Source organism: Gracilinanus agilis, chromosome 2 (genome assembly GCF_016433145.1).
Source record: "Gracilinanus agilis isolate LMUSP501 chromosome 2, AgileGrace, whole genome shotgun sequence".
NCBI classification, from domain to species: domain Eukaryota; kingdom Metazoa; phylum Chordata; class Mammalia; order Didelphimorphia; family Didelphidae; genus Gracilinanus; species Gracilinanus agilis.
Genome location: NC_058131.1, coordinates 78,345,360 through 78,417,448, shown reverse-complemented (window position 1 = coordinate 78,417,448; position 72,089 = coordinate 78,345,360). Strand labels below are relative to the sequence as shown.

The 72,089-nt window shown below is 37.5% G+C and overlaps 1 protein-coding gene across 3 annotated transcripts; it reads right to left on the bottom strand.

The window, feature by feature from the left end:
- Positions 1-28,903: 28,903 nt before the first annotated feature.
- Positions 28,904-47,068, bottom strand: NUDT7 (nudix hydrolase 7). Of its 3 annotated transcripts, XM_044660616.1 has the most exons (5): positions 46,988-47,068; positions 44,370-44,526; positions 39,548-39,706; positions 29,466-29,537; positions 29,231-29,359 (listed from the first exon to the last, which is right to left on the bottom strand). In XM_044660616.1, the coding sequence occupies exons 1-5, from the start codon at positions 46,999-47,001 to the stop codon at positions 29,321-29,323; spliced, it is 441 nt and encodes a 146-aa protein (XP_044516551.1). In that variant the 5' UTR covers positions 47,002-47,068; the 3' UTR covers positions 29,231-29,320. The 3 variants fall into 3 exon arrangements, with proteins under 3 accessions (XP_044516550.1, XP_044516549.1, XP_044516551.1); XM_044660615.1 differs by having other exon boundaries at positions 28,904-29,537; XM_044660614.1 differs by lacking the exon at positions 46,988-47,068 and adding an exon at positions 45,031-45,266 and having other exon boundaries at positions 28,904-29,537.
- Positions 47,069-72,089: the final 25,021 nt, after the last annotated feature.

The window sequence follows — 72,089 nt, the reverse complement described above, 5'->3', positions numbered from 1 at the left end:
CTCCTAGTCTGTTAAAGAACACTGACAGAAGTTTAACAGTCTCGTCCACCAGTTCTTTCAGTACCCTGGGAAGCAATCCATTTGAATCTGAAGAATTGAACTAATCAAAGAGCAGCTAGATGCTCTCTTATTATCTCTTTTCTTATCTTGTGTTTCATCTCAGTATTAGTCATTTTTGTTCTGTACTTCACAGTCCAAAGATTATTCTCCTTGGCGGAGAAAACAGAAATAGAATGAGAGACAAGTAGCTCTGGCTTCTATCCATCATTTTTGCTGTTGCCTAGCTAGGAGCTAGGGTAGATTTGCTGTTCTATGACTTGTGAGAATGGACTCACTGGCTCCTCCCCAGTCAGGCATTAGTTATCAAGGCCTTCTTCAAGAACCTATGACCCTAGATTCTACTCAGCTCTGAGTCACTGCAACAAGATGACCACCTTCTCTCATCGTGGATTCAGAAACCCTAGAGCAGAAAGACAAGTGCTCAACTGGTGAGAGTGGATTTCTTCTTATATCCCCACTAGTCTAAGGTTAGCCACTCAAACCTACCTAACTTCCATGTCATCAGAACAGACTACCCTGGAGTCTGCTGCTATTTTGAACTGAATCATTAAAATACTCTTGAAGCCTTCCTTTGGGTTCTACCACTGATTATGCAGGCAGGTGAGGATCTCTATTAATCCTAAGGATACTGCTGTGGAGTATTACCAACAAGATGTGGCACAAAAGATAGTAATTAACTTGATAGTGAGAACACCTGAATTTGAATCCCACCTCTGATACTAACCCTGTGATAAAAGAAACGTCACTTAATCTCCTCAAGCTTCCCTTTCCTTGTCTGTAAAACAGGGATAGTAATAACTATAGTGATGTTCATTCTTACTTTTCAAAAAGGACCAATGGCATCATGGGGGATGAATATATTTAAAAACCCTCACCTTCCGTCTTGGAGTCAATACCGTGTATTGGCTCCAAGGCAGAAGAGTGGTAAGGGGTAGGCAACGGGGGTCAAGTGACTTGCCCAGAGTCACACAGGTGGCAAGTGTCTGAGGTCAGATTTGAACCTAGGACCCTTCCATCTCTAGGCCTGGCTCTCAATCCACTGAGCTACCCAGCTGCCCCCAGAAGACCTCAATTTAAAGGAGGTGGAGTTACACCAAGTCAACAGCCTCACTTTCTCCTCCAGACTCATCAAAGCTCAGTGGCAAGACAAAACTCAGAATTACTGGTAATGGCCCAGGATGCATTGGATGACCTGGGCTTCTTCAATCTGACCAAGCTCTAAGCACCTTATAGCGCCTGCTTCAGCAACCTTCATGGTTATTGGAACAAATTGTTCTCATTCACCCATTCTGCAGGGCAGGGGAGTGGGGAACTCTTGGAGTAGACATCTTCCTAATTCACTGACAGACATGTGTCCTGTCCAGTACCCATGACCTGGTTTACCATATGCCAAGATAGTTTACCAGGTTATGGGCCCTGGAAACAATAGTTTCTTGGAGTCACAGGAGAGGTGAGTGACAAGTAGGCAACAAAGATGGATGAGCAACCCTGAAAAAGACTGGGCAAGTCCTCATATCAGAGGTGTTAGTCCTTCCTGAACACCCTATATATAGCATTACTGGGAGGCACAAATAAAATACTACATATTCATTGCTTTGCAAACCTTGAAACACTGTATAAATTTCAAATATTAATGTTAGTACTCCTCCCTAGATTTTGTATCACTAGACTCAGGAGGGAGTGGTTTTTGTCTTATTCCCACTTAGGGTCTAGTTTTGGAGCTCTCCATATTAATGGAACCTACTGCCCTGGTCAGAGACCTAATTTACTTTTTACTATGTCTTCACAACAATGCCAGAGTTCTCCATTTACCACTCAGACAGAGAGGATCCTTTATATTCTAGCACTTGGTTCCCTCTTTTGTTTCACTGGTCTTGGGAGAGAGAGGCTAGAACCCTTCTTGGGGATAGAATTTGGAAGTCTGCTGGCTCCAGAACTGCTACTTCTGCTCTGCCCTATATTAACACCAACTCTAGCATTATGATCCTACGACCACAGTAGTGGCGCTCTTTCTTACCACTGAGTGCTAGATATAGGAGCTGGTATTGTATCCCATGTAACGAGGAGGCACTATAGTACTTTGTCCTAGTTTTAATGAACTATGTGAAGAAAGTAACAATGCCTCAGGTCTCCATGACCATACCAGACCTCTTGCTATCAAGAGCTCATTTTTAGACACTAGAAGTCAACAGTAAGTTTCATAATACCTTTATTCTTTCCATCTTTAATCTTTCTTCTAATTGGTTGTTAGTTTTGATTTGCTTCAATCAGTCAACAGTCAATAATCGAACTGCACATGGATTGCTAATACATGAGTAATTGGTATTTTTGTTTGTTTGATCTATTAAGATATAGTCTTAAGTTCCTGCCACATCTAGCACCTTATGATTCTTCCTTGGAGCAATGTTTTCATGATGGATAGATTTGAGGCTTCTGATTGGTCTCTAAACTTTTTTCCCCCATTTCTTGAATCTAAATCATATTTTCCAATAAAAGGTTTTGCCACCCCCTTCTTTCCCTTCTATAATTTATGCCTCCACCCTACCAGTCTCTACACCTTCATTGAAGTTACACAGTATTAAGGTATTACTTCATTGTAGCTTTAGTGACTCTTAATGTATCCCATGACACTGGGAAAGATTTCCCTCTGAAGAATATTTTTCTAGTTTCACTAATTGATAATGGAGACTTAGTTCTAAGAGCTTAACAGCTATAAAATAGTCACTAATACCTCAGTATAACAGCACAAAGTGTGAAAATAGCATGACATGAACCCCTTTTGGGTCATGTCCAAAGGAATTTAGTTCTCCTACACTGGAAGTAGAAAATGGATATCATTATAACATGGTCTCATAGAGATCTGGATTGTAACACTGGTCCAGTGGGATCATTTTTACTTAGTTTCTTTAAAAGAAACAGAAAACAAAATTGGATTGCTAATAAAACTCAGTATCTCTTTTACTACTAACAGCCAATCCCAAAGGAAATTTAAATGCTCTGGAAAAATAGAATCATAGATAATCAGAGCTGGAAGGGATATTAGAAAATAGAATATAGAATTTCAAAGCTGGAGGGAACCTTAGGACAAAAAGAATTTGGTATAAAGGGTTGTATGGAGAATCTTGGTCTATGTTAACTTCTTGTTAACAATGTTAATAAACTTAAAGGAATTAGTGAATATTTATTAGTTTCCTACTATGTGCCAGAGGTTTGGTTAAGCACTGAGACCACAAAAATGAAAACCGAATCTTACTTGTCCTCCAGGAGTTTATATTCCATCAGGGAAACCAGAGTATATAAACACATACATATGTACACATATGTGTGTATACCTGTGTATAAAAAGTAAATACAAAGTATTTGACAAGCACTCATAGTTGGGTTGGGGTGAACAAGGAATCAGAATACTTGATCTTGGCTTTGAGGAGAGATAGGGATTTGAGGCACAGGAGGCAGTGTATTCCAGTTACGAGGGACAGACTGGGCAAAGGTGCAAAGGTGGGAGGTTGTATGTGGGGTCCAGCAAAAACGTACAGTAATCATGGAAAGGAAGGTCAGGGGCAGATTTTGAAGATTTTTAAATGTCACATGAGAGTTAGTACTTGCAAGTTTAGAATATCAGGCTGACAGCTCTTTAGAGCACGGACTAAAGGTGAAAGAAACTGAGGCAAGTTCAGGTAAGAGCTGTTGAGGACAGTGTTAATGGAGAGAACTATGTAGAGCCAACACACGTTGTTGAAATAGAACCAAGATTTGGCAACTAACTGGCTATGGAGAATAAGAGAGTTAGGAATGAGTCTTTATTTGTGAGCCTGGGTGATCGGAGGATGGTGTTACACTGGATAGACATCTGGATGTTGGGAAGAGGAGTAAGTTTGAGGGAAAGATAAAGGAAGAAGCTTTTGTTTGGGCACTGAAGTTGTTTCTCTATAAATGATGCAAATATTCCCATAAATACCACAACTAAGGACAATTGATTGAATCTGACATCTGAGCTATATACTCTTGAACTTGACTTTTAAGAGAAAGAGGCCAAGGAAGACAAATGGGGAGAGCCAGGACTGAGAGAACATACTGAAACAAACTGAGGACCTACCCTGGGAGGAGTATTATCGGTGGCTTTTCTCCCTTGGGGATAGCACACAGTAATCCTCCCTGAGGGGGAAAAGAAGATGGGATGATAAGGCTGCCCCAGGGTGTACAGGAGACCTGGCCTATGCCCTCTGCATAGACTCTGGGAGAGACACTGAGAATAAAAGGGCTATGCTCAGAGACTCCCAGTTACCCAGAGAAGTCTGCACCTCTAGGGAAGAAACAGGGATCACATAGCCTCAGAGAGGGCTATGACCAGAGGCAGAAGGTAAGTTCTTCTACTTATCCAGGAGCTCCTCTGCTCTACCACCACAGTTGCTTTGCTCTTCCTGGTTTATGTTCCTAAGGGCCCTACTTGGCTTAAGAGCTCCTTAACACTGGTTCTGCCTCCAGCTATTCCAGTGTAGCCTTCTCAGGAACTGTAGTCTATTTGCCCCACCAGCTTCTTATTGACTGGCCTAGTTCTGGTCCCCTCTACCTAGCTTTCTCTCCACCTTTCTCTAAACCAAAGATGTGCCTTATTGGTGCCTTGGAAAGAACATGGGCTTTGGAGTCAAAGGACCTGGGTTCAAATACTAGCTTTGCCTGAGGTTATCTGGTGAACTTTGAGAAATGACCTAACTTCTCTGGCTTTCAGTTACCTCATCTGTGAAATGAAGTGGGTTGAATTAGATGACCTTGAAGGTCACTTCTAGTTCTAACTCTATGATTCTAATCTAATCAATGGGGCTTAAATTGAAGTAAAGACTGTGCATGTGTAATATACCCAGAGGCACAAGGAAAAAGAAGTCAGATTGAGAGTGCAACATAAGCAAATACTAGCTCACCCATATCATTGAGACTTGAAGGGGATTATGGCTGAAATATGGCTCTACCCAGGTACAAGAATCAGAAGAAATAGGATAGGCAAAAGGGAAAGCTGGTGAAGCAGTACTGTAAATTAAAATAATAAAAGAATCTGAATAAAGCTAAGATAGCAAGAAATGTGGTAGTGAGTATTTAGGTAAAGATCACCAGAGGGAAAAACAAATATGAGATTTTCATCAAAGTATATAGAAATATTCCACCAGGACAGAAGGAGGAAAAAGAATAAGATTTGAACAACTTATTAGAGATCCGGTATAGAGACGGCCAAGCATAATAGTGATGTCAATTATCATCTGGTACTCTCTAACAAAAATAGGGCAGCTCTTAAATTCTTTTTTATAACCTTTATATTAGATCTTAGAATCAATACCGTGTATTCATTCCAAGGTAAAAGAGCAATAAGGGATGGGCAGTTGAGGTTAAGTGACTTGCCCAGGGTCACACAGCTAGAAAGTGTCTGAGGTCACAGGAACCCAGGACCTCCCATCTCTTGCAACCTAACTTGAAGGACAGCTTCCACGCATGCAAATCTTTCTCTTTCTGCCTAATGGACTCATCAGTTTTCTTCATGACTCAGTTCAAGACAAACCTACATGAAACCTTTCCTCAAGTGTGTCCCTATTCTAATCCATCTTCTACTGGGCTGCCAAAGTGATTTTCCAGGAGTGCTCCTGCTCAATATACTCTAATGACGAAGCCTCAGCTATTGAAAGACCTTTCAAACATCCTGTAAAAGATCTCTGTTTGGCATTTAAAGCCCTTCATAAATGGGGGGGGGGGCTGTCCCTCGATTGGGGAATGACTGAACAAATTATGGTATAATGTAGTGATGGAATACCATTGTGCTATAAGAGGAATGATGAATTGATGGATTTCTATATGAACTAGCAAGACTTCCACGAACTGATGTGCAATAAAATGAGCAGAACCAAGAAAACATTGTACACAGAAACTGTAGCATTGTGGGATGATCAAATGTAAATGACTTTGCTACTAATAGTAATGCAATGATCCAGGACAATTCTGTGGGACTTATGAGAAAGAATGCTATCCACATCGAGAGAAAGAACAGTAGGAGTAAGAAATTCAGAACGTTTATACACACACATACACACACACACACATATATACATATAAACATAAACTAGTGGGATTATTTGTCAACTCCTAGAGGGGAGAGGTATGGGGGAAGGAGAAAACATGAATTATGTAACCATGGAAAAAATTAAAGAAACATTTTTAATTGTAAAAAATAAAGACCTTCATAATATGACTTATTCCTATTTTTCCAATTTTGTTATACTTTCCTCTTCGCTTGGTTTTGTTAACTTTACTTTGCATCAATTCATCTAAGACTTAGATTCTAAGTCTTCCCAGACTTTTCTGAAACTATCTGGCTTGTTATTTATTATAGCATAATAGTATTCCATCACAATCATATACTACAACTTGTTAAATCATACCTCAATTTCCAATTTTTTGCCATTACAAAAAAAGTTATAAATACTTTTATATAGATAGGGTTTTTTTCCTTTTTCTTTCATCTCTTTAGGATATAGGCCTAGGAGCAGTATTACTACTACTTTAGAGCATAGTTCCTTTTGGGCATAACTACAAATTGCTCTCCAGAATGGCTGGATCATTTTACAACTCCACCAATATTGCATTAGTATCTCAATTCTTCCACAGACCCTCCAGCATTTGTCAGTTTTCTTTTCTGTCATGTTAGGTGTAAGGTGGTATATTTGTGTTGTTTTGATTTGCATTTTTCTAATCAACAGTGTTTTAGAGCATTTTTTCATATGATTTTTGATAGCTTTGATTTCTTTTCCTGAAAACTTCCCATTTATATTCTCTGACCATTTATCAATTGGGAAATGGTTCTAATTTTTATAAATTTGTCTCAGTTCCCTATATGTTTAAGAAATTAAGCCTTCATTAAAGAAACTTGCTGTAAAAAAAGTCTTTATCAAAAGAAACAGTTGTAAAATGCTGAAACTTGATGATTCATTCCTTTAATCCCTTCCTCCCTCCAATTTTCTGCTCTCCTAATCTTGGCTTCACTGGTTTTGTTTCTGTAAACCCTTTTAAATTTAATGTAATTGAAATTATCTATTTTTCCTGTTGTCCTCTTTATCTTTTGTTTAGTTATAAACTCTTCTCTTATCAATAGAACTGACAGGTAAGTTTTTCCATGCTCCCTCTAATTTACTTATGACATCATTTTTTATGTCTAAATCATATACCCATTTTGACCTTATCTTGGTATATGGTGTGAAATGCTGGTCTATGACTGTTTTCTGTCAGATTGTTTCTAGTTTTCTCAACAATTTTTGTTAGATGGTGAGTTCTTTCCTGCAAAGTTTGGATCTTTGGGTTTATCAAACACTAGATTAATTATGTTCTCATCTACTACTATATATTATATACCTAACTATTCCACTGATTCACCACTTTTTCTTAGACAGTGCCAGATTGTTTTCATGATCACCACTTTATCATATAGTTTTAAATCTGGTGCTGCTAGGCTGCTTAACTTCATATTATTTTTCATTGATTTCCTTAATATTTTAAATTTTATTTATTTATTTTTCCAGTTACACGTAGAACAATTTTTGACAATTGTTTTCTGACATTTTAGGATTCAGATTTCTCCCTCCCTCTTTTCCTCCCCTCTCAAATAGGTTATGCCAGTCATACAGTTATACCAATACACATAATGGTATATATACAGTTATATCCCTAGATATGTCCATATTGCTCATGTTGTAATAGGAAACATGCATAGTAAAAATCTCATGAAGGAAATAAAGTGGAATATGGCATGCTTTGAACTGTACTCACACTCCAACAATTTCTTTTTTGGCTGTGGATAGCAGTCTTATCATGAGTCCCTTGTGGTTATCTCAGAAACTTGCTTTGCTGATAATGGTTTGGCCCTTCACAGATGATTATCATATAATATTTCTCTTCCTGTATATATTGTTCCCCTGGTTCTGCTTACTTCACATTGTATCAGTTCATATAAATATTTCCAGGTTTTTCTGAACTCATCCTGTTTGTCATTTCTTATGGCTCAATAGTATTCCATTACAACCATATACGACAACTTGTTCATTCATTCTCCAAGTGACCGACAACTCCTCAGCTGCCAGTTCTTTGACACTACAAAAAAAGCTGATAAAATATTTTGGTATGGTTAAGTCTTTTCCCCTTATCTCTGAACATCAATATTTCTTAGGAAAATTGTCTATAGTTTTCTTTCTCTGTTTTATGTATCAAAACCATGTTTATATCATAGAAGGAATTTGTAGGACTCTTTCTTTACCTGTTTTTTTTCAAATAGCCTATATAATATTGAAATTAATTTTTTTTAAATGTTTGGCAGAATTCACTCTTAAATTCATCTATTCCAGATTTTTTCTTAGAGAACTGTCTTTCCTTTTTATTAATTATATTTTTACTACTTAGCAAAGTGCCTGATTCATAGTAGGCACTTAATAAATTTTTATTGGATTAGATTGTGGAAAGGAGCAGTAAGTAGTCCAATTTGGCCAGACTGTCCTGTGTATAGGGAAAGAAAGGTAAGATGGAAACAGGTGGTGAAGATGTTTAAGTGCCAAACAGAGGAATTTATATTTTTTAGATATAGTTTATATTTGATAATAACCATGAAGGGGAAGTGTTCTGGAGGTAACATGAATTTTTTTAGAATTTAATGGTTGGGGAGGGATTAGAATTTATAGATTGAGAAGTGACATGGTCAGACCTGAGTTTTAGGAAAATACTTTGGTGATACTTCCTTAGGCATCCTACATCTTCCAGAAAAGAAGCAAGTGGAAAAGACAGTTTACCCCATTGGGCAGCATCCTACAGTAAGTCCTGGGAAGAGGTGGGGAGCAATAAGGAGGTAATGAGCAGGAAGACTCTCATTATGAAAAAAACTGGATGAACATGGTAAAAATTGGGTCTCAGTAGAGTGATGGGAGCTTTATACAACATTTTCAGTGTGCAATTCTCAAAAGAGTATACTATAGAGCAACTCCTGAAAGGAGGCCAAGGTGGGGGAAGAGTATACTCTGCTGAATATATTGGGCAATACAACTTCACCCTGGAGAAGGGGAGAGCATAGCAATGAAATTGGAAAGGCCTGGAATGATGGCAAGGCAAGCTTCAGCAGAAGTGAGACTCCCATGGTACCTTTCAGTGCAGGACTCAAAGAAGACTGGGAAGCTCTAGGGCAGTGATTCCCAAAGTGGGCGCCACCATTCCCTGGTGGGTGCTGCAGTGATCCAGGAGAGTGGTGATGGCCACTGGTACATTTATCTTTCCTATTAATTGCTATTAAAATTTAAAAAATAATAATTTCCAGGGGGCTAAGTAATATTTTTACTGGAAAGGAGGCAGTAGGCCAAAAAAGTTTGGGAACCACTGCTCTAGGGCAAAGTCAGAACTTATGTGGCCCCCTTCCCCAGGTCCACACCCCAGGTAAAGCCCCAGAAGCCTTATTTATCACATGTGTATTACTTAGCAAATGTATCATATCAGACAAGTTAGAAGAAAGCAAAATAATTTGCCTGCTTTATAAGTTGCAATACAGTTGATTAAACATAAGAAAATGAGAGAGAGAGAGGGAGAGAGGGAGAAAGAGAGAGAGAGAAAGGAGGAGAGAGAGAGAGAGAGAGAGAGAGAGAGAGAGAGAGAGAGAGAGAAAAGCAGAAAAAGAGACGAGATGAGATGAGATAAGATGAAATGAGATGGGATGGGATGAGATGAGATAAGATAGAAAGAAAATGGTGATAATAGGAAAGGAGAGAAAAGTACAGAATGCTGAAGTGACTTCTCTGCATTCCCCCCTCCAATCTTTCAGGCTGACCCCACCCAGACTACCTCACTTCATTCCCTACTCCTGAGCCATCTTCTCTACAACCTCACCAGAGGCTTTGACACCAGAATGTACATAGACACATAACAATAAAGTGTGAATTGTATGGAAATGAACAGATCCTTGGCATGGCTTCGAGTCTCCTTACCTACTTGATTGACTTCCTTTGAATGTATTCTGGTTAATCAGTGTCCCTCCTAAAATGTGGTGCCCCAAACTGAATGCAAAAGTCTAGATGAAGTTGGCCCTGAGCATCAAAGGGTTGTTATATTCCCTTTTTTGGCTATTATCTATCAATGAAACCTTAGGTTCTGTTAACTTTCTCTGCTCACCACAACATGGGGTTGAGTTTTGTAGTTCACCAAATCTCCCAGATCTTTTGCATGGTAGCTATGGTTTGGTCATGTATCTCACTGCTGTATTTGTGCAGTTGATTTCTTTGGCTGCCCCCGGCACTGCTGATTGGTTTTGACCTCTTGGTTGTGAAAGCAGAAATGGTACACTAGAGTCCTCCTACCTCTTTCTAACTCCTCAGCTGCAAAGGCTGCACATTTCCTATTCAGCCTTCACTCCATTCCCTACCTCCCCAGTGCCTCTGAGCACTATATCACCATGGAAACAGATTGTGGACTGGAAGAGATGCTGCTAAATCCTATTAGACTTGCAATCATTCCAGCAAAATCTGCAGAGCAATTTGGATTTTGTTGTCCAAAGCAGCCTGCCTTGAACCTACCCTTATACTTCCATTCCATTCAACTTAACCCCATAAGGTATTTATGCCATCTAATTCCTCTCCCTTCACCCCTGTTGTTTGGGCTTGTATGGTCCTGCCTAAATCCCTGCTCTGCATAGAAAGATTCAGCCTTAATCTCTCCCAAATTAATTTTAGCATAAGAATGGGCTTGTGTGCTCCCAGGTGAATACTATGCACACAAAATGGAACAAAATATGTCTTTCTAATGGACTAAATGGGTTGACTTTGAAGTTTTTTTATGTTAAATAGTTCTGTATATCTATATATTGCTGTAAAAGAAAATTATATTTAAAATATTGGTCACCTCCATTCATTTAACAAATACCTATTGAGTTTCTACTGTGTTCTGAGCCCTTTGCTTGTCACTGGGAGAACACAGAGTCCAGAAAAGACATACTCCCTATTCTCCTAGTTACAGTCTACAAGGGAGTAGGGCAAAAAACAAGAGCAACAACATATATCTAAAATCTATATCAAATATTACATAAGAACACCTGAGTGATGCTAAGAAAGTACCTTAGGAGGTCCAAGGGGAAGAATTCAGAGACAATGAAGTGGAAAGAACCCTGAACTTGGTCTGAGGCTTTGCCTTGTGTGACCTCTGGCAAGTCTCTTGCCCTCCCTTCCTCCTCTGGGCTACAACAGGAGTTGGACAAGATGATCTCAAAGATTTCATTGTCCTGACTTTTCCCAATTGTGTGAAGAGACTTTCCCTCTTGGAAACTCAGACTTTCTTACGTATAAGAAGAGATGATAGCTAACATCTTGTATTGCCTCCCTAATGGTGTTATTGTGAGGAAATACCTCAATACTTCAGGGAACCCAATACCTTCTGCTGGATGTCAATAATAACTGTTGACATATACATATACATATATGTGTACACACATGTACATATACAGACTGTTCTAAAACTCAGTTCTATTTAAGTTACAAAACTGGAAATATATATTTTAAGATGTAACAAAATTAGCTGAACTGAGACACAAAGTTTGAGCATGATCAACTTATTGCTAAAGTAGACATTTACCAATAAATAGGATCTTAGTTTCCTTAGTAAACTAAGATCTCAAATGAGAGAGGCATTTTTCCATATTTGGAGAAGTACAGAGCCAAAAATGGAACAGGGTAAGTGCCACCCTGGAGTTAAGGATTACATGATTGTTTACAGAGTCCAATGTGATTGGTTGGAAGTTTGGTATTAAGGGGCTAACAATGATACCCTCCTTCCTTTATGACTAAGAAACGTTCATCTTGCAAGATAGTGGCCAAGACTTTTTGGGCAACCAACTAGACATTCTTGAAGGAGTAGCTTGGTGATGTTAAGATATTAGGCCTGATTCCCTTATGGCAAACCACAATACCCAAGATGAGCTAAATTATTTGAGGCAAGAATAGAATAGTGATTAGTAAGAGAATTGGATTTCCAAACTTGACTCATTACAGATCAGCTGAATTCAGAACTAAATTTAGAGACAAACAACCATGACTTAGGCAGTTACAGGACAAATTCAATTAATTGTATTCATCTAGCTCTGAGATAGGAAGGTTAATATTTCCTACTAACCTAGTTTTGGTATCTATTTCTACTTGTAACTCATGTACCTTCTTCTTTAGGAATTTGGATGCTATGCTATTTGGCACAAATATATTTAGTATTGATATTATTATATTGTGTATGGTAGTTTTTATTGAGATATAATTTCCTTCCTTATCTCTTTTAATTAGATCATTTTTCACTTTTGTTTTGTCTGAAATCCTAATTGCTACTCCTACTTTTTTTTTTAACTTTAGCTTAAGCATAATAGATTGTGCTCCAGTCCTTTTCTTTTACTCTGTGTGTGTTTCTCGGCTTTAAATGTGTAGCTTATAGACAACATATTGTGGGATTCTGGTTTTTAATCCATTCTGCTATCCTCTTCTATTTGGGTAAGTTCATTCCAAAATCAATTAATTGTAGATAGGAATAATAAAAAAAGATTCAGAGCCAATCTCAAGCACTTCAAAGACTTATATAAAAGCTTTACTTATATAAATCTCATTTAATCCTCACCACAACCCAGGGAAATGCTTCATATCTCTTATTAGCCTTATTTTAGTTTACATGGTTAGTAAGTGAAGGAGGTGGAATTTGGAGCCAGATCTCCGCTGAATCAATATCTAGTATTCTTTCTACTACATACTGTAAAAGATGGAGCACCAGGGATGTCAAAATGTGACCTAAATGGTTTGTGGGTACACACACTGGGTTGAAGGAGATACAGGACCAACCAGGATAGGGAGACCAGGATTCACTGGTAACTGTCAAGAATGGCAGTTGGCCCCAACGGTCACCCAGCTCACCCTAGGCCAGGGTCTATGGAACCAGCAGGCAAAGGTGAAGGTTTTTTAACAGTTTAATTGAGGGTAACTAAATAAAAGATGGGATAGGGGATTCTACACTTGAAAACCTAAAGGGCAAACCACAGGGACAAAGGGAGGACTTGACTACTCTAATCTAATTGACCTAAGCCAGGCAGGGCCCAAAGGAGCAGTTCTGGAGTCACTGGGAAGGCTCCTTCAAACCTGGTTCCAGCCAGGTTTGACCAGCACAGCTAAAGGGTCTGAGGGTGGCTTTGGGGCTCACGGTTATCCAAGGATGATCACAGGATGCCAAGAGCTAAGGTGGTCCAAGGTACCCAGGTAGAGAGAGCGTGCTTGAGATGCTGTCCCCCAGATCCCAAACCCCTTCTCCACTTGGTGCAGCTCTGCAGGTCTTGTTCACTTGCTGAAAGCCTCCACCACTCAGGATCCCAGGGAATCAGGATGCAGGTCTGAGATCTCCCAGGGCTAGCATCAGTTTGTGCCAGCCATTAATGGAGTCTCTCTTAGAGCACAAGCCCCTTCCTGCTCCTTCATTCCATCTTGGAATCCTCCAGCCCTTCCTGCTAGGTCCAACACTATTGCTAAATAAATTACTAAATAAACCCTCACAACAATACATATATGATCCTGAAGCATAATTATTGTTCTAAAATGCAGCTATTTAGTCATCATCACATGACAACAATGGCTCATCCGTTTTATTTGCTCCTCAAGCTTGTGTGTCTCCCAAGACTGAGTCTAAGACTTCTCTCTCAACATTCTTTCTTTATTACCTTATCCAAGGGTTAAAACCTCTACACAGATGACTACTATCAATCCAGTCCTAATCGCTCTCCTAAACCCCAGTCTGGTTCTGCTGACTGCCTATGGGACATTTTCAGCTTGATGTTCTTATGTACAGTATGGAATCTGTACTGGTTGGAATGTAAGACGTTGGTGCCAGGAAGACCCAAGTTTGATCTCTCCTTTGACACTAACTTTGTAAGTACTGACAAATCACTTAATGTCTCTGAGGATAAAGAGTACTTTGACTGGCTGTTAAGGTCAGACACGATTTGGCTCCACGACCTTTCTAGTCTTATTTCTCATTATTCCCCTGTACATAGATTATATTTCTGGACTCTAGACCATGCTCCCTATTATCCTAGATTTCTGTTACCACTAAACATTCACACACACACACACACACACACACACACACACACACACACACACACACAGGCTCCAAACNACACACACACACACACACACACACACACACACACACACACACACACAGAGGCTCCAAACCTATAGTACATTTCTTCCTTATCTTTTCCTATTGAACTATTTTTCCCTTCTGGACCAAGATCAAGGACTAACTCCTTCGTGAGACCTTCCTTGACTCACTTAGTTGAAAGTAGTATAGAACAGTATTGGTGAAGGATTTTTAGTTCACACAGCCAACTATAACCTTCAAGCTGCCTGTGGGCATGCAAAAAATTGTCCTTACGTGCTGTGAAGAGAGCGAATGGAATAGTTCCCCCCCCCCCCCCCCCCCGGCCCTGGCACATGTGCCATCACTTTGCCATTGCTGGTATAGAAGCACTCTACAAAATAAAAACTATTCCATATTGCCTAAGTGACCTTGAATGCCCATAATTTTCCCTTAGCTTTTTCCCCCAGATCTCTCTATAGCCCTATCACACTCTACCAAGTATTTTTTATGTTGATGAACCCATTTTGTTCCCTCTACCCCTACTCCAATAGGAAGTTTCTGTAGGGCAGGAATTTTTCTTTCTCAAATCCCCTGCACCTGACATACTGGTGCCTAATAATTATTTGTTGATTTGAACTGAACTGAACTTTCTGATGATGAGACTCTTTATACTTAGGTTAGTTCATCTTTGGATAACACACACATCCATCAGTAGGACAGTATGAAAAACTTTTATAACTTAGTAAACCCTACCAGAGCTTACACGTTGCTAGAATAATAAACTTTGAGGTTCAAGAGTGACCTCTTTGCCATGAGAGACATCAGTGCAGGGTTGGGAAGAAAGCATTAACTGTAAAATAAAGTATACATGTCAAAATCATTATTATATTTTATATGTGCCTCCATTCTCCTTGATCTCTGTATATTCTGACACTTCTGAATATCTCTGAATATTCTTTTTAAGTGTCCCTCCTCTTTTGAGTGTGTGACCCTGCTGTCACTTGCTTTTCTCCTCTTTCTCTAATAGCTCCTTCTCCATTTTCTTTTCTGATTCCTTTAATGGGTTCCTCAGCATCATCATAGAATCATGGGATTTAGAGATAGAAGTTTCTTAGTCCAATCCTTTCATTTTACAGATGAAGAATTAAAGGTCCAGAGAAGATAAATGTCTTGCCTAATGTCATGCAGAGTCAGGATTCAAATCCAAGATCTCTGACTCCAAATCCAGTCCTGACTCCAAAACTAGTCCTCTTTCCAGCATATTATATTGCCCTTCAAAATATAAATAGAATTCAAAAGAAAAGTTATGGCCTCTGCAATATTCACAAGTATCACATCAATTTCATTTATCAAAATGTAATTGTTTTGTTCCATTTAATTAAAAATATTCCATATAAGCAATTTTCATTTTACTGTGTATAAAATCAGATGAGGAAGCTTAATCAGATGTGATTAAGATGCTAACACTGGATAAAGAGCTCAGAGTTTATTATCAGGCCTATTTTGTTGATGGAAGAAAAACAAATCCATTTTTAAGGTTAAATTTTACCCTCAAACTTTATTCTAAACCCCCCTTTTTTGGGTCTAGACTTGTGATTTCATTAAGAGGTGAAACCCCCTCCCCCCATGAGGAAACTCCCTCTACTAGTTCGTTGGAAATTCATCTTATATTTATAGACTAGGGTATTAAGAAATTACGTGACTTGTCTGGGGTCATACAGCTAGTGAGTGTCAGAGGCTGACTTATAGCCAAGACTTCCTAACTTCATACTATTCTCATTCTTTGCCCCTATTATTGTAAAATGATGAATCTCCCATAACGATGTAGATTGAGTGATAATAATAATAGCTAGCATATATACACATTATATATAATGTATTTATATATGTCACATTATATTATATATTATATTTAAATACATATAGAGAGTATATTATAGTTTGGAAAAATTATTTTTTCATTTGTAAAAGAGGAATAATAATCTCTGTTCTATTATGAGGATTTTGTTGTGAGGTAATGGCTATGATGACATTTTATAAACCATAAAGCACTATATATAAGGTATTAGACACTATATGCTGTATTACATTATATGTTCCCAATCCAACCTTGACATGGATGCTAAATCGATATTTCTAAAGTGCAAGAGTGACTGTTATTCTCTTGCTGAAGAAGATTCAGTGGCTCCCTACTTCCTCTGGGATAAAGTATATAACTCTGCTGTTTGGCATCTAAAAGCCTTTTAAAGACAAGTTCCAACCTCTCACTCCAAATTGATTTCAAATTACTTCCCATCACACACTCTGCATTCTGGCCAAACTGGCCTATGCTGTTCCATGCTTCTCTTGCCATTGAGTTTCCTATCCCTAGAGCACTCCCCCTCTTCATCTCCTTCACTTGGAGGTGCTAGTTCCTTTCAGGGTTTCAAAACATGGACTCAATGCATATAAGGCCTTTCTTAATCCCTTAATTGTCAGTGTAACCTATAAAAATCTCTTTTATTGTCTGTAAACCATTTCATCTTTCAATGAGCCAGGCAACTCTCTAAAGCTATAAATCATAGCACAGTTGTCAAACTATTAAGTAGAGGGAATTTCTCCACTTGGAATTCCCGACAATCCTGAGATCACAGGTCTGGACCCCCACTCCCAAAAAAGTTCCCTACAACACCCCATTTCCAGGCTCCTGACAATGAAGAAGTGACCTTAAAGACTTAGGCATTAGCTTTTTCCAGCAGAGGGCAAACTTTGGCAGGTCCTGTCAGACTTTGGAAAGGTTGGAAAGATGGAGAACCAAATCAACAAATATTTATTAAAGTGCTAGGCACCCTGTTTAAATAGTAGGAATACAAAAAGAAATAGCTCAAGGAATTTGTGTTATAATGGAGTAAGAAAACATACAAAAGGAAGCTGAAAGGGACTATGGGGAGGATAAAGAGTGAAAATGGCTGACTAAAATGGAGGTTTTAGGAGGAATGGACTAATCAGAGGAAGGTGCCTCAGGGCCAGAGATCTTCCAGGATGAGAAAGCTGCTGAGGCATGATGGAGAAAGAAGTCTGAAGAATGAGAAGCAGAGCCCAGAGAGGAATGAAGAAGTGAACCTAAGTGGCCTGGGCCCTTCTTTTAAAGAGATTCTAGAAGGAAACAACCAGAAGAAAGAGCCAAAAGGGCAGAAGGATATTCCTGAGTGAGAAGACTACCAGAGAATAGGGGAGAAAGTCCCCAGAGTCAGGCACTGAGTCTAGAGCAGAATGAAGGAGAGAATCTTAGGACGGTCCTTGTATCAAAGATAGAATCAAGGAATGTAAGAGTTAGATGGGAGCTCAAAGATATCCAGTTCAAATTGTACCTGAACAAAACCTTCTCTATAATATTCTTGACATTGTTCATCTAAAAAATGTTTAAACCCTTACCTTCCATCTTAGAATCTATAGTAAATTTCAGTTCCAAGACAAGAAAACTGTTAAGGGCTAGGTAATGGGGGTTAAGTGACTTGCCTAGGGTCATACAGCAAAGAAGAGTCTGAGGGCAATTTAAACCCAAGACCTCCCAACTCTGGACCTGGCTCTCAATCCATTGAGCCACTTAGCTACCACCTCCATTCATCTAATTTTAGTTTGAAGACACCCAAAGAGAAGGAACCCATTGCATCTTCAGGGATCTCAATCTACTTTTTGACATATTAAAGCCTCACTTGTACCTACTCTCCTGGTTCTGCCCTCTGTGACTAAAAAGAACATCTGATCCTTTTTTCCACATGACAACCCTTCAGATATTTGAAGACAGGTATAATTTCTCCCCTGAGGAATTTTTTTTCCCTTTTTTAGGCTAAACATTCTAAGATCCTTCAACCAATCTTCATCTAGCATGGTCTCTAGACCTTTTACTATCCTACTTGGTCCCTCTAGACTTTCTCCAGTTTTTTAATGTCCTTCCTAAAAAGTATTCTAGATACAGTCTGACCAGGCCCAAGTACAGGATTACTAATACATTCTTTTCAATCGTTTTTTAGTCATTTCTGATTCTTTATGACTCCATTTGGAGTTTTTGTGACAGAGATATGGAGTGGTTTGCTTCCTTCTCCAGCTCATTTTACAGATGAGGAAACTGAGGCAAATAGGGTAAGTGACTTGCCTAGATTCACATGGCTACTAAGTATCTGAGGCCAGATTTGAACTTAGGAAGATGAATCTTCCTGATTCCAAACCCAGTGCTTTAAACATTGTGGCACCTAGCTGCCCAAGCCCATTTCTAGTCTGGGATAAATATACTTCTTTTAATTCAGCCCAAAATCAGCATTTGTTGAATTTATAGTTACAAAATCCCCAAGATTGCTTTCAGATGCCTTGTTGCCTATTCTCCCCATCTTGCACTTTTGAAGTTGATATTTTGAAGGCTAGTATAAGATTTTACACAATCCCTGTTAGATTTTTCCCTATTACATTCAGCTAAATGTTCCAAGTACATTTTACTGCATCTCTGTCAAAGCTTATCATATTTGATTTGGCCAAATGTTCTAGCCTGTAAAGACATTTTTGGATACTGTCATCCAGTGTGTTAGCCAACCCTCTTAGCTTTGTGTCATCTGTAAATTGAAGAAGTATGCTATTTATATGCTCATCCAAGTAATTGATAAAAATGCTGATCATTGAGCCAAGCACAGATCTCTGGGGGCATTCCATTAGAGAAATCTTTCCAAGTTAATATCTAAGCATTAATGGCTACTGTTTAGGTCTAGCAATTCAACTTGCTCTGAATCTACCTAACTCCATTATTTTCTGGCCACATCTATCTTTTTCACAAGAAGAGCAGTGTTAAATTTTTAAAATAAACTATGTAAAGTGTATCCACAGCATTACTCTGATCTACTAGTCCTAATAATTCTGTCAAAAATAGGAAATGAGGTCAGGTTTTTTAAACCAAAATCACTACTTTTTTCCCCTAGATGCTTATTAACTTGCTTTAATAATACACTCCAGAATTTTTCTAGGAATGAAAGTCAAGTTACCTGGGCTAGTATTTGCAGATTCCCTTCTCTTCACTTTTTAAAAAATTAGGATGTTTGCCTTTCTCTAGTTTTGCCATGTGGCTGTTGCTCTCCACAGTCTTTCAGTGACCAAGGAGAGTAGCTCAGGAATTCACAAGGCAGTTTTTTCAGTACCTGGAGATGATAAACTCTGTTTTTCGCATTTGCAAAAGGGTTATAAAGAGATAAGTCAATGATCTTTTTAAGTCACTGCAACATCTAGGTGAGTGAGGAACATTTTGGGGAAAGTAAAGCAGCCTTCCTGACTTCTTCCTGACTTCCATTACCAACTTACCTTGATGGCTGCTTGAACTGCCTAGTTCTTATGCCACTCCAAGGGGAAAAAATAGTAAAATTCTTTTATGTGATTCTCTAGTTTATATACCATTATGTGGTATAGCAGTTTATCTCAGATCCATAAGTTTCTCTATAATATTTGGGTTTCCCTTGGATCCATTCCATATATAAGACTAATGTAGAATGGAAGAGGTAGAAAAATAGTTGAAAACCTAGGTTTATAATCTTAATTCTGCCCCTTACCAACTATGTGACTTTGGCAAGCAGTTGGGCCTCATTTTCTTTATTTGTAAAAAGGGGAGAGGGAGGAATTGCTAAACACATTTGTGATATATGATTGTGATGGAATACTCCTGTGCTCTAAGAAATAAAGAGCAAGATGATTTTAAATAAACATGGAAAGACTTGCATGAAATAATGAGTGAAATGAGCATCAGCAACAAAGGATCTATAAAAGAAGATGCTATCTACCTTCAGAGAAAGAACTGATAAATAGAGGCATGCTTCATATGGTTTTACATATATTTGCACATCGATATCAAATGGTGGCTTTCTCTAGTGAGAGGTAGGGAGGAAGACAGTCCAGAACTTAAAATATGATAAAAAAATAAAATGTTAAAAAAACTTTTAAATTATAAAAAGGAGTGGGGGAAGTGGAAGAGAGAATCTCCAAGAGTCCTTTTGACTCTGACATACTATTATTTCATTCTCTTCCATTCCTTTTACTAAGCATTTATTGTATGCATTCTAATTAGGAATTCTAAAAGATCTGGGTAGGCTTCTTGTGAGCAATCATAATGATAATTTCCTGGAATTAACAGTTGGAGTCTGGTAACACTAGAAGGCATGGTACTTAGCCTTGAGTTCAGGCTGTGCCATTAACTTATTGCATGATGCAGGGCATCACATTCTCCAATTCTCTCCAAGTCTTGGTTTTTCCTCCTTCTATATGATGAAGGGGTTAGATTAGAATGATCTGGAGAAGACCTTTTGGTTCTGATGCCTGTGATTTCAAAATTTAATTCAATTCAATTCCAAAAATATTTATTTAGTATCAACTATGTGCAAGGATCTATGCTAGGCAGCATGAAAGTCACCATTAACTCCAAAAATCACAGCTATTATGTAGGGAGAGGAGCTTTCAATATCTTCTGGTACAACCTTCTCATTCAACAGAGGAAGAACCAAATGCTCATGCAGATTAAATCTAGTGCTGAGACACCAGCAGCTAAATTCAACTTCCTCACTTTACAGATGAAAAAATTCAGACCTTGAAAAATGTATGCAGCCTGAACAAAGTCACATAGCTACTAAGCAGCAGAGCTGGAAGATTTGATGTCCTGGCCACCAGCTTTCTAAATTCTGTTTATTAGTTGTTTCTAGTTCTATAGCTATGATATTATGATAAATCAATCAACAAATATTTATTAAGCATATACTATGTATCATGAATTGGGCTAAGCACTGGTGATACAAAGACAAATATGAAGCATTCTTGCTCTCAAGAAGCTTACGTTCTAATAGGGGAAACAACATACAAAACTATAAAGGGTAACTTTGGTTGGGAAGGGGAACACTAGCATTTTGGGTTGGGGGAGGGAGGTAGCTTTTGAAGATGATGGCTTAAGCTAAGTTTTTTTAAGTCCTTACTTTCTGTCTAAGAATCTATTCTAAGTGTCAGTTCCAGGTCAGAAGATTGGTAAGGGCCAGGCAATTGGGGTTAAGTGTGCAAAATCCATACCAATTTTTCCCAAGCTGGTAAAGTCTCCCAGCAGTTTACTCAATCATGCTCATTCAGGCTCTGTGAAGTCTTAGTGTGAATCATTACATTGTTTTGTACCAAACATTAGTTCCATTATCATCACTTTGTCTGGAGTTCTTGCTTGTAACAAGTCATGTCTGAATCAGAGCAAGGCTTCTCTTTATTTCATTAACATTATTTAGTTATTAATGAGTACAAAAGTAGTGATGCTGATAGCTCTGATAAGCCTAAGAAAAGTCATAAAGTGCCTCAATGTATTTGTATAAGAAATGCTTATTAAATAATCAAGTTCGCTATTATATGTGATTTTCAACTTATACAAAAGGTCTTGGAACATATCAGTCATGTAAAATGGGGTTCTACTGTATATGAAATGAGAGAGTATGCAGAATTTAGAACGGGGAAACTTGGCTACTAAGAAAAGGAAGGAAAAATGGAGTTGGGGCAGCCTGGGGGGAAAAAAGGAAGATTTGGAAGGAGAGGTTGAATGAGAAGGTGGAAGAAAGGAATAAATTCTGAAAGGAATCTATTAGGAAAAGTTGTACAGTGATAGAAAGAGCCATGGACCTGTGAAATTTCGTTTCTGCTAGTTGCCTAATATATGACCCTAACCACTCCTCCCCCTGGGTCTTGGTTTCTTTCTTGGCAAAGCGAACAGGTTAGATAGAATTACATAGAAGAGGCCTTCTAGATGGACTATTCTTTGATTTTTATCAAGTAGCCCTTTATAACCCAAAATGTCATGGTTGTTATAACAAGTCTTAAGATGAAGGGTACTGAGGTACAATAGAAAGAGTCCTGGATGGAGTCTGTAGAACCTGGTGTAAGTTATGGTTCTGCCACTTGTTAACTGAATGACCTTAGGAAAACCCCTTCTCCTCTTGGGACCTGTTTCCTCCTCTGTAAAGATGAAGAATGTTGGACTAGTTGATCTCCAAGGTCCTCTCTAATTCTTGATAAATGGGGTAGTAAATCTTATGACCAGTAACTCAGTGGGCCAAAGGAGGGCTCTCATGAATCAAGAAGAGCTGAGATGTAACATGGTGTGTGAGATGGAGATATAAGAAAAGACTATAGCATATGGCAGGTAGATCCTGAGACAACTTTCTAGAATAGCTGGCTTTACATTACTGTTTCTTTGTTTTGACTATCTCTGATAATGAAATATGGCAGTTGGGGTATAGGGAAAAGAGAATTGGATTTGGAAAAAGGAAAACTGGGTTTAACTCCTGGCTATGATGCTTATTAACTATATGAACATGTGTACTCAGCTTCTCAACTTGTTTTGTCTTCTCTGTGCTATCCATCTTATGGAGACGTGGTAAGGAAAGTCTTATGTTAAGGTTTTAAAATTGTTATATGAATGTGAGCAATTATTAAGTTCTTTCCCCTATCTGGGGTTTTCATCGTCCTCATTTGTAAAATACTTGGATCTCTATCTAAAGTTCTTTGCATTTTTAGTATGTTAAGAGCCTCAAGGGGCACCTAGGCAGCTCAGTGGATAAAATGCCAGCACTGGAATTGGAAGGAATGGGTCCAAATCTGACCTCAGATACTTTTTAGCTGTGCGACTCTAGGGAGGTCATTTAACTCTGTTTGCCTAGCTCTTGCCCTACTGTCAGAGAGTTATTACCTAAAACAGAAAGTAAGAGCTCAAAAAAGAAAACAAATTTTAACATTCTATTCTGAATTGTATAGTGACCTAGCAATTAGAAAGACAGTGTACAAATTAACATTGTAGATAGATTTTTTTGAACCTATTGGCTATTCAGAATATGCTCATTCCATCATGTTTCTCCCATTTCCTATCACTAGTAATAATAATCACCTTTCTGTAGGTGCAACCTGACTCCCAACCAAGCTGAATAGGGACTGGGAAGCAATGTTCAGCATGCTGCCTCAAGAACATGACTGAATTAGGGTGGGGATAGGTGAAAAATACAGATATAACCTTATGTGACTACATGAGGAGCAGAGTTAGTGAGAACTTCGAGAAGACAAACATTCTCCCTACTTGCCTTGTGGTCCCTAGCTCTTTTGAAGCCTGAAAAGATATGTAGAGAGAGACAGACTTTGAAGGATGGACACAGAGGTGAAGCTGGCTTCTCAACATGTCCATGATCTCTAGCTTGCTTCCTTTAAGACTTTCCTTAGGAATTTCCCAAGGTTGTGAAAAAGCTCTCATTCTTGACTCGGAACAAGATCTCATCTTGCTCCCATCTAAAAAGCTCGTTCTCTTTCATGTATTTTCTAGTATATTCTAATCTGTAGAACTTTTCCCATTTGAGTTTTTTTAACATTTAGATAAATGGATTTATTCAGTATTCACTTGTATTTTGTTCTTTTGTGTAAATAGCACTTGATGGAAATAAGTCAAGCGAGCAGGTATAACTTGAGTTATCTTTTCTTTTTAAGGGATAAGAAACCATGGAAACAAGTAGCTCTTTTTTTTTCTCTAAAAAAAAGTCATGTCTCTAGACCTGCAATATAATGGGAGGGAGTTAGGGCAGATAGATATTATTTTAGTCTAGTACTCCCCCTCTCTCTCAAAGGATGATAAAGCAGTCAGCTTCACAGTCCCTTCTGCTTCCCCGGGGAGGGGCAGGCAGGTTTCCAGAGATATTTATCAATACCTCTCTGAGAGCAATTTGGACATTCTTTATAGACATACTTGTCATCTATGGGAAGCACAGATTTTAATAAGGCTTTATAGTTATAAGGACCTTTACATATGTTGATTAGATCCTCACAATATCTTTGGGAAGTAGAAAACATAAAGTACCATCATCCACAGTTTACAGATGAGAAAACTGAAGTTTTTGATGGAGAAATTATTTGGTTAAGGTTACCCAGCTATTAAATTGTGAAGTAAAAGATAGAATCCAGCTCACGCTAAGGTGCTATTTATGATGCTTTAGATTTACCAGTGGTATTTGCATTTGTTACACTCATTAAAAAAAAAAACACAGCCAAACACAAACCCTTATCTTCCCTCTTAGCATCAATACTATGTATTGGTTCTAAGCCAGAAGAATGGTAAAGGCTAGGCAATGGGGGTTAAGTGACTTTCTCAGAGTCACACAGCTAGGAAATGTCCATGGTCAAATTTGAACCCAGAACCTCATTTCCTAGTTTTCTATCCTCCTCCTGGCTTTCTATACACTGAACCACCTCGTTGCCCCCTCTACACTTTTTTCATAAGGGTCTACTACCATGGTCAAAAGATCTACTCTTCAAAGTCTACATTCAAAGATATATGCCAATTTTAAAAAATATATTGTTATTACAAGTTGTGGTTTGGAGAGAAGTTGATCCAATAATAGTATCCCTCTATTATTAAAATCTTTCCAGATTTTCTGAAACATCTTACTTGTCATTTCTTATTTCTTCTAGTAGATAGAATCACTTTTGTTGAAGAAGACAATACACAGACTTTCTCTGTGCTTCCATACTAGAATCAAGGAATGACAGAACTGGAAGGAAACAAAGATCACCTAGTCTAACTCTTTCCTTTTGCAGATCAGGAAACTGAGACCAAGAGAGGAGAAAGGAATTTGCTCAAGGTAACACAGTGAATAAGTGGTAGAGATGGGACTAGAATCTATGCCTTTCTTTTCCCAGGCCATTTTTCCTTACCACTCCAAGCTGACTCTCACCTCTTTTTATGTAAATTAAAAAATTTTTTTTGAACTTAAACATCAGAAAAAGAACATTTTCATATATAGCAGAATAAAAAATAGGGCTGCATATGAAAGCATGGATCTCCATTTCATACTCCTTTAAAATTTATATAATAATTTCTATACATTATGTTCAACATGGTCCTAGTCTCTCCTTTCAGAACTTGCTCCTGTTCTCTTCAGTGTACTATTTTTTAAGACTCTTACCTTCTGTCTTAAAATCAATACTAAATATCTACCCAAACTCAGCAGAGCAGTACAGGCTAAGCATTTACAGTTAAATGACCTGCCCAGGGTCACGCAGCTGAGAAGTGTCTGAGGCCAATTTGAACCCAGGACCTCCTATCTCTCAGTTTGGTTCTCTATCCTCTGAGCTACCTAGCTGCCACTTTCTTCTATGAATTTTTTAAAAAAGTTCCAGTGGTCCTTTTTTTGGCATCAGTATTGCTAACTCTCCCTCTTACTGCAATAAAAATAACTCCTCCATAACTAAATTTAGAAGAGAGGGGGGAAAAAACCCTTGCAATAAATAAGCACCATAAACGAAACAAATCCACACAGTGGTAATGTCCAAAAATGTATGTCTCTTTCTGTCCCTTAAGATCAACATCTATATCTCCTGACAGGAGAATTTTAAAACAGGTCCTAACGAGTCATAGTTGGTTATTGCATTGACCAGAGTTCTTACATCTTCCAAAGTTGTTTTCTTTACAATGTCATCCTTGTAGAAAATATTTTTGAGTATTGCTCACTTCACTCTGCATCAGTTCATACTAAATACAATCCTCTGCAATAATACAATTCTTACAATGCAATAATATTTAATACATTAACATGCTGCTATTTGTTTGGTCACTCCCAATTAATGGGCATCCCTTTAAAATCTCATTTTTTCCCCTTTTAGTCCCTCCCTTCCGAATCAAGGTTTTTTGTGTTTGCTTGTTTTCTTTTTTGGCTTATTTTTATTCCTTCTTTGCTAATATCCTTCCTCAACACTGTTCCCATTACCATTTGTTTCTCTATTGAATTTGATACATTTCTGCACCAAACTGTTAAAGTGTGTGTTCAACCCTTATTTATCCATTTCAGATAAGAGAAGTTCATCTGATGGCTGCTCTCCCTATAGCTTCCTCTTAGTATTTGAATATTCTTTTCATACATTGCAGTAAGATAGCAATTTCTACCCCTTTCTTCATCCTTTCTACACTAATGTATTCCTTTTACTATCCTTTCTCCTTCTAAAGTCCCAAGAATTACTCCATTCCATTGGGTCCTCTTTTTTCCTTAATTAATCCCCTTAATGTCCTTGGAAGACATTAAGGTTTTGAAGAGACACTTGTTTCTCCCTCTACCCCCAGAAGAATGTTAGCACTATATCTTAATACAGTCCCTTGCAATTTCTCAAATAAAAATTTACCTTCCTAGGTATCTTTTGAATATTGTGTTTGCATTTCCAAGTCTCTACTCAATTCTAGTTTGTCTATCAGAATGTCTGAGAATCCTCTCTAACCCATTAAAATCCCATCCCCACCCCATAGGATTTATACTCAGCTTTTCAGAGTAAGTTATTCTTGGTTTTAAAGTCTATATATTTTGCCTTCTGAAATATCGTGTAGCAACATCTCTCATTTTTAGTACAAGCTGCTAATTTTATATGATTCTGATTATAATTCTTTGGTACTTCACTTTTGCTTTCCCCCCTCACTGGATGCTTATCTTTTTTTTTTTTCTCCTTTGATGTGTGAACTGAATTTTGGCTATTAGATTTCTCTGCTGGTTGCATCTGGACAGCTAGTTCTGAAGGCTACATCTGCTGGCCCTTCTCTGCTTAAGCTGAAAGTCTATAAACTAGTTTGTGGGACTTGGCATATCTTTCCAGATGATCTCCTTTTCCCCTTGCTTCCAGGCTTCTGGCTTGACTTTTTGTGCATTTCTAGGGTGAAAGAAAACGCTTGTTGTAGCTTCTTGAATTTCTTTATCCTTATTCAGCCTGTCATGAATTTCAGGTTTTTGCTAGAGCAGGTATAGGGGAACTGGGTAGTCTGCTTGTGTTGAGGTATTTGTCTTGGCCAGAAATCTCTATGTGTATTCCTATAAAACCAGACTTGTGGAATTAAAGCAGGAACTTATAGGGATTCACTGAGGCTTTTTCCTTTCCATAAGAAGCTAACATGGAGAGTCTTTGAGAATTTCTTTGAAGCACCCAGTCTGAGGCCTAAAGGCTGCTTTATAGGATCTATATATTCAGCCCAGCTGCTTCTTTGCATGACTAAAGAAGCTCTCCTCTTGACCGAGGTTACTAGGTGCAATTTGATGTTATTGTCCCTCCTCAGCTCTTGCTTCCATCTCTGAGTTGGGGCTTAATGTATTTGGAAGAAGTCTTTTTTCTAGCTGCTGGAGTAAGAGAAATAGGTTGACATACTGAAAAGAGTTGGAGGCAAAAGACGTGGGGGTTTGAATACTAGCCTTGCTAAACAACTACCTTTCTCAGCTTGACCAAGTTATTTAACTTTTAAAGTTCCTTCTAGTTCTTAATACAATGAACTATAAAGTACCCAATAATGGACATGGTTGCATTTTGAAGATCCTTTTTTAAGAATTACCTTGGACTATATTGTATAGTCACAAGCATTCCCTAGATTATAAAAACTGTAGAAGCATTCTGCCTCTGATCTCTGTTGATAAGAATTTGTCAAAGTTTGACTCAATGATTAGCTATTTTGAAGAGGTACAACCAAAGGAGTCAATCGAATATAGGCTATCAATGTAATATGATAAAAAATGCCTCTATCACAGAATTAGACAGAAGTTTTAACTTTGATGTGTACACAATCTTTCCAAGATAGTACTTATAAAATTACAACTAAGAGTGGAAAGCAAAATTAATTATTTTGGAGGCTTGATTTCTAAATGGGCCGTGTTTTATTTGTTTTATAACTTGTGGGGCCAAATCATGCCATACTGAACATTCAATTACCTAATCAGGAAAGTGTCCAAAGGACAAAGATCAAGATGAGGGAAGAAGACTACATGAGAATAGGCTGAAAGAACTGGTGATTATTCATGTGGAATTCAAAATATTGCATGTGGGCATGAATACTATTATCTTTACATATACCAGGTGTTATCCTGTACAAGATGGAATGGACTTATTTTGCCTGGCCCTAAAAGAGAAAAATAGGACCAAGAGGGATAGCTATAGAAAACTCAGCATATGAAAAAAAGAAACAATAAATGATGGTAGAATATCTCTAGTCAGGAAGACCTAGGTTCTATCATGATGACTATATGAATATAGGCGATTCATTTAAAACTTTTAGTGTCCTAACCAACTATAAGTTATAAAGAGGTTACAGATTTTCACTGGTGAAGAGATCTTCAACAATTGGAATTCCCCACTCTAATGAAATCATATGTAACTCAGTGGATTGAGAGTTAGGCCTAGAGACGAGAGGTCCTAGGTTCAAATCTGGCTTCAGATACTTCCCAGCTGTGTGTCCCTGGGCAAGTCACTTGACCCCCACTGCCCACCCTTACCACTCTTCCACTTAGGAGCCAATACACAGAAGTTAAAGGCTTAAAAAAAAAGAAATCACATATCTACATTCCAAAAGGATAAGTATTATAAAAATTAGAACTGTCTTAGGGTGCATTGCTTTGTAAGGTAGTGAGTTTCCCATTAATATAGATATTTAATTGGAGGATGGATGAACAAATGCTTTTTGAAGACATAGTAAAGTGTATTCGTGCCCTCAGCAGGGACTGGATGACCTCTCAGATCCTTGCCAGCTTTGAGATTCTGATTCTAGTTGCACCAAATCACAATAGACTATAGTAAAACTGATAAGAAACTTAACATCTTATTTTATATTTATTTATATACTTTACAAATATATTAAAATGGAACATCTGTCAGAAAATTAATACTGATTAAAGCAAATTAGTTCAATGCTATAAACAATGTGTCACAGAAATACATTTTTTAGTTTAATAGACATTTATTAAGCCTCCATTTGCAAGGCACTGTGCTTGGCACTGGGAATACAAAGATGAAAAACAACATAATGTGTACTCTCAAGGATCTTACAGTATAATTTAACATAAACATCAAATCTGGTGCCAGGAGGAGGATCCTTTTTCTTCAAGTCAATCTGGTGCATAGACAAGTATCTGGATAGATCTATGTCTATATTATAACTTGCTCTTCATGGCTCTATGTATCTTTAGAAAGTATTGCTCAGAGGATGAAATCAGATCATTGAAGTCATATTCAATGTCAAAGGAAGGTTGCTTTTGAAAAACAATGAGTGCAGTCAGCAATGCAAGTCTTGCTGTCAATCCCCAGATTTGATAGGTTGATTTGTTTTGGGGATCTGTGTAGTCAAAGAAATGAGAAAGACCAAAAACAGGTGAACGAAAGGCATAGTGAGTATGTGGATTGATGAAATATTCCAGAGGCACCAGGAACACCTCACTCACTTCATGTGGATTTGGTTGGGCCTGGAATGAACTGTCTATAAATCCCACAACCGGGGTTATCGTAATACCATTCTGAAAGAGAAGCACAGTCAAAGAAAAATCAGAACAAAAACAATCAATGGGACTTTAAAACTTCTATCAAATCTATTATGTACAGCTGACAAATATGCATGCTCTCTAATGTCAACTGCTGTATGGAAAGTCTTTCTCATTGAACACCTCTATTACCCTCTTCATAATGTCTGCTCCAAACTATTTTCCTCCTCAACTCCCTTTTCCCCAGCATATGAAATGACTACCCATCATGAGGTTTCCCACCTCTACTCTTTGAAATCTCCAAATCTCTCAATGTCTTCATCTATCTTTATCTCCTTTGTTCAATATCAAAGGAAGAAGTAGGCATATTTCTTATTAAAATCTCCCCTCAATTTGTACCACTGATCCCATCATCTTTTTCCATTCTTCCATGACCTTTCTCCATCAGTATTACTGCCTTCCTCAGGAATCACCAATCTCTTCTCTACTGTGACTATGGAGGCAGTTAGCTGGAGCAGTGAAAGAGGCAATAGGCCTGGAATCAGGAAGAAGTGAGTTTAAATCCAGCCTCTTGATATTTATTTAGCTGTGTGACCCTGGCAAGTCATTTTACTTCTGTCTGCCTCAGTTTCCTAGTACCAATCTCATAGCTGTAGTGAAGATCAAATGAGATATTTGTCAAGTACTTAGAACCTGGCACATAGTAGGCATTTATTAAATATTTTGTTCCCTCCCCTCCTCTTACTGGTTGCTTCTATGCTTCCACTCTGCCAACAAAGATGCTAAAACTTCCCTATTCTAAGAAAAATCTTTCTTTGTTCCTGATACCTCATTAAGTTATTGTCCTTCCTCCTCATTATTAAATCACTCTTCAACCCTTTTACAATTTGCCTTCCAGTCTGATGGCTCTAGTGAAATAACTTTCTCTAAGCTTCTCTAAGATCTCCCCATCCTTATCACAAAGTCCAATGAAGTTTTTTGTTTGTTTGTTTTTATCCTGTTCTCATCTTTCTGGGCTTGAGGTCCTTTGTACCACAGTTAACTCATCTCTTTGAGTTTTTTCCCTTGGCTTTTGTAGCACTGCTCTTTCATAGATCTCCTTTTAACTTTCTGGTGACTTTTTTTTTTGTTGTATTCTCTTGACCCATAATCTTGGATATCCTGTAAGGTTTAATCACAGGCCTTTTTTCCTTTTCTCTTCTCTCTGGGTGATACCATGGTTTCAACTATGACATATATGCAGATGACCCCCAAATCTATACCTCCATACCTAACCTCCCCCCAATCTCCAGGCTTCTTCCTCTTTCTCCCTTCATCTGCTATTATTCAGCCTCTATTTCTAACCTAGTTACCACTTATCCCATAAAGGCTTCCCTATTCCAATTCTAAGCCAGAAGTTTTTTTTCTATTCCTTTGGGCTTTTGGAGTATTTTTTTACCTCTTTTTATGCAATATGATGTTTATTTTGTATTATTCTTCTAAATGACTATGTCTCTTACTAAATGGTAGGTCAGAAACTAGGTCTTATTCAGCTTTCTGTCATCCAATACCAAGCAGAGAGTCCTATACAGAATATATTTAACATTGATCAAATCTTTCCTAGCTCTGCTTACCTTTCTGAGCAGTAAAGACAGTGAGAGAGATAGGATCTTCTACTAGGTCTGGCGGACAGCAAGCCTCAAAGAGCTCACAATTGGGTAGAAGAAACAGACACTTACAATAATTATAATGCAAACTAGATTATAGTACATGTTTAAGAGGAAATCAGTTGAGGAGGAAATCACTTTTCCCTATAAACTATAGAAGGCTTCATAGAGGAAATAGCATTTAAACTGGGCCTTGAAAGATGAATAGGATTTTTAATGACAGAAATGACTAGGAAAGGAACCCATTCTAGAAACAGAAAATAGAATAGGGGATCAGAGATTGGAATGTTTTAAATTAATGAATAATCTAATTTAGCTAGATGATAGGTAACATGTCTAGGTAGTATACTGAAATACAATTGGAGATGGAAGCTAGACCTAAAAGGTATAAGGCACTGAATTCTAGGCAAGGTAATATGGATTTATTTTGTAGGTAACAGGCAGACACAAAAGTTTTGACTAGAGGAATAATGACTTGATCAGTTCTATATATAAAGAAGATTGCTTGGATAGCATATGAAAGAGAGATTGGAGAGAAGAGAAACTACAAGACAGAAAGATGACTTAGAGGAGGTGATTACAACAGTACAAGTGAAAGGCAATAAGGACCTGAACAATCATGCTGACAGTATGAGTAGATAGCTAAACAGAAAAATTTCAAAGGTTCCTTTTGATTTTAATATTAAAACAAATAAAATGAAAATCATAAGAATAATCTAATCCTCAAGAAAAACATGACAAATGAGCAGATAAAGTACTTAAGTGTTGTGAATTTGCTAATTGTTCTTTCCTAGCAGGATATTAGCTAGCTTCAAATTTCCAGACTGAACATGAACTATATGGACATACTAGATAATATAAATATTTCCTTTTAGCCAAGATCCTGAAGCCTCGTTTGGGTACCCAGAGTACCAGTGATTGTGTAACTAGACCCTAGCAGGCAGTAATTTTTCAAAACAATTTGTTTGGAACTGTTTTGTCTTCTGACAATCATCCCAAAAGTCGAACAACCTATTGCTATCTTTATTTACACTCCTTCTGTATAAGGACAGAGGCAGTATGGTATTATGGTTAAAAAACAGCAGTTTGGAAATCAGGAGACACAGTTCAAATCCTGGATCAACCTTCTGTGTCATGTGACCTGAGACAAATCCCTTCCCATTTCTGGACTTGTTTCCTTTTGAAGGAGTTGGATTAATTGGGCCCTAGACTTTTTAATTTTAAACTCTCACATTCTATATTCTGTGTTATGTTATTTACCCTCCAACTCTGACACTCTATGAGTATTATGAGACCTTGTAATTTATGAGGATTTTATGGGTTTGAAGACTTATCTATGCAAGAACAACAATGTGAATGTCTGAAATGTTCTAGGAATGGGGCACTTATTTAGTCATTGCTGGAAAAAAAAAGGAATCTCAGAATCAGAGCTATTAAGGTCTTGGTTGGTCACCTAATCCAGTCCTTATCTAAAACATAAGTCTCTTCTATCTCCTTCAGGTATGACCTCATAAACTCAACCTAAAGTCTGTTGTCAATGTGTGTGACCAGTTGGATGACCATAGAGGAAATCCCCTTTCTCTCATTGGGTCTCAGTTCCCTACTGAGATCTTTCTAGTGTGATGGCATTATGACTGTAACATTCCAAATGGATTTGAAGTCAGAGGACCTGGTCCCAAATTTTTATTATGTTACTTATTATCTATGTCATGTTGGACAATCATAGCCTTTCTGGGGCTCAGTTTTCTCATTTGTCAAGTGAGCAAAGGTAGGGAGGTTTGACTAGATGTTCTAGTAGCTCTAAATTCTCTTGTAGCTCTAATTCCTTTGATCCCTAATTATGTCAACTGATCTTCACATAATATTATTTCCACTTCTCTGAGAATTCTGGTCTTCTTCCTCTAAACACATTCCCATTTGTTAATGTGCTTTCTAAAGAATGGTGCTAAGAACTGAATGTTATTCCAAATATGGTCTTAGCAAAACAGCATGAGGCAGAACTACCACCTCCATCACTGTGGGTACCCTGTTTTTCTTAACATGGACTAAAAATAATAGTCTTTGCACCAGGCACATAACAGTACTATCTCATAATATCTTTGGAGGCAACTAAAATGCTCTTAATTTAAATATTAACTAATGGTATACCAGCTCTCCTCTACCAAGTCAAAGAATATGAGAGTTAGAGAGACCTTAAAGATCATTTAATGCAATATGTCACTTTATAGAGGTAAAAATAAGGACCCAGGATTAAATAAATTGCTAGTAAATGGTGGGACTCAAGCCTACCTCTTCTAACTCTGAGGCTGATGAATTTAGGAACTTTATTATATTAACATATGCCAGCCCTTCTTGTCCCTAAATCATCCTATGTTGCCTTACTATCTTGCAAAGGTGACTCCCAACTAGAAAGAACTGGCCATCGAAGGATAGTGGATACTAATGAAGAATATCTATGGAGCAGTTGTGTTCTGTAATGACTAAACGAATAACCACATCAGTAAATTCAAGAATCATTTATAGAATCATTTAGTATATGGAGGACCTTACATCTACTGCTACTAAATTTTATTTTGTTGATATCAGTTTAGTGTTCCAAATTGTCATAATTTTAAATCTTAATTCTTTCATTTTTCCCTTCTAGCTTTGTGTTGTCTTAAAATACGAGCATGTCTTGCAAAAAGACGTGAGGACAAAACTATTGGTTCTGGTCCATAATTTTTTCCCCAAAGGGATGTAAAGATTTTGCCAGGAACAAAAAAACTAGAAGGATACAAAAAGCAACAAGTGGGGTTACTACTCTAGATTTAATTATGATTAATGAAATGAGAAAATGAGAAATGATTAAAAGAAACAGAATGATTTGGAAGAAAGGGACTTTGATATATTGAAAATCTGTAACAAAGGAAGGGAATACTAAGCATGGTGTCATAAGAAAGCTCTAACAATATTGAGAGATGCAGTCTCAGAAAAGCCCAGCCCTTACAAGAATATGAATTCCTTCCACTTGGTTGAATCCTTTGTGGATGATAATACTGCTTTGATTAGAGAAGCATCAGAACTACGGTCAGTGATTATGAAAACTAGTATCACTCCATAGTTCAGCACTGGGATTTTGGACAGCGCCAAGCAACAGGCAACCAAGAAGCTAGCATTTCAGCTTTGCTTTAGGAATATTTAATGAGGAGCAAAGCCAATTACTAGGGCTTACAGATTTAACCACAAGTTGAATTTTATCTTGTTAGCCTATTTTGTGCCTTTTGGTGGAAAAAATCCAGGTGAACCTTCATAGGTGAAAGGGTGCTATTGCATTGTGTTAGTGTAGAGGATTTTCTGATATGGGTGTGCCTTTACTGAAAAACAAAGAAATATGTGTTTCTCTGAAGCTCTCTAGGGCTCTAATGACTTGAACATTAGGACTGTTTTCCTAGTATAACATGCCCATTGCTTTGCCTCAGTACTGTAAGAATATGATCCCAGAGTTAACAATGGAGGATTTGTGGAAAGATATGAACAATATAGAAATATGGATCAGAATAGAGTATGCTTAGGTGGATTTGGAATTACTTAAATGGGGGGGTGAGGGTGGACCTAGAATGAAAGCTTCTTAGGAACAGTCACTAATGGTTCAATGTTAACGTGGAAGAAGGTTTCAAATACCCCAGGTATCTGTGTTTGTCCCAGTATCATTTAGTAATTTTATCACTGACTTGGATAAGGATATAAATGTTAATTTTCAGATGACCCAAACCCTGAAGCAAAAGGTAGCATGCTGAAAAATATATTCAGGATTAAGAGAGCTTTTTCCAGGGTAAAAATTTCGAAGAAAGGGACAATGGGCCAAATCTAAGACTATGAAGTTTAATAGGAACAAATATTAAGCTTAACACTAGTTCAAAAAATCAATATCATAACTCTAAGATAATGGAAGCAAAGCTACATAATAATTTATCTGAAGTCTTGAGAGTTCTGGTAGAGTACAAGATTATGAGTTAATAGTGTGATACAGCAGCCAAAAAGCTAATGTGACCTTAGGCTGCATCGAGAGTCATATGTCCAAGAATAAAGAGGTGATAATTTAATTGGATTTTGCCCTGGTCTGGCCCCTTCTGGAATATTATCTTCAATTCTCAACACCATATTTTTAGAAACTGATAAACTAGAGAGAGTTCAGAGCAGAGCAACCATGATAGTTAAGTCTTGAATATATGCCAATTTAGATTAAAAATGGGATTTAGGAGGAAAATAATAGCTATCTTTAAGAGTTTGCCATTTAAATAGATTTACTATTTGGCTCCAGAGAGCAGAACAAGGAACAATGTAATAATAGTAAATTTAGGCCTCACAAAAGGAAAAATGTCCCAACAATTAAAGCAATCCAAAAGTGAAATGAATGCTTCAGGTGTAGTGAGTTCCTCCTCAAATGAGGTTATTTCAGCATTGATTGGACGAGCACTAATCCAATATATTTTATTGAGAATCTGAATCTTGTTTAAGTATATATAGATTGCAGTAAGTGGCTTCTGAGGTCCTTTCAAACTCTGAGATTTTGTGATGACATAAAAAATAAAAAAGAATGAGAATTTGTCCCAGAAATTATTCATACCAATGATATTATAGATTTCATTTACATTTTCATGTACAGATCAGTAAACCTAATGATTCCTACTAAAAGCCTAAAATAGATTAACGGATAATTTGTGAGTACACAGAAAAAATGATCAATAAGAGGGAAACAGAAGTCAACAGATGAGCCATACTAGATTAATCTCTTATTTCCTTTTTAGACAAGGTCTAGCAGATAAGAGGAATTTTATAGGTTTTACATCTTGATTTCTATAATCCAATTGGTAAAACTTCTCTTGATAGCTTCAAAGACAAGATAGATGGAGTGATAGATGACCACTGGATGGATACACATCTGTGTGAATAACTACTCAATGTTGACAAATGAACGAATTAATGTTACCATCAAACAAATTCACTGATAATCTGCTATAGGCCTCTGTCCTTGTGGACCTATCCCGTTTCCCAATTTTTATCAACTACGAAAATACAAGGACAAATAATAGTTCACATGAAAAAAATCTAAGAGTTTTGTGGACTATAAAGTCAACAATGTGACTGGACAGGAAAACAATTAATGCAATCTTGGGCTTCATTATTAGAAGTAAGTAGTGTCTGAAAATAAGGTAGTTGATATTCAGCCTTGAAAGGACTATTCAGTTCTGGCTACCAAAAAGGTAATAAAAAGGTATTAAAAAGGTCATTAACAACTGAATTTTGTTCACAGAAGAATAGCTATGGTGATAAAGGGTGTCATATTATCAGTGAAAGATCTAGAGATGTAAACATCTCTAGTTAGAGAAAGGATTTATGATAGATATCTTCAAATCCATAAAGGACTCTCAACTGAAGATAAATTTGGTTTAATCTAGGATATAACAGAGGTTTGAACTTTCAGATTTTGGCTCATTCTAAGAAAAAACATTCAAACAACTGTTGCCTTTGAACTTCTAAAAAGAGAATATGTGGGCTGCCTATTGAGGCAGTACATTTTCATTTGAATGAACATAAGGATATCTCAATCCTTAGAGCCATCTAACATGGAAGGGGGTGCCTCTCTAGAGGTACTGGGTTCTCCTTTGTTGGAGGTCTTTGAACAGAGCCTAGATAAGTGATGGTGAACCTTTTTAGGGGGAGATGATGTGAGAAACGTCCTCAGGCACCCACGGAGAAATAAAGGGGAGTAGCCTGGCCATGTGTCCCTCTGACTTTATAGTAACTAATTCTGTGCTGGGGTGACCGCATGCATGCCCACAGAGAGGGCTCTGAGTGTCCCCTCTGGCATGCGTGCCATAGGCTTGCCACCACAGGCCTAGATGATCATTGGATGGCAAGTTATGTTATGGAAGCATTTTTTTGTATTTGAGTTGGACTAGATAATTGCTGCTCAAATCACCTTTCATGCTCAAATCTTGTGTTATGTTCAAGAAGTAACTGGATAACTACCTGTGAAGAATTTTATAGAGGGAATCCCTTATTCAATCAGAGGGTAGACTAAACAATTCCTAAAGTCTTCTACAAATCTAAAGTTCTTTGAACCATACCTTTGATCATCTGAAAATAATTTCTGTTTGTAGCACAGAATGTTACTTTGGGGACAGTTGGGTAGTGCAGTGGATTGAGAGCCAGGCCTAGAGACAGGAGGTCTTAGGTTCAAATCTGGCCTCAGACGCTTCCTAGCTGTGTGACCCTGGACAAGTCACTTAACCCCCATTGCCTAGTGCTTACCACTCATCTGGCTTGGAACCAGTACACAGTATTGATTCGAAAATGAGGGTTAAAAAAAAAGAAATGTTACTTTGTTGCATGTAAATGCCAACTTATTGAATATGGAGCCAAAGGACAGGGTTCACCCATTTTTGAAATTTATATAGAACCTGTGCAACCTTGCGCAAGTCACTTAACTTCCTTGGCCTCAGTTTCTTTATCTATAAAATGAGCACTGAGATGTTGGTACTAGACAGAGTCTAAAATCTCAAACGGTTGTAGATCTATATTTCTATGATTGCTCAGAGGTCCAGGGATCCACAAGTTCAATAAAAATATTTTTAAAAACCATATTGAATCAAACATTTAAATTAATAGGAAAGCTATTTTGTTGTTAGGAAATAGGAATATAGGATTATTTTTTAAAGTTTTCATAGCATCTATATACATTCATATATTTCCAGCTTCTCTGATCTAAAAAGCTATAACTTAAAGCTAACTTTCTATTGAGATTAAATATTAAAGGTGCTTAATGATTGTAAAAAGAAAACATTTGTGTTTTCTTGCTTTCTACTCCCAAAGCCATAATACAAATTGTTTTACTCGCATCTTGACTTCTTTCAATTTAAGCTGTTAGACTAGATGTCTGCTAAAATTCTTTTAACTCTAAGGTTCTCTAATTATGAGAGCTGGAAGAGAACTTCAAAATCATCTTATTTAATTGTCTCATTTTACAGAAGAAGAAACTTGAATGTCATTGCTGAGTGGTACTTAAAACACAGATGAGACAAAGTTGAGCAGGTGTTTCATACCTGAGATGCAAGACAGAACCCCAAATGATCCTGACAAGTTACAATGCTGCACTGACTCTAAGGTGAAGATATTGATATGGATAACAACAGACTGTATATGGGTTCAAAAATCCAACTTAACAAATAAAAGATGTGGGGGCTGCTGGGTGGCTCAGTGGATTGAGAGCCAGGCCTAGAGACGGGAGGTCCTCGGTTCAAATCTGGCCTCAGATGCTTCCTAGCTGTGTAGCCCTGGGCAAGTCATTTCACCTTCATTGCCTAGCCTTTAGTGCTCTTCTGCCTTAGAACCAATACATAGCATTGATTCCAAGATAGAAGGTAAGGGTCTTTAAAGAAAAACATAAGTAAAAGATGGGTAAATGTAGCTACACACATTTGTTTGAGAAAGATCTAGGGATTTTAGTAGACTGCAAGCTCAATGTGAATAAAAAATGTTACATGGAAGTCAAAAAAAATACTAAAGAGGTGTCAGGTTACATAATGAGAGGTAGATGCTAAGATGAAAAAAGATAAGTCTCACAGTGCTCTACTGGAAGAAGGGAGAAGGGAAGATGCATTTATGTAGCATTTCCTTGTGCCAGAAACTATGCTAATAGGTCAGTTAGCCTTTCCTTGAAGATTTTCAACAAGAAAGAAACTTAAGAATTCCAGAGGCAACTTATTCCAATTCTAATTGTTAGGGAGATTTCTCTTTTTATCAAGCCCAAATCTCCTTCTCTAGAAATCTGACCCATTGTTCTTACATCTGCCCTTTAGGGTCAAAGAGAACAAGTGTAAAAGTTTTTTTTTTTATAACTTTAAGTACTTACATGCAATGAAAGAGTAACCTCTAAGTCTTCTCCCTCTAGTCCAAGCATAACTAGATCCTTCAACTTACCTTCATAGGAATAGAGAGCCTTTAGACCCCTCACCATCCTGGTCATCTTCCTCTAGATCAGTGATTCCCAAAGTGGATGCTACCGCCCCCTGGTGGGTGCTGCAGCGATCCAGGGGAGTAGTGATGGCCACAGGTATATTTATCTTTCCTATTAATTGCTATTAAAATTTAAAAAAAATTAATTTCCAGGGGGCTAAGTAATATTTTTTCTGGAAAGGGGGCGGTAGGCCAAAAAAGTTTGGGAACCACTTCTCCAGATGTACTCTAGTTTGTCAGTATCCTTATAAAATCATTATGCTCAGAGCTTAACTAATATTCTAATAACTAATAATAGGATAGAGATAATAGGCTATAACCGCTCTCATTCTGGATGATATTCTTTTCAGGGAGGAGGCAGCACAAGATAAAGTTGGGAAAACACAAAATTCTAGCCCATACCTTGTTTATAAAAGGCACAAGACGACAAATGACTTCTACTTGGTGTGGCTGAAGTCCAACTTCCTCCTGAGCTTCCCGGAGAGCTGTGGTTATTTCATCTAGGTCTCCTGGCTCACTCTTTCCCCCTGGGAAGCACACTTCCCCTGGTGAGGTACGTAACTAAATATTAAATGAAAATTAGTAGATTATGTAGCTATCAATAGATTATGTAGTTAGTCATATGGCAGAAATTAAATAGGAATTTTTGTCTTTTGTGCCTCAAGTCCTCCATTATAAGCTGAATGACAAATTGTGTATTGGTCAGTGGACCAGATACCTAAATGTGGAAAATTTCATCCCCAGGACAATGGGCACCAAACTCTTGAATACTTTTAGACAATATTTATAAAGCGTGAATGTGAGTTAATCAGTTTGGATTTGATTAAGTAGAAAGCAGAAAGCCACTGAAGGTCTTTGGTCAGCAGTGACATCATTAGGTCTATGCATGACAAAGATTATTATTTTTAAAGTTTTTATACATTTTCTTTTTATATCGTGTTTATTTCTGCATATCCCATCTCCAGTGAGCTTTCCCTTGTAATAAAGTTGTAGTTTTTTTAATTTTATTTTTATTTTTAAATTTTTTCCCATGGTTACATGGTTCTTCTTGTCTCCCTCTCCTCTTCCAGCCCCCCATCCAGAGTTGACAAGCAATTTCATTAGATTATACATATATTATTATTCAAATCCTATTTGCATATTATTCATTTTTATAATAGAGTAATCTTTTAAAACCAAAACCCCAAATCACATAGTCATATAAACAAATGATAAATCACATGTTTTCTTTTGGATTTCTACTCCCACAGTTCTTTCTCCAGATGTGGACAACATCCTTTCTTGTAAGTCCCTCAGTGTTGTCCCAGACCACTGCATTGCTTTTAATAGCAGAGTCAATCACATTTGATCATCCCACAATGTTTCAGTTACTATATATAATGTTCTCCTGGTTCTATTTATATCACTCTGCATCAGTTCATGTAGATATTTCTAGTTCTCATAGAAATCAAGCAGTTCAGCATTCTTTATAGCACAATTGCATTCCATCATCATCATATACCATGAGTTGTGGTTTTTAAAAAAAAAAAAGTCGGCAAAACCAAGTGATAAAAATAACTAAGTCTTATAGCCCATGCATTGTTAGAGCTCTGGCTCTAGAGTCAGCCAAGAAAAAGTGACATCCCCATTCTTCAATAAAGTCTGGATGCTCCCTCTTACTTCTAGGACCTACTTGGCTTTTTTTTTTCAAACCCTTACCTTCTGTCTCAGAATTGATACTAAGTTCTGCAAACCTAAACTCATCTTTTCCTTATAATAGTTCCAAGGCAGAAGAGCAGTAAGGGCTAGACAACTGGGGTTAAGTGACTTGCCTAAGGTCACACAGCTAGGAAGTGTCTGCATCAAGATTTGAACCCAGATCCCCTTTCTTCTGGCCTGGCTCTTTATCCACTGAGCTACCTAGCTGCCCCTTCATAACTTGACCCCTTCCTATTTTTCCAATGTTCTTACACTTTATTCCTCTTCACATACTCTCACATCCAGTGACACTGGCCACCTTGCGGCTCCTCATGTAAGGCACCCCATCTTCAGTCATTTTTATTGGCTGCCTCACATGCCAAGGCCTCTTAACCTCCTTGTCTCCCACCTCCTAAGCTAGCTTCTTTTATGTCTCAGCTAAAAATCCCACCTTCACCAGAAGCAAGCCCTGGTTGCCTTTAATGTTAATGTCTTCTCTCTGAGAAGTTCTCCTGCACACATCTTGTTTGTACAGTTGTCTGAATGTTGCCTCTCCTGAGGACAAGGTCTGTTTTTGTTTGTCTTTGTATCCGGGTGCTCCACACAGTGCCTGGCCCAGAGTAGGCACTTAATGCTGGTACACTTAACTTGCCTTCAAATATCTGAAGGGTTACCACACAAAGGAGGAGAGCATTATTGTTCTGTTTGGCCCCAAATGGTAAAACTTGTACTGATAAGTAGAAGTAAGAGGAAAGCACATTCCAGATTGAGACAAAGAATAACTTCCAAATAATGAGAAGTGTTTCTAAAGCCAATATCTGAAATGAGATCTGATCAAGTTCTCCCTGGATCCAAATCCAAATGGCTACCCATTAACATGGCTATTCCACTGAAGACAACTCTTCAATTTGAATCAAGTCATTAATGAATAATATTTGGGTTTGGACATTCCAAATGGTATTGAATCCACCTATCTGAACTATTATCTAGTTCTGTGATGATGAACCTATGGCGTGAGTGCCAAAAATTGCATGCAGAGCCCTCTCTGTGGACACACCTGCTGCCACCCCCCAGAGTGTGTTGCTAGAAAGCCAGAGGGGCTGGAGAGGAGCTGTTCCCCTCCCCCTCTCACCTGCCCCTCTGCCCAGTAGCCAATAGGAGTGCTTCTTCCCTCCCTCCCCTGTCTGGGGTAAAGTCTTTGGGGGGGGGAGAGGAGGGGGGATTCACATGCAACATGAGAGCGCAGCACACAGCAGCCTGTTGAGTCTGTGGCAAAGGTGATTCCCATGGTGGGGTGGGAGATGAGCTAGGTTTGAGGGGAGCATAGCTCACAGTGTGGCACATAGCTGGAAGGGAGCAAAGTGTTAGGGACACTCTCCTTCCCCTTTCCACACGTGCCTCTCATCACCTATCCCTCTGTTCAGCAGGCCAATGGGAGCACTTCCTCCCTCCCCCTGGGGTAGGGTGGGAAAGGGGAAAGATGAGGGGTGGGTGGGGTGTGACACTGGATCTCTAGGGGGAAGGCCTGGCACTCAATCTCTAAAAGGTTTGCCAGCACTGATCTAGATCATATTTCCCCATCTTGTTCATAAAAATTTTGTTAATGTTTTGCTAACATATAAATAAATTATATCTATAGCAGATCTGTTAGGCTAGGGACAAAAATCCCAAGAGACCAAAACCTCCCCCACCCCAAATGAAGTTAACCTAATAGGACCTGTTCTGGAAGCCATCCTGGCTGCTCTTAGTGATCATTTATCTTCTTTGAAGAATTTAGAAACTATCCCTTTATTACATTTAGAACTTTGCCAGGAATCAGTCAAGCCCATAAGCCTATAGTTTGCAAATTCTTCTCTCTTCCTTTTTGTAATTATAAGATTTTTAATTATCTTCCCTGTTTGAATGAGATCTCTTAACTACTTCAAATTAACCTTAATCCAGGCAAAATCTAATATTAAAGCCTACTAAAACTATAACAAAAGACAAAAACTGATTTTTTTCAAAAGTTATACCAACAATATTAGGATAGTAGAAGTGAAAGGGACCTTAGTTACTACCTAGAATGATCTCTTCAGTAAGCATTTAGTAGTACCCCCAATAGAATGCAAGCTACTCATGGGCAGAAATAGGTTCCTTTTTCGCTTTTGTTATCTTTAACACCTAGTACAGTGTCTGATATGAAGGAGGGACTTAATAAATGCTTATTGACTGAATGACCTGTTAAGTCAAAGCCCTACAAGAAGAGGAAATCTTATCCCCAATACACCTCAGATCCTTGAGCCTCAGTGTCTATAAAATAAAGAGTTTAGACCAGATAATATCTATGGTTCCTTTTAGCCCTAAAACCTGTCATTCATCTTCTACTTTGTGGAATTCCAATGACTCATCCTAGAAAACTCATAAAATATGAGGTAGCCTATTTTATGTTTTTTTTGATAACTATAATCACAAAAAAAGTTCTTTATTTTGGGACCAATGTGGGAAATTCCATCTAACAACTGTGGTTCTATCTATTGGGGTCCAGGAAAACTAATCTAATGTCACTTTCATAAAACAATTCTTCAGCTACCTCAAAGGCAAAAATCTAGTCCTGCTTAAATCTTTTCTTCCCAGGCTAACCACCTTCAGTTCCCTAAATCAATTGCCCATATGTCTTGGTCTCTAAGTCCCCTGATAAAGTTGGTACCAGTCCAAAAGTCATTCCAGTTTGTGAATGTATTCCATGTGGTACCACTAGGGTAAAGGATAGTGGGCCTATCACCTCATAAGTAAGCTGGTATACCATGCAATGAAAATAGAGGCAGAATTACATGAAGTGCTAGCTTATTTGGGTATTTGTATTTCTGGACATATGCTAGATGTATGGCTATATAAGATTCTCTCTTAATTCATTCAATGAATATAAAATTAATAAGTGTTTTACTCCAGATTGCCCTGTTTTAAATCATCCCATAAAGAGTCAATATAAAGCAGTGTAAAAGGCAATGGATCTAGAATTAGAAAACCTAGGTGGAATTTTGGCTGTTATATTTATGTTACCTTAAGTAAGTCAAGTGTTCTCAAATTTCCTCTTCTGTAAAAAGAAAGATCTGGTTTCAATGATTTCTTCCTACATCCTATATGCATTGAACTTTGACCAAGAAAATCAATCCAAGCCCTGTCTTCAGCAACACAACCTTGGACAAATCACCTAGCCTCCCGAGGCCTCTAAACTATCAATCTGATTGTTCACACCTTGCTCTGTGTAAAGAATACATCAGAAATACTAAACTAATGCTAAATGTATACCCACATAAAGTTAATTGGGGGCCAAGGCACATGGAGTGAACGTTAATTAAAGCAGCAGTAGCAGCACAACGTAGTAGGAGGAACCCTGGGCCTTATGGTTTTGTCATAACTCCTTGAGTTTTCTCCTCTAATATGGGCATAATAACATTTGTACTACTTAACCTCACAAAGTTATGAAAAAAGTGCTTTCTAAACTTAATAGAAATTGTTATTGTTAGTTTTTTTCAGATCACTCTGACTGAAAGAATGCTTCACCTACCTTCTTTGATCGAACTGTGAAGAGCAGATATAGCTTTCCTTCCTTAAACAACAAAGGTAGTAGGACAGAGGATTTAGTTGACAACCACTGGGAAAACTTGGTTCCAACATCATGTTTTTTTAAGCGGGCTTTAGCAGTCTCTTTGGTCAAATTTTCACTAAAATAAAAACAAACTCATGAATTTTAACACAGGAATTCTCTTAAAAAGCTCTAGTTTGAGGCAAATCACTTTCCCTCTCTAGTCTCAGCTACTTTATCTATAGAATCTAAGGATCTAAAACATTTAATCCAGTTCTCTTCCAACACTGATATTTTATGCTGTAAGCTCCCTTAAATGCATACAGAAATGAAAGCAGTAATCATTAAGTACCAGTATGGGTTTAAGAACAGGCCATACAAGACTAACCTCCTTTTTTAAATTTATTTATTTTAGATTAAGGTTACTGGTTAGATCAGGGGAATGCTACAGATAATAATAAGGCATTGAATAGTCTCTCCTAATCTATTTGTGAATAAAATTAGATGTGGTTGGATTAGATGACCCATGGAACCATCTAATCCATCCATCTGAGGATATCTTTCAGCCAATATTCTAAATCTAAGGTACTTCCCAAATCTACTCTTCTATGTTCTAAGGTTCCTTCTAAGTCATATATCCTACATTTTTAAGGTCCTTTCCAACTCTGACATTCCATAATCTAAGAAATCATCCATGTGTAGTTTTTTTTTTTTTCCTAAACCCTAATCTTAGTATCAAGACAGAAGGTTGGCAAAGGCTAGGCAATTGGGATTAAATGATTTGCTCAGGGTCACCCAGCTAGGAAGTGCCCGAGGCCAAATTTGAAACCAGGTCCTCTCAAGTTCAGACCTGAAGCTCTATCTACTGGTCTACCTAGCTGCCTCACATATATGGCTTTTTTAATGTTTTAAAGGCATTTCTAGTTATAAGATTCTAATTCTTGCTCAGGAATGTTTTTAGAAATTCAATAGCTAAAGAGATTAAAACCCATCTTTACGAATAAAATTAGCCAAGCGAAAGAGCTCTTGGGCAGAAAAGTTGAACACTGAGCTTGCAATATTTCCCTACTGTAGTAGAACCAGGTTAAACCATAATTGGGAAACATCTAATAAAGAGAAATGCAATAAAACATAGAAAATATTAATGTGTGGTTTTTTAAATCAAAACATGGCTCTCGGGGATTATTTGCCTTTTTTAATTGACTTAGACAACATTGTAGGTAAGTGCTAGGGTCCCACCTTCAGCCCTTGCCTCAGTTTTAATTTTCATCTTTGTTGTTGTGGTAGCTGTCCTCATCTCTGGTACATGTGTCTTCCATATCCCCTATTTGACTATAAATTCTTTTAGCTGAGATTTCTTTAGCACCATATAGCATTTGGCCTGACACTAGGCATTCAAACCTAAAAATGATTATATTAAGAGCTGGGCAGGACTTTGGAACTAAGATTGGCAGAATTAGAAGGGAACTCTGTACTCCCTTAAACAGGTATATAAACAACAATTTATAGAGAGAGAGTACCAAGACCACTAAAAGAGAGAAGTATAGCTGAAAGGGGAAGATTTTAACCTTTTTTGTGTGCCCTCTGGTTGAAAAGATCAGGGGAAGTTTAGTTTGCTGAAGCCCCTGGAATCCCTTCTCAGAACAGTGTGGAGTCATGAAGACCAGTTTAAATGCAGGCTCAGACACTACCCATGTGACTCTGGGTAAATCCCTTAATTTCTGTCTGCTTCAGTTTCCATATCCATAAAATGGAGTAGTAATAGTACCTCCCTCAAAAAAGGTTGTTTTGAGGAGCAAATGAGATATTTGTAAAACACTGTGCTAAGCACAGACACATAGCAGGCACCCTATAAATGCTTTCATTGTTATTCAGCCTGTTACCTCATTTGTAAAATAGGGATAATACTAGCACGTACTATTCCAGGGTTGTTGTCAGCTGAATGAGAGAAAAATTCTAAAGTGCTTAGCACAGTGCCTGGCATATAGTAGATGCAAAATAAATACAAATTATTATTTATCAGCCTCTGTTTCCCTACATGTAAATAAAGGATAACAGCAGCATCCATGGGGGGGGGGGAGTTGTCGGGATCGAATGAGATAACACATGTGAAGCACTCTGTAAACCTCTAGGCATTATATAAATGGTAGCTAGTATTATAAAATATAGAGGAATATAAATATAAAGGAAATATAAAATATAAATATAAAGGAAAAATATAAAGGAAACCAAATGAACACAGGTGTAAAAAATATTAAAACTTAGAAACACTAAGTTCACGGACTCCGGTTATCTGGCCCCAAAGGCCTTAGAAATGACCCAGAGTTTGGGTAGGAGCCCCGGGGTTCCTTGCCGGCTAGAGCCGAGGCAGGTTCTGTCAAGTGGGATGAATTTCTAGCTAGAGCGGGCGGCGGCGGGGCTGGAAATCAGGAGAACCCGAGCTTTATTCTCGGACTCCTCCTCGGCACCCCTAGCGCGTCAGGGGCTGCGGCCATCCCTGCGCTTCCGCGAGCTCTCACAAGACCCAGCAGTTGCTTTAGGTGCCCCCGAGGTGGGACCTAGACCCAGTAAGGGCTTCACCCTCCCAGATTCGGCCTCACCAGCGCCGCTCCATGGGCTCCAACGACCCGTAGCCGGGCTCCGAGCTCCGTCAGATACACATGCGCAGAGATGTGCCCTTCGGCCCCTCTCCTGGCAGGGCGAGGCTACCGCCTCCCTGAGATAGCAAGTGGGCATGCGCAGAGGGCAGGCGTGAGGCAGGGCATGCGCAGAGGACTCAGCGCTAGTCAAAGAAAGTGAACCTCAGTGTTTTACTCTCCTGGCTGCCTCTATTTTCCGGTCCCCACAGTCTCTTCCTGGTGAAAAGCCACGTCTCTAAGGACTTGGGGACCCAGGGTTGAATAAAGAGTGGAGGAACTAATTGGAACACGTCACTCCATTGGCCCCACCCCTGGCTCCGCCCCACCCCCTCCCACCATTGGTCTTCTCAGGTGGATCGCACTTTGCCCTCATTTTCTCATTGACTTTGAGAGTTTGAGATTATTTTCTAGACTCCGCATAACTAAGGCCGGGGAGCAGAGGGCAAAACCCGCAGGAAGGCTGGTGGTTTATAACTCCCTCCCCAATCTAACTCCCTTCTCCACTTTCTTGGTGTAAGCCAAACTGGCCTTTTCCTACGGTATGGTATGCCAGGCAATGTGAAAGAAGGTGAGGGTGTAAGTGTAAAGAATAAAACAATCCTTGCATCTCATGAGCTTTCCCTGACAACTTTATAGTTTTTGTATATAGGTAGATAGACGTGTGTCCCTTATTGTCTTTTTACCTCTAACGATAGTTCTCCAGAGGCAATATTCCTTAATTTTAAATTAATTTATTGACAGGTCAAAGCATCTTAATCTGATCAATTGTCTCTAACATCCAAAAAGAAAAGGCTCTCACCCTTCCAGCATAGGTCTCTTACATGTCTGGTTGGTATGTAGCCAGGATATGGACTTAGAGACTGCAACTCCTTTATTATTGCATCACAAGAGGAATATGTCCTTGTTGGGATGCAGAAGATACCGGTATATTCTGCCACATAGCTGGACCACTTTATTTTAAGTGAGTTCTACATGGTTGCTTAATTTTTCAACTCAGCCTGGGTTCACTATGGCTGGCCAACTCTGCCCTTAATCCTTTTATCTTTAACAAAGACAAAAAATCCCAACATGTTTTCAATGGGGGAATGCTGGAAGTCCGAAGTTTTGACTTTAGTGGGGACTAAGGGGAAATTATTTCACAAAAATATCATAAAACAATATTAATTTTCCACAAACATCTCCCTGTGCTTTCCCTTACAAAACCAGTTTTCATCTTCATTGTGACCTCCAAAACTTGATTCTTTCCCAAGGCATCTCCCATGCACTAGCTATTCTCTCTCCCTATCTTGACTGCATTGAACCAATTCAACTCTACACTGTCCTCCTCTCTTAAATCCCTAGCTCTGTTATCAGGTCACCGATTATGCCTAGCCAAGACTCAGCCTTTGGATCACTTCTACCATTCATCATCTTTGTAGACATCTTTGATTGAAGGTGAAGAAAATACACACAACTGTTCTAGCTGGGTCCAACTTTTTGTTACACAACTTGAACTGGACCTTCACTTCTGCTAGGCAATCCTAGGCAATGCTTTACTTATCAATTCACTTCACTCTCCATAGTAGCTCTTCCAAACTTTTATATCTTTCCTCAAACCTCCCATGGTTCCTCTTTTCCTCAATCTCTCAGCTGAGAACCTTGCCTCATATTTTACAGAAAAAAATTGAGGCCATTTGTATGAATTCCTACTTACCCCCTTTTATTCATCTCTCATTACTCAGATGCCTTTTTTGACTTTCTTCTCCTGTTTCATATGAAGTATCCTGTTCAAGTGATCCCATTCCATCCCATTTCCTCTAATGGATTGCTTCCTATGCTATCCCCACTCTTTCATTTACTTTCAATCTCTCCCTCTCTCCTGGCTCCTCTCCTCCCTACAAATATGCCCATGTCTTCCCTATCCTGAAAAAAACCTCTCACTTGATGCTTCTTTCTCTGCTAACTATTGAATTATTTCTCTTCTGCCTTTTGTAGCTAAACTCTTTGAAAAGGTCATCTACAATAGGTGCCGCCACTTTTTACTCTCTTCTTAACCCCTTATGTCTTTTGACACTATCATTCCTCCAAAACTATTCTCTCCAAAGTTACTAATGCTCTCCTACTTGCTAAATCCAATGGCCTTTTCTCAATCATCATTCTCCTTGACCTTTATAGCCTTTAATGTTGTTGATCACTCTCTCTCTCCAACTTGATACTCATTTCTTTCTAGATTATTTTAATTTATTTTAAAAATTAATTTGTTTGTTGGTTATATTAAAATTCTGAGGCATTTTCCTCCCTCCTTCCCCTTCCTGTACTAGAAAAGGCATCTAAAGAAGGCATCGCTTGATCAAAAACAAATGTATATATAAACTGTCTTTCATGTTTCTATTTATCAGTTCATTCTCTAAAGGTGGATATTAATAAGTATCCTTCAAACAATTGTATATGTAATGTTCTCTTGGTTCTGTTCATCTCTAGGTTTTCAGGACACTCTCCTGATTTTCCTTCCATCTATCTAGTAACTCCTTCTCTGTCCCCTTTACTGAATCCTCCTTCAGATCACACCCTCTAATTGTAGGTGTCCCTCAGGGTTCTGTCCTGATCCTTTTCTCCCTCACACTACTTCACTTAGGATCTCATCAGCTCCCATGGAATTAATTATAATCTTTATTCTGATGATTCTCAAATATACCTTTCCTTACCTAATTTCTCTTCTGACTTACAGTCTTACACTTCCAACTTCCTTTCAGATATCTCAAACTGGATATCCAGTAGATATCTTTAACTCAATATATCTAAAACAGAACTTATTATCTTTCCCCCTAAACCTCCTCTCTGCTCCTACTTTCCTTGTTATTGTAGAAGACAACACCATCTTCCCAATTCTTCCCAATCTAGGAATCACCATGGATTCCTCACTATTTCTTACCCCCCATATCCAAACTTTTCCAAGGCCTGTCACTTTCACCTTTAACATCTCTCCAATATGCCCCCTTCTCTCCTCAGACATTACCATCACTCTAGTGTAGACTCATCACTTTCTATCTTGATTACTGATTAACCTTCTGGTGGGTCTGCCTGTCTCAAGTCTCACCATTTCATTCAATTCATTCTTCACTAAAATGATTTTCTTAAAATGCAAGTCTGATCATTTCACCTCATTCTGAATAAACTCTAGTAGCTTCCCATTGCTACCAGAAGCAAAAACAGGATGTACTCTATTCTAGTTCCTTCTACCTTTCCAGCCACAGTGGAGAGAGCATTCAAATCTGGCCTCAAACACTTAATAGCTATGTGACCCTAGATGAGTCATTTAACCCTGTTTGCCTCAAATTGGCATTTGTAAAATGAGTTGTAGAAGGAAATGATAAAGCACTCCCACTGTCTTTGCCAAGAAAAACCCAAACAGAGTTATGAAGAGTCCAGCATGAATGAATAGAAACCAGGCATATTACCTTCTATAGAACTGAAATCTCTGGAGTGGTAGTTTATTTTTTTTTAATTCTCCCTAATACCTACCTAACATAAGTGCCTGTTTACATAGTAGGGCACTATATAAATGCGTATGGATGTATTGATTGATTGCCTAAAGAAGTTTTAGGAATGACCTAAGAATATTTAGGAAAAATTTCAGAACAATTAAATCTGTCCAAAAGTGGAATGGGCTGCCTCTGAAGAATGTGGGTTTCCCTCAATGGAGATCTTTCAGCAAAGGCTGAATGACCAGTATGTTCCCCATTATGTTGCAGAAAGGCTTCTTGCTGAGATATTATTTGTACTAAATGCCTCTGAGGCCCTTCTAACTGAGATTCTGAGAACCAGTCTAACCTGCTTCACCATAGTCCCTCAGTTTTACAAATGAAGGAACATAAGTGCAGAGAGAAGAAACTTTCTCAAGGTTTTATATAGGATCAGTAGCAGAGCTGGAACTGGAACCTATAAATGAACAAGAATTTATGAAGTAGGTACAGCTAGGTGGCTCAGTGGTCAGAGAAGCCAGGCCTGGAAACAGGAGGACCTGGGTACTATCATGAATAATATTGATATAGATGGATATGTTCAAAAGTATTGATTGTTTATTTAAAGGCATATTGGTAATTAAGTTCAAATTTGGCTTCAGACACTCCCCAAATGTGTGACCCTAGGCTAGTTACCTGGCTGTCTAGCCCTTACTGCTCTTCTGCCTTGAAACCAGTACTTACTATCCATTCTAAGACAGAAGATAGGAGTTTTTTAAAAATGTGCCCGGCAAAGTTCTAGTATAGTCTCTACCCCTAAAGCTCTTTGAATCTAACAGGAACACTACATGCCTCACTGTCATGGAATGGATCTTTGGTGATTAGAAAGGGAAATTGATTAGAGCATTTAGCAGAGACTAGCTCCTAATTGTCAGCCTGGTATTTAAGGTAGAACTTAGTTGGTTCTGGCATTAGTTGTATAACTTTGATTGAGTTATTCTCACCCATATAAGGAGAGAGAATACAGCAATGAGGAAATTTAAGTGTTAAGATCAAAGAGGAAAATTTAATCTTCAGGAAATATGTTCTATATCATTTAAGAGCTATAGAAATGTGGAATTTGCCTTGAGAGACACTGGGTTTCCCACCACTGAATATCTTCAAGCAGAAGCTGAATAACCACTTGCTGGATCTGCCATCCAGTGGAGATTCCTTTGTGGAAGGGGTTAAATTTAATGGCTGCTGAGGTTCTTTCTAACTCTTAAAATTCTGTGATGTTCTCTAAGGCCCCTTTTAGCTCTGCTTTTTATGCTGCCACTCCCAGAGCTAGGAACTCAGAATATAGTCATAGGATTCTGGAATGACAATGGAGAAGGAGGTAGAAAGACTATAAAGCAGCTCACACTTAAAATCAATATTTCGAACCTGCTTATATATGCTGCTTCAGAAGGTAATGCACTCTCTATTACTGGAAGTGTTTAAGAACAGACTGGATGTCAGGATGTTGTAGCCATGATTATTGCTTCAGATAAGGATTGGACTAGATCTTTGGTCCTTACTAGCTCTGAGATTCTCTGGCTCTACTTTTTTGAACATGAAATCATTTAGGAAAATTATCTCTGTGAAAAATACTGTGAATTTATTAGTAATCAGTAGAAATGAAGTTGTATGAGGATTTTTGGCATGTGTGTACCTGGCATCTATCACCCATTTTTTATGTTCAGTGTTGAACAATAAAACAGATTTATGTTTGGAAAGTGAACAAACAGTTCTCTAAGTTCCTGGGAATCAGACAGGCCAGAAAATGGTCAAAAGGAATGGTGGAGGAGGAGGTAAGAGGAAGCAGTGAGAAATTCACTGTGTATATTATACAGTTCCTATGACAGACATTTCCATTGCTATGGAGATTTGTAATCACAGTACAAATGTCACATGTATTTCATTTGTGGCTCACCATAGTTTTGTGAAGAAAGCAGAACAATGATTATTAGCTCCATTTTACAAAGATTGAGGCTCCCCTTTCTGGAGAGATGAACTGCCCAAGGTTACCCAGGGAGGTAATGGCAAAATCCAGGGCAAGAATCTAGGGCTCCTGACTCCAAATTCAGTGTTCTTTTTAGCACTTCCCACAATTTTGCGTTTTATTTGTTTATTTGCACTTCTAGAAATGAGATTTAGATTAATTATGTTCACATCCTTCATTGTCTGTAAACTTCCTGGAATAGAAAGATCAGTTTGCTTCAATTACTGGGAACCATTACCCTAGAAAATGTTTTATCTCAACAATTAGTCACAATGACAAGTCAAGGAGGAAGGCCAATGCTTAACTGGAGGCAGTGTAATATACTAGAAAGAGCCCTGCATTGGGAGTCAGGAGAGCTGGATTCAAATTCTCATTTTACCTATATGATCTTGGCCAAGTCATTTCTCTTTCAGCTTTTCAACCTCACAATACCTATCCTACATATCTCAGAGGATGGATGTCAGGAGTACATGAAGCAATGAGTAGACAATGTCCTAGTCACTAATAGTATGAATTACATAATGTTTTGTCCAAAGTGGCATTTATTCATATTGTGTATGATGTATGTATCTCAGAATCTCAGAGTTGGTGAAAGGCTCAAAAGTCATTTATTTAGTTTAACCTGTAACTTGATAGGTTTTCCCTTTATCATCTCTATAAGTAGTTATCCAATCTGAAGATTTCCAGTGTTGTGGAATTCACTAACTATAACAAAAGAGATCATTCTATTTTCTGAGGACCTCTGAATATTAGAAAGTTTTTTCCTCATTTCAAATCAAGATCTACCTCACTGTAATTTCCATTCACTGCATTTATAATCAGCCCAGAGAAGCTATATAAAGTCTCCCCTTCTTGGCTTTCCCTTCATCTTTCATACAGGTAATGAATAGTAGCTTTAAAATTCCAACTCGTCTTCTGCGACTCTTGATTCCAAATCTGATACTCTCCCTACTGTACCAGTTGATCTTATGTAAGCTGAGTCCCAAAGCCCATGGGTATGTGACTTTCTCCTCACTGGTACAGTTGATGAGATCAGAAAAGACAGGAGACCCAATCAGTTCAGGCTCTTCTGACTTCCAGCTTTGAGGGAGAAGACTTTGGACAATGTTCATTCTACTTCAGGTGGTTGAAGGGTAAAAAAGACTCTCAAAAGTCAACATGAGAGAAACTGACAACCTCTATTATTTGCCTGTCTCCAACTTGCTACACTAGAGACTTTAGGAATTTTCCTCTTTGGATATCTCCCTTTGGGAAAACTCCATTAATCTGTATTATTTGGTATTGTCGACGTGGAATCTAGAAGCCCCCAAACTTGTAGCCTAGAAAGATTTAATGAACTCCAGTTTACTAAGCTTAAAGGTGAAGGACCCAGGTTTGACCTTGTCACATGAAAGTCCAACTTCACTTGTCTTATACTAACAATAGACCTTATTTGAACTTGAGTGGATGGGTAACTTTCCCTCAGGGAAGAACTTTCATGTGACGTTGACAGTATATATTCTCATATGTATACTTTATTGGATTTCTATTTTGCTATTTATTTGAATAAATGAGTTTCTTTCTTGTTTGCTATGTGTACTCATTGTGGAAACAAAGGGGAATCAAAATACTGGGTATAAAGCCTGGAACCTCCCTTTCTCCATTAAGAAACAGCAATCAAGAGTTTAGCTTGAACATGAAAACTGCATTATCTAGATAAAAAATATTTAAGGGATCAGATAGAATATAATTCTAGTTTGATACCCCCTCTCTCTGAAGAGAATAGAGTAGTCAGTTGTTCTTGGAGTAGCTTAGAGTTCCTTGGAGAAGAGGAGAAGGAGAAGGAGATGCTAGAAATATATCTGCTCATGCCCCACTGTAAGAAACACTGAGACTCTCCATGCTTTGTCAAACCAAGACAGCCTTGCTACAATTATTTTGTGCTTGCAATATAGTAATATCTACTATGCACTAGACATATACTAGGAACTGAGGGAAACAGAGGCAAATGAAAAATGATCCTTGCCCTCAAGAGATATACATTCTATTGGACAGTTACAATAAGTACACAGATAAGCAAGTGTGATGAGAATTTCAGATTAAATCTATGGGAAGATTGTTGTGTCTGGAATAAGAGGTCTTCTTGCCCCTGAGGAGAGTTTTTTATCCACTCTAGTTTGTTGCCTCTCTTCATTTATCTCAAGGATATCAATACTGATGTACTTCAGTTTTTCCAGTTTTGATCACTGTGCAAAGATTTCCCATATGGAAAAGATATAGTTAAATTATTATTTACAGACGGTCTAAAATGTGATTTTAGTACTCGTTCCATTTTTTGCTCTTCAATCACCATCACTATAAAAGGGAAAGTTGACTGCAAAAGACTAAGGAACTTTTTGGATTTTCCTTTGTTTCATGGTTTACCAAGGCCAAAGAATTTATAGTTTGGTCCCCAACCTACCAATGACAAACCCCACTGCTATTAGCTGGGCTGGTCCTTAGACAATATTTTTAGTCTGTCTCTGACTTCCTATTCTTATTAGCCCATTGTTCTAATCCTGTTGAGATAATTTTGTTTATTGTCTTTGTCACCTAACCTTTAACTTATCTCTTCCAGATTCAAGGAGATCTACAGATTTGATAAGAATGCTTCTATAGTTTCATTCAAATAACTAATAATGTTAAACAGATCATAGAGAAAGACTGGTTTCTAAGTCATTCCATTAAAGATCCTCACCCCCAAGTTGATATTGATAATTGTGTTTTAGGTCCCTTCATTTAGCTAGTTAAGTCTGCCATTCATTGTCCTGTAGCCTATTATTATTATTCCCTCTTCTACAAGGGCAGCATGATATAACAACTGGCAAGTGCTTTTTTATAATCTAGGCTTACTATATCCCTGACCTATTACTAGAAAGCCTTTCCCTGATAATGGTAGTCTAAAGTTCTTTAGTACATAAAACGAGGTAATGACCCATAGCACATAACAAGGACCGTTTATAAAATCTAGGCACAATTCTCCCTCCTAGACTGATTGTCTATTCTTTTGGATTCCCATTTCCAGTGCTGATTTAAAATTCGCAGTCTTAGGCAAACACCTGAATTAGAGTTTGAAAATTTCATATAACTTTTGTTTAACCCCTAAGGGAAATCTTGTATCCTTGAAACACATTTTGGGAACTCAAAAATAAAAGCTATTTGGATACTGAGTCTATAAAACCTCATTTATTTGCTCCAAGCAACCTCATAGATTGGCATGCAAATGAAGCTGAAGAAGAACAAAAACTAATCTAAAAATGTAAGATCAAGGTCCTCCATGTTCTTGACTCACATTTCTCTTTGTCACAAACTGGCTTCTAAGCATTCCTATTTTGTCTATCATGGATCCTGTTATATCCCGACTTCATGGGTAGGATAGCTTCTTTGGCAAGACTGAGATGGTTGCTCTCTTTTCACCTTTTTTTTTGGTTGTGCTCCTACTGACTGAATTCAGGACACCCTGAGGTGAGATGGAGGGACTTACCCTTCCTCTACTCTCCTTCTTTTACCTTGGCTCTGAGAAATGAACCCAGGTGTATTTGTTTTTGTTCTGTATTGTTTTTCTTCCTTAGTAACAGATGCCAAAGGTGACCTTAGAGCCAGGATTGCAGTCAGAGTGTTGAAACTGCCAATCATTTCATCGTGGAAACCTGAGAAGCCAGGGTACCTGGGACTAAGGTGTTCAGATTTTCATTTTTGGTCTTGGAACTGGAACCCAGTTCTGTGGGAAATGAGCAAGACTATGTTCCTTAACTGCTTCTCCTTCCCAGAAATTGAGGTGGTCCAGAGGAAAGGAGGATTATGTTATCTTCATATTGAAAAGAGAGTGTATATTTGTGATTATCTTTTTTTAAACCTGTACCTTACATCTTAGAATTAATAAGGTATATTGGTTCCAAGGCAGAAGAAAGGTAAGGGCTAGGCAATGGAGGTTAAATGATTTGCCCAGGTTCACACAACTAGTAAGTGTCTGAGGTCAGATTTGAACCCAAGACCTTCTATCTCTAGGCCTGGTTCTCCATCCATTGGGTCACCTAGCTACCCTTCTGTGAGTATCTTTTGAGGTAAATAGTCTTTTCTGTTAAAACTCCACTCTGTTTTGTTGCTGTTGTTCAGTCATGTCCAATTCTTTGTGCTTTCATTTGGAGTTTTCTTGACAGAGATACTGGAATGGTCTGCCATTTCCTTCTCTAGCTCATTTTACAGATAAGGAAAATGAGGCAAACAGGGTTAAATGACTTGCCTAGGGTTAGATAGCTAGGATCTGAGGCCAGATTTGAATTTAGGAAGATGAGTCTTTTTGACTCTAGACCCAGCACTCTATCCACTACACTCCCTTGCTGCCCTTATGTTGTATATATCCATCAGCAATAAAACTATTGACTTTAAAGGTATATTTTGGTCAGCAGAAAATTATAGTTTTTCTACATAGCCAGAGGAGTCGTCTGCCATAAGACCAGTTGATGAAGCTCTCCTTGATTTCCATGGAACATCACAGAACACTTTATTTGTTCCTTTCTGACTCATGAAACATTATTTTGGTTAAACTATGTGTATGTTTTCTCCCTCTATTAACTTGTGAGCTACAAGTGGTCAAGGATCACAATATACCTCAACTTTATATGCCCCTTAGTTCAAGCACAGGAGTCTGAACACCTTAGGTACCTAAATACTTCTTGAATTGAGTAGAATTTGTTAAATTCTGGTTAGATCATATCAGAAAAATCATATTTACCTTTGAGCCATGTTTTAGAAAGGACATTGTTAATCTGGAGCATACCCAGAAGTGGCAAACAGGATATAAAAATGATTGAGGACCAGTTGAAGGAACTGGGAATATTTAGTTTAGGGGGAAAATTTGCTGTCCTCATATATTTGAAGGGCTCTCATATGGAAGAGGGGTTATACTGTTCTGTTTGGCTCCAAAAGCAGAACTAGGAGCAATGGATAAGAGCTATCCAGTATTATGATTAAAAATAATAAAGGCTGATATAGTAATATAAATTAGTATTTTAATTAAAGCCATGCTGATAGATAAAGGCATTAGACCACACGCTTGTAAGAATTCAAAACTGCCGCCTAGCCATAATTACCTCCCCTCTCCTCCTGCACCCAGTAGCCAAAAAGCAAGTTCAAAGTCACTACAGGAATTTATATCCCTTCTCTTACATCATCCCACTTTTTGTCTACCATGAGGAATCATGGGAAATGTAGTTTCAAAGTCTCCCACATGTCCATAGTAAATATATATATACTTTTAGATGGCATTTCCCAAATTTCACTTTTACAATTCCCCCTGAGGTCCGACAAAAAAAAGGTTAGCCCTTTTCCTTTGCTGGACCTGTAAAAATAGACAACTTCTAAAATTTAGGAATTTGGGGGATAAAAGAAATGGATAAACAAATGGATAAAACTAGCCGCATTGACAAAAAACCAATTTGGGGGCAGTCCCCTATTGGTATAACAGTGTACAATGGCAGGATCCTTATCCTGAAATTATTCTCAAAAGAATTTAAACTTTACATTATAGATTACAAAACATACATTTTCTTCTAAGATTTATACAATTCCCCCTGAAATTACTCCTAAAAGAGTTAAATATACATATATTTTTACATTATCGAATTTTAAAAAAACTTAACACACATCCCATCCCCCTGAGGGAAATTCTAAACACCTTCTTTTTTTAAAAAAGGGTGCCTCAGGTCAACTAAGGATGGCAAAATGAATAAAATTCAAGAAAGAAAAGGAAAAAATTAACTTGTGAATGAAATGTAAAATGTGCAAAAAATGTAGGGAAAATAAACTTAGACCTTTGAATGAAGGCCTAATTAAAGTGAATTCAGCAGTTTGCAATTACCCATTCAGGGCCAGGACTAAAGGAAATGTCTCTCTCTGATCTGATTTACCATCAGCTTTTCAGGGAAGTGAGCCAAATAAATAACCAATCTTAGGCACTTTCTAGGAATCTAAGTCGAGGGGACCCATGTCCTCTAAAGTTTTAGAAAAGACTGGGACTCCAGGACTCAAACCCCAATTTCCAAGCCCTAAAGTATTGGCATAGAACTCCTGCAATTCATGCAGATTTTTAGTCAGTCAAGTCTCTGACCATGTGCTTTCTTTAGCACGAATTAATGGCTTTATGTTCCCCTCTGGAATCAGAGAGGCATTTAATCATAATCCCATAGTCTCAAGGCTCTTCATGTGTTTGCATTAAGCTTATAAAAAAAGATAAATAATGATTATATATGTACTTCCAGTACAAGATGAGAAAAAGGAAAAATCAATTGCTCTAATTAAAAAAAATGTTTTAAAAATCAAATATATATATATATAGCTTAGAACTAGAAGGGTTTTGTTATCCAAAAATGAGATTTTCTGTGAGAGAAAGTGGGTTTTACAAAATAGCAGATTCATAATGCACATTCAAGTAGAGTACCATTATTTCCAATAGCACATTTTAAAACAATAAACAATGATGTTTAAAATCATATACTTGTTACAACTTGTAAACCTTGGCTAAGAGTTTCTCAACAAATTCTGTTATTGCTTCCATAGCAAAATCTGAGATTTAAAAAAGAAACCTTCTGGTCTAAATTATCATCAGATAAGAATATGCAGGAGCTCCTTGACTTCCTGTTTTAAAAAAAATCCTGGGTAGGAAATGGTTCTACCCATTTAAGGCAATAATTTCTCTTATAATAAAATAATTAAAAGCTTATCCTTTAAGACAACAATTCTTTAGGATTTAAAGTAAGACCTCTTGTAAAATTACAAGGTAATTCTCAAAGCATGGAAACTTCCAAGTTTCTTTACAATTACCAAGACAGAATAAATTTTAAAGACATGTGCTCCTATAAGATGTTCATAGGTGGTACATATAACCGCATTGTTTCTGATACAGTAAGCTTTAATTAATTAGGAAATATAATAACATCATAAGCAGAAACTTCATTAGGGCAAAATGATTCAGTGCAACAGGAAAATCAACGAAATAAGCAGGATTAATTTACAAAACTAATTAGCAAAATACAGTAAGATACAGTCTCTTTAAAAGTCATTCAGTTCTGAAAGGTTTGTTTTTTTTTATAATCAGTCTTTGCTCAAAGTTCTGAGGAGGTATGGGGTGAAATTTCTTCCCCTAAGTTCAGCTTTTAATAATCGCAAAAGTTTGAATAGGCCATGGGCCCGAGAGATTCAGATGCTAGGTTCATGTGGGCTCAGGGTTAGAGAACAGCTTAGGTCAGCTTTGTAGAAAATCCCATGTGTAGAGCCTGTGTGAGTGGGGGTTACCTAAATTAGGTCTTTAGAGAAACACGTGGAGGGCTAGAATGCAGGCCATTACCAAGGGAGGGTAGTGGAAATATATTACCCAAGCCTAAGCAGTAGTGGCAGAAGTCTCCAAAAATCTTGGCAAAAGCAGCAGCCGGGGGTCATTGCTGTTGGGGTTCGGGGTTCTGGGCTCAGAACAGGACTAGCAGCACCAGCAGCGAGTCTGCTCCGGTGAGTCAGCAAAAGTGGCGGAGATCATAGGCACTGGAACGCTGGCAGGCTTGTAGTCAGGAGATCAGCGGCGAGATGATACTGGCTGGGCTCTCTGTAGTTTTTGCGTCCGCAAGGGCCACCAGGCCCGGGGCATTGAGCAAAATAATTTGCAGCCCAGCAGCCATTAAAGCCATTGTCTCTCTTCCCAGTAAAACAGCCTCTAGGCTGGGGAAAATCGGGAGAGGACTGGGTGAGGAAAAAGATCACTTCTGAGACTCTGGGTCCCAGAGTAGCATGGCTTCCTCTTAGACTATCTAGAAAATTGAGAATTCTTAATCCAAACTTCGTAAGGTTGCCATAATTATTAAGATTAAAAATAATAAAGGCTGATATAGTAATATAAATTAGTATTTTAATTAAAGCCATGCTGATAGAGAAAGGCATTAGACCACATGCTTGTAAGAATTCAAAATTGCCGCCTAGCCATAATTACTTCCCTTCTCCTCCTGCGCCAGTAGCCAAAAAGCAAGTTCAAAGTCACTACAGGAGTTTATATCCCTTCTCTTACATCATCCCACTTTTTGTCTACCATGAGGAATCATGGGAAATGTAGTTTCAAAGTCTCCCACATGTCCATAGTAAATATATATATATATATATATACTTTTAGATGGCATTTCCCAAATTTCACTTTTACACCAGGAGAATTCATTTCAAAACAAGGAAGACCTTTCTAACAACCCAACAATGCCTTGAAGGTAGTAAATTCTCTGTCACTGAGAGTAGTCAAATAGAAACTTAATGATCACTTATCAGAAATGTTGCAGAAGATAACCATAATTTCAGGAGACAACAATGAAGCATACTATTCATCTGGCAGTCGATGAATTCTTGATGTAGAATGAGAGATATTGTTTTTAGAAATGACCAATATAGGAATCTGTTTTTCTTGACTGTGTATACATGTTTTACAATTTTCTTTTTGTCAATAGGATAGGAGAGGTGGGAGGTAGAGAAATCAGATTTTTGTTCACTGAAAAAAATTAATTAAAGAAGAAATGTTAAAGAAGGGATTTATGTTTTTATATCAGCTTAATTAAATGCCTCTGGAAGTCCCTTTCAACCCCACAATTGTAATAATTGGATAAAATGTTTTGAAAGTAAACAACTTAAATATATTTTTAATTCTTTATACAGTCTAAATGGGATTTTTGCATTGGCAAAAAACATAGACAAAGACATTTTCTGAGCAATTATCCACTTTTAAATAGCCACCTGATGCTATTGAATTACTAAGAACATTTGAGACTGTCAGGTGGCATAGTGAATAGAATATGAAATGTAGCATCAGGAAGATCTGAGTGCAAATCCTATAATAGATAACAGCTGTGTGACCCTGAGTAAATCACTTAATTCTCTTAGTCTTAGTTTTCTCATTTAAAGCATGACTCAATATTTTACTACCAGGCTGATATCCAAAAGAAGTCAAGGAAAGAGAAAATAGTCCTTTAAGTACAGAAAAATTTATAGTAGCTCTTTTTATGGTGACCAAAACCTAGAAACTAAGAGAGCACTCTTCAATTGAGGAATGGCTGAATAAATTGTGGCATATGAATGTGGTGGAAGTACTATTATGCTGTAAAAAAATGAGGAAATAGATATTTTTTAAAAGACATGGAGGGGGTCAGTTAGGTAGCTTTGTGGTTTGAGAGCCAGGACTAGAGCATGAGAGGTCCTGGGTTCAAATTTGACCTCAGACACTTCCTAGCTGTGTGACCATGAGCAAGTCATTTAACTTTCATTGCCTGGCTTTTACAACTCTTTTGCCTTGAAACCAATATACAGTATTGATTCTAAGACAAAAGATAAGAGTCAAAAATTTTTTAAATAAACTAAAATAAAAAGACATTGAAAGATGTATATGAGATGATGCAGAATTAGCAGAACCAGTAGAACAATTTGCAATGTAGCAACACTACAAAAACAAACAACTTTGAAAGCTATGATAACCATGACCATATAATGATCATTCGTGATCCCAGAGGACTAAATATTGAAGCAAGCTATTCATCACAGATGTAGGTATAGAATTATATACACACAACTACCCACATATGTATGTATGTATACATATTCACATATAGTATGTATAATATATAATATAATCCATAGTATATATAATTTGTGCCTTAAATCTGTCCTTTCTCCGTGACATGTATATGTGCACATGCATGTGCATGAATACATATAATAGAGAAAGTGAGAAAATCTAGGAATAGCCAATTGAATAATAGTTGAAATTCAATTTATGGTGTATATACAGACATAGTATACATGCATGCATATATATATATACACACACATATGCACATAGAGCCATTGAGAAAATGTGTTTTATCTGTTCCAGGAAATTTTTAATCTTTTTTATCAGGGTAGACAGGAGGAAGAGAAAATGAACATTTGCTCATTTAAAAAGACATAGGTTGGGGTTGGTGATAAAGATATGAAATGCTACATGTACTTTCAGATGAGGTCACTATAATATTAATTTTACTTAACTATTTTACTTTGTTTTATAAGACCTCTTGTAAAGTAGTAATAAATTGGTAAATGACTGTAATGTAAAAGCAAAACACATCAATAAAAAGAAAATATAATAATAGCTTCTATCTCCTAGGGTTGTTATGGGAATCAAATTAAATTAGATAATTATGTGAAATAGTTTGCCAAAACATTTAAAACACTATATCAATTTTAGTTATCATTATTATTATTAGAGAATTACCAAAAAGCACAGTGATTTGGTGAGGAACTTTCTCAGTCTGGTCCCATAGAAAAAGCTGAAAATGTTTATTTGTGCAGGGTGGGTTTTCTGTGTGACTAAACCAAGCAATTTAAAAGCAAGGGCTATTTTTAACTCTGGTGTTTTCAAATCAGAGAGAACATTGGCCCAGAGAAGATCCAAGAACATATGTTCAAGTAACCTAATTCAAATAGCAAACCAGGTTTCCCAATCTCTACAAAGTACTAGTAGGTCTGATCCCACACCACTAGCAGGCTTTTATGTTCCTGGGCAGAGAGCCCTATATCTACACTACCAATCTGATGCCAAATTAGATGCCAAGATAGGTTCCAAGAATGAGATGCCATGAATATTTTCATTACTAGGCAGTGCTATGTAGTTGAAATGATATAGAACTAGAAGTTTCTGATTTCAAGAATTTGACATCAGGTGTCATTAGGATTGGGCAAGGAATATCCAGATCTAAAACATGGCTCTAGAAGGCTAGTTCCTCATTTAAAAGAAACCATTTAGGTTAAAAGAATTGGGAAGCAGAGAATTATTTTATATAAAATCATGTAGGAGGAAAGTGTGAGGAAACTCAGGAACCAGAGGGGTGAAGCAAGGATGGAGAGCATTTGGGTAAAGAGCAACAAATGGAAATGGTATTGACTTTGTAATAAAGCATAGGCCACCCAAATAGCAAAAAAAGACAGATGAGGAGTTTGGGAAATAAACAGATCACAAGCCTACCCTGGAGGCATGCTGTAACAGTGATGGGAAATTTTAAGCAGGATATCTGTGGGAACTTTCTTTCAGCTCAAAGCAGAGGAGCTAATGATTCCTCTACATGTCTTAATGGTATTATCCATATTGTCCTTCAAAAGGCAGCAGGGCCAATGAACAGAAAGATTGTTCTTGTTTCACCAACAAGGAAAACCTGGTTGCTGAAATGAACTTTGTGATGAAGTGGGGATGGGAAATGATTACTCCTCAGAATTACTGATAAAGTGAGAAAATCTAGGAATAATCCATTGAAGAATAGATGAACAACTTAGAGTATATGAATGCAATGGGATACTGTCTATTGTGCAATAAGATATGATAAAAGAAATAGTTTCAGGGAAACCTAGGAAGACTTGTAGAGATATGAAATGCTACATGTACTTTCAGATGAAGTCATTGTATTATTAGTTTTACTTAAGTGTTTTACTTTGTTATAGAAGACCTCCTGTGAAGTAGAAATAAATCTAAATGACTGCAATGTAAAAACAAAACACATCAATAAAAAGAAAATATAATAATGGCCTCTATCTCCTAAGTTTGTTTTGGGAATCAAATTAAATTAGATAATATATGTAAAGTACTTTGCCAAAACACTATATAAATATGCTCTGTATAAATACAGAGAGAGAATATCACAAGATGCAAAATGAATAATTCTGACTATGTTAAATTTAAAAGGGTTTGTACAAACAAAACCAATACAACTGAGATTAGGAGGGAAACAATAAACTAGAAAAAAGTTTTCTAATAAATTTCTTTGATAAAGATCTCATTTCTCAAATATATGGAGAACTAAGTCAAATTTATAAGAATACAAGCCATTCCACAATTGACAAATATCAAAGGATATGAACAAGTAGTTTTCAGATGAAGAAATCAAAGCTATCAATAATCATATAAAAATATTCTAAATCACTCTTGATTAGAGAAATACAAATTAAAACAACTCTGAGGTACAACACTTTCTATCTATCAGATTGGTCAATATGACAGTAAAGGAAAATGATAAATGTTGAAGGGAATGTGGCAAAATTGGAACACTATTGCATTGTTTGTGGAGTTGTGAACTGATCCCATGATTCTAGAAGGCAATTAACTATGCCAAAAGGGCTATAAAACTGTGCATACCCTTTGTTCCATTAATACCACTACTAGGTCTATGTGCAAAGAGATTTTTTTTAAAAGTGGAAAGTACCTACTTGTAAAAAATATTCATAGCAACTCTTTTTGAGGTGGCAAAGAATTGGAAGCTGAGGGGATGCCCATCAATCTGGGAATGGCTGGACAAACTATGGAATATGATGGTGACTATGAAAGACTGCTACTTTTTCCAATACAATGATCTTGGACAGTTCTGAAGAACTTATGACAAAGAATGCCATCTACCTCGAGAGGAAGAACTATTGGAATTGGAATAAGGCTCAAAGCACATTATTTGTAATGTTAATTTATTTGTGTTTTTATTTTGGGGTTTTGGTTTTATATGAGTATACTCTTATAACAATGAACAATATGGAAATATGTTTTGCATGATGAAGCATGTATAACCCAGATAAAAATAATTGCAGAGTGAAATGGGAAGAACAAGGAAGACTATTTGCATAATAACAACATTATAAAAACAAACAGCTTTGAAAGAATCACCTCTAATCAATGTAATGATCAATTATGATTCCAAAGGACCAATAATGAAATATGCTTCCAACCTTCTGACAAAGAAGTGATAGATTCAGGGTATAGAATGAGACACATATATTTTGGGGACTTGATCAATGTAGAAATTTATTTTTCTTGACTATGCATATTTGTTTCAAGAGTTTTCTTTTTCTTCTTTTTTCAGTGATTGAAAGGATTGAAGGTAGAGAAAATTGATTGTCATTCACTGAAAAAAATTAATTTTATGATTTTGGGTATAGTTTGACATTTAATTTAATTATGGGGGAATAACAGTTTTTAAAGTGTTCAGGGAATCAATAGGTAGAATCCCCTGGCTTAAAATTCTATAGCTAAATATATTCAAGAGAGAGGAAAAACTCCCAAGAATGATATTCTGAAGGCAGAAAAACAATACTTAGGAGGATAAAAGGGGAAGTTGTCAAAAAAAGTTGTTGTGGACTCATGAGTATATTTTTAAAATATACACCTATATCCATATACATGTTACATATGTGTATATTTAGTAAAGACCTGTACAAAAATGAAAAAGGGGCAGGTAATGCATACAAAGTTGTGAACGAATTCTGAAAAAAAAATAACAGGATTGTGAAAGCCCATAATGAACCAAGGTTGGAAAGGACAAAAAAACTAAGTGCCCACTTCCAAAGGTTTTTTATTGCTTCTAACTATATTGGGAAAAGATAAATGAAACAACAAAAAAAGGATAGAATCACTACTCAGAAGAGATAAAATGATGATAATGGATAAGACAAGTTCAACTCTTATTTTGTTCTTTTTTCCTGCCAATGAAATTAATTTTAAACTAGAAAGGAGGAAAGAAAAAGGCTAGTATGAAGCCAATATGTCTGATAAATAGAGGCTTACTGAAAGAGGACTTAATTGTTTTCTTTTTAATTTTAAAATTTTATTTTTTCCCAATTAATGTAAAAACAATCTTTAACCTTTGTTTGTTTTTTTTTTAGAATTTTGAGTTCTAAATTCTCTCCTTCCCTTCTACCCTGAGAAAGGAAGCAGTTTAATAAATGTTATAACGTGCAATTGTGCAAAACATATTTCTATTTTAGTCATGTTATGAAAGAAAAGACAGACACCTCCCCAAAAAACATGAAAAGATAAAGAAAGTTAAAAACCAGTATGCTTCCATCTGCATTTATATTTCATCAGTTTTTTCTGGAGATGGTTAGCATTTTTCATCATACATCCTTCAAAATTGTCTTGGATCTTCATATTACTGAGAATAGCTAAGTCATTTAAGTTGATTATTGAACAATATTGCTGTTATTGTGTACAATGGTTTTCCTGGTTCACTTTGCATCAGTACATGTAAATTTTTCAGGTTTTTCTGAAAGCATCCTGTTCATCATTTCTTATAGCACATTAGTATTCCATTACAATCATATACCATAACTTGTTCAATCTTTCCCCCACTTGATGGGCATCACCTCAATTTCCAATTTTTTGCCACCACAAAAAGAACTGCTATAAATATTTTGTTCATATTGGTCCTTTTCCACTTTAAAAAAAAAGCTTTTCAGGTTAGAGACCTAGTAGTGATATTTCAGGGTGTAATGATGAAAAAGAGGTTTTTATGGGTTCAATATATTAAAGATGGTTGCCAGAGGATTGAACTATTATCAATCCTCAATTAAGAATAATCTCAAGTCAAAATTGACTTTTATGGAAGTTTATTAACAATTGAGAAGAGAGGAAATAGGGAAAGTGAAGATATTGAAGCAGTCGCACCAAGGTCTCAGTGTTCCAGCCAAAATTCCTCCATGAACCAGGAAAGCTCCTTCATTAGCAGCGCTCTTCACCAGAAGTGTCTCACTCACTCAAGTCCCTCTTTTTAAAGGGGTCACTTATGCGTCACTTCCCATACCTCCCTCCTTGCATGTCCAATCGCAATAGACAATTCTCATAGTACTGCCTAGGGTCCATTGATTCTGATACATGACCCACTCTAGCACACCCCAGAATTAGAGGTGTTCTCACCTTTGGTGATTAAATCTAAAGATGGGCAGTGTAGACTTAATCTAATTATCACAAGGGTCAAAGGGTATGTACAACTTTATAGCCCTTTGGCCCATAGCCTATTTGTTCTTGATGAGTATGTCACTAGGCTAAATGAAGTATAACTCAAACTGCTGAAAAAGTTGGCAGGTGTGATTATTTAAGCACTGTGATTTTGGGGAGTTGGAAGATATATAATAAGATTAGAAAAGAATAAAGCTTCAAAAAAGGGAGGAGAATAATATCTGCAAACTGCAAACCAGGGGGCTTTCCTTTGATTTTGCTAAAGGTCTTGAGTATGAATCAACATCTGGAAAATGAAGTAGAGATCTCAGGTTACCAGAGAGCTTAACCCAGAATAAGTGCTGATAAATATCTCATGTGAAAGTCTCTAGGCCTAAAATCTCTGCTATATTGCAGATGTTAAGGACTGATGTTGCATAGCCTTGGTCTAATTTCTTTTGTGAACCCTTGAATCACTTACTAGATTAGGATTTGAGAATGTTCTTAGTATTTTCAGAAAATAGAGTTTCCTGAGATTGTTCTTACATTAAAATGGTTCCCTTTGAAAAATAGATAAAAACCTTAATTAAAACTTAATGTCTTTTTTTGCTGTTGCTAGAGAAATTAATCTTTTATTCCATTGTGATCATAAATATGAATTGTGAGTTTTACCTTATTTCTCTAGCCAACTATTGCTCTATCCTTCCAGTATTCCCAGGAAAAGTATTCTTTGTCTGATATCTCTTTTGCCTCTTTATTTCCTACCCTGTTTAATAAAAATAGTTGGTATTTTAGTTATATTTAATGTTTGCAAAGCATTTTACATGTTCTCTCATTTCAAGTTATTCCTCTAACAAACATTTGATCCTCATAACAAACCTATGAGGTAGGTGTTATTATGATGACAATTTGACAGATGAGGAAATTGAGGCTGAATGAGGTTATGACTTACCCAGTGCAATAAGTGGGGTGTTCAGGAGGAAGGGGGGTGAAGCTGAGACCAAATTGGAGTTTGTACAGAAGTCTCCTCCTCACTTGCTACTGCCCCTTATCACAGTGAGGCTAACTGGGGTCCCCTTAGAAAACGGGGAACCCTGGGAGGTTCCCCACTGCCACTATTGAGGGGTTGAAGGAATGGTACCCCCTCAAGGAGAAGTGAGTGATACCCTGATTCAGTGTTGATGAGAATTGGGGTTTACAGAAATCTCCCCCTTCCTCACAGCAAGTGGTCAGGCTCAAGATGGAGATTAGCTTGTCTAGGCTGCTTCAATCCCTCCCAAACTTGTCTCCTTCTAATGGAACTAATGCAATCTGATCTTTCTTGTATTTATTTGAATCAACAAGGGATGAGGAATAGATGTAGAGTATTAAAGAAAAGTGGGTACAGGGAACCCTAAAAAGCTTATCCTCCTAACAGGTTTTTCACCCTGGAGAGATCGAGTCTATCTCAATCCCAAAGGAGAGACTGAGTCTTTCTCAATCCAGAGCTTCTCCTGCCCTCCCCACTAATATTATTCCCTATAAGTCATACAGCTGTTAATCTATAGTTGGGACACTGTTTGGCAAGGTCCAAAGTGAGAGAGGTTCAGGGAACTGCTCCCCAAGGAGTCCAGAAACCCTAAACACTGCTGAATACTTCTTAAGTTCAGGAGGTGACAGGTTATTTATGTATCTCTGGTAGCAGTCTTCTTTTCTGGTCAGGAAACCAAAGGTATCTTCAGGAGATCACAGAGCCCCAAATCCACCTCCTCCCCCCTGAACTCTCCCCTCAAAGACCCCTCACTTAGGTCCCCAACTCCCAGAAGTCTCTGCTCTTCCACTGTCCTTTCGGACTCTCCTCTTCTCAACATTCAAGATGTCCATGCTTTCCTTAATTCTCACGCCAGGGAGCATGGCTAATAAGTGTCTGAAATTGGATTTTAACTCAGTTCTTCCTGACTCCAAGTATAGCATTCTATCCATTATTGTAGAGAGCCAATTGGAGAAATAGAGTCAGGATAGGGCCTGTTATCTGGATTCCCTACGTGACCAATCCAGGCTGAGGCACTCTTTGTGTTTGATCCTGGTCACCTGAGCCCTGAAAAGCTCTGGTACCAGCAGGTTGGTTAATCCAAAAACAACTTGATCCCTACAAGAAGCTATTGGGAGTCATTTAGAGAAATAGTCTGTAATAGATATTTTATCTGGATCCCATTACAAAATCATTGGCAAGTAAAACTGTGTGTATGATTTTTTCTGCACTGCATTTCAGGTCGCAGACAGAATGGGCCATCTAAGGTAAAAATCTGAGACTCTTATTTTGACTCATTTTCAGATCCCCACCTTTTCTCAATATTCTTATTGGAAAGCTTTTAGTCCTTAGCAGACCAGCAGCTACTGAGTTAACCATTTTTCTCCTTGATAATTAAGAAGCCTGAACTCTAAAAAATGTATTACTTAGATAAGGCCCTAGACAGACAAAGCTAGATAAGACTTTATCTGACCAGGTGCAGTCCTGTAAATCAAGGCAGAACGCAATTAGTAAAAATCTCTATGAAATATGTTTCTGCTCCCAGAATTAATCCCCTACTAATTGGTGGTTGGAATTTGGCCTTTGACCTTGGACCTATCTATCTACTTTTTAGACTTTAATGGGTTTTGTATGATTTGTAACCCCTTCACAGCTGTGATTCTTTCTCTGTGTTCTTTGTTTGAAACCAGTATATAAATAAATTCCAAACTCCATAGCAGTCGGAGCAGCTTTGGGCTAACCACTAGTCTGGCTGCTCTCATTTTCTGTTTTCTGTCTTTTCAGTCTAACACCATTAAACGCCACTCAGGACCCCTACCATATAGAGCTGGCTCTCTATACATTATGCCACCTCACCATATCATCTTTATCTATATTCATGTTGTATGTCCACTGTAGAATACAAACTCCTTGCAGTTTTGTTGTTGTTGTTGTTTTTATCTTCATTACTCTACATCTGGATAGTGCCTTACATAGGATAGTCATTTAATAACTGTTGAATTAAACTGAATTGAATTGAATCAAGGGTCTCTTTAGCTCTGACATTCTATATTCTAATTTTAAATGTACTTCCAAGCAAAATAAAATTCTAATCTCTGTTCTAAGACCCCTTCTAGAGTTAATATTTTGTCCTCTATGCTATGAATGCCCTTCCAGTGCAAGCATTCTGTCACTCTTTTTTTCACATTCAAGGGCTCTGATGAAAGGGAGAGAATCAGATCTTTAAACTGTTTGACAATGGAGGTAAATTGCTTGATATATTTTACTGAATTAGTGCTCTCTAAAAACATTTGTTAAATTTCCTATAGCTTTGTACTTGTCCAAATGTGATCATTTTACAGTGCCACTGGCAGTTCTCAGAGAGATTTTTATGACATTTGTTTGAAGGACTATTCTTTATTTTCATATGGATAGTCATTAAAAACAACATTGCTAAGTTATGAGATCTTGGCCAATCAATCAACTGTGGATATTGCAAATCAAAAGTGGGTTTGCATAGACATATGTGCATAGATCATCTGTGCCTCAAATTACAATAACCAGGGGTGAAGGGTGACAGAAAGGGAGCAAAGTAGTGTTATGGGGGATTTGAAGGATGTTATCTTATAGGGAATTTGGAAAGTATGTTGTCTGGGACTTGCTAGGTAGGTAATATGGGTTGCAGGTAGGATGTAATAGTGAGATGCAGGATATAATATGAGGCTGAAGTCAGGGAGTATAACACTGAGGTAACAAAGATTTCCAGGGAGAGGAGGAATTAATCTAAACAGGCAAAGAGCAGCAGGGTTTATAGACTAGGACTTAGACTAAAGACAAACTGAGGGAAATAGACTGATTGAAATTAACTACAGGCTTTAGTTAATTTCACAGGAAGGGACTTGTTTTGAAGTTACACCTTCTTCAAGATGGACACCCCAGCTTCCCTCAAACCCAAAGTATGTTGATTCTATTCCTCTTCTTCCCTTTCTTACTAATTAACTGACAAAGTAAATAAAAGGTCTGTTTTAAACACAAAAGGGGTTTATTGTCTTCTCAGGTTAAATTGTCAGGTAAAAGGATTAAAGGAAGCCCTAATGTTGCTTAAAAAAACTCAGGTGGGGAAGGGAAGCAGGAATGGAGTTTGAGGGAGGTTCTGCCTTGACTCAACTCTCAAGGTGATTTTGAAATCAAAAGGAATTATGATGATGGCTACCAAACCTCTCTAGATAAAGTACTACAAGAGTATAGTTGAACTCTCACAGATTTGAAACTACTCTCTAATTTCAATCTCCTTATTTACTCCTATCAGACATTTAGGAAAGGGAAAGGAAGGCAGGGAAATGAGGTAGGATATGAAGATTCAAAGGGTTTATCTAAATTAACAAATCTAAAAAAAAACACTCCAAAACTAGGCTAGGTTTTCAATCTCAAGCAGGAGAAGAAGCAGCTCAGCTGGCCCTGGTCCTTTCCACAAGTTCCCAGGTCCAACTGAAACTTTTTTCCAAGATTCTAAACTCCTAACTGACATCAGAACTCAGCCAAAGCCTGCAAAACTGCTATGTCCCCCATCTCTGTATTACAGTAGGTGTACTATTCAACACTGAAACACAACCATGAATTATTTTAACAGCAGAAGAATTTTATTTAGGGAGCGGTGCGTGTTGTAGTACAAAGAATACTGGAAGTTGCTTTAGACAAAATATAATAATCATTCCTCTTTAAAAATACTAGAAAGCTAACATAATAAAAATGACCATTCTACCCAAATTAATTTACTTATTTAGCTCCATACCTATCAAACTACCAAAAAACTTCTTTACTGAATTAGGAAAAACTATAACAAATTTCAT

Excerpts from the sequence above, each read along its gene's own strand:
- NUDT7 (XM_044660614.1), bottom strand. The coding sequence starts at position 45,083 with ATGGATGATTTCTTAGATTATGGAATGTCAGAGTTGGAAAGGACCTTA. Across the intron at positions 39,707-44,369 it reads TCACAGTTCGATCAAAGAAG|TTACGTACCTCACCAGGGGA; the intron begins GTAGGTGAAGCA and ends TTTAATATTTAG. Across the intron at positions 29,538-39,547 it reads TTGTGCCTTTTATAAACAAG|AATGGTATTACGATAACCCC; the intron begins GTATGGGCTAGA and ends CTTCTCTTTCAG.